This window comes from Morus notabilis, unplaced genomic scaffold (assembly GCF_000414095.1).
Source record: "Morus notabilis unplaced genomic scaffold, ASM41409v2 Scaffold205, whole genome shotgun sequence".
Taxonomy (NCBI): domain Eukaryota; kingdom Viridiplantae; phylum Streptophyta; class Magnoliopsida; order Rosales; family Moraceae; genus Morus; species Morus notabilis.
This window is the reverse complement of record NW_010363285.1, coordinates 458,627-517,212: the sequence shown is the minus strand read 5'-3', so window position 1 is coordinate 517,212 and position 58,586 is coordinate 458,627. Positions and strand designations below refer to the sequence as shown.

Sequence of the window (58,586 nt, the reverse complement as noted above, 5' to 3'; positions counted from 1 at the left end):
AATTAAGTTTTTGTAGTTCTTCACTATCAAAGCAGTGCCTCAAATAACCAGAGTTTGTTTCTTGAGAGTTAAATAAAGAAATTGGAGTTTTGAATCTGGCTACAATACGGATTTTATCCAATCTAATTGAACTTTGGTAAAGTGGCCCAAAAACACCAGTTCCTTGCCAAAATTATCAGGTGCCCGTTGTAAACAAAGTTTCCCATAGGGATCCATAAGAGGAAATCTGAAAACAAAAAATGATGAATAAATAAGTATAAGATTTTATCAAGTATCGCACGTGAGCATAAATGTCAGTACATACTTAAGGGGTATCTGTTGATAAAAAAAAAAAAAGTGTGAGTAAACACAAAAAAAAAAATTAAAATTAAAAAAAATAAATAAAATGAAAATAATAAACAAATATCATCCTTGCACGTGAATATTATTTACAATATATGCTGATAAAGGCAAATAACTGCCTTGTGGGAGTTATTCCTTATTTGCCATCCGTGTGTGAAAGAATCAGCCAATCAAATGCAAGGCCTGTGGGGATAATCGTTGAGAATAAAATACAGCCAATCACGTACTAGTAAAGTGAAAAGAGAACCAATCATGTTCAAGGTGGTGGATAGGCAACATTAGAAGACGGTTTTTTTGAAAACTGTCCTCTAATGTGATACATTAGACGACGGAAAAACCGTCATCTATGTGTTCGAATAATTCTCGGTGCACTTTTTAAACATATTAAACAACAATTTTATATAAAACGTCGTTAAATAGGAGTCGTTTAATCTCTTTTGTAATGGATTATGAACATCTTAAAAATCATGAATGAAAATCAAATTTTGTCTATAATCGAGGGATTGAAATTGAGATTTAATTATAAATAAAAACAATGTAGAAGGTTGAATCATTGGGCGGAAATGGTAAGAGTTTTCTCCGATTATTGAAACTTATAATTAAGTACAGGTACAGCCTTTGTTGATAGTCAATGTTTAACTTATAATTAAGTACAGGTACAGCCTAACAGAAAACATCAATTAATTCTTAATGTGTTTATAATAACTTATTTATGATTCATAGGGAAATAATAGATATAAATAGGAGACTACTAGGAAACAGGAGTGCACCCCGTCTTTCATCTCTACTAAGGGCTAGGGGAAAAACATGTCCAAATCAGTGTTAAAATCTCTTTATGTCTTGGCAATGTTTCTCACTTGGATCGTTGCACAATGTGCAGGTAAAGGAAAATTAGAGTTCCAGCAAAATTACAACAAATATAAGGCTACTATATATAGCATGAGTTATAATTAACTTCTAGTTGCAGAGTTTTTTATTTTTTCCTTGGGGAATTTGTAGTTACATGGTTGATCGAATATTAGGGGTGTCTCAATTTTTTTTTCCCTAAAAATGTTGTTATAAACTGTTTTGTGATATACCTCCACACGCACATTGAAAAAAAAAAAAAAAAAAAAAAAAAAAAAAAAAAAAAAAAAAAAAAAACACACACACACACACACACTGTTTTGGTGATATAGTTTGTGGATTTCCTTATATATGTTAATTGTTGTTTCTCTTTTATTTAATTCGTTTTGCATAATGAGAAAGTAGATTGTTAATATTCAACTCCTATATATAACTTGCGATGAGTATAATTAATTTAGCTAACATGTGCATCCTGTATTAATTGAAACCCATATTATATATTCAATTTGTCATGTTGGTCCTTGAATTGACATTCGACCCCTTTACTCCAAAGGGTGCATGGATTGCTAGTTGATCAGCAGTGACGGAAATTTAACCAAATCGGCCACTGAAAGTACAAAAGCCTCGGTATCAAGGGGGGCTCTAAAGCTAATTAATATTATTTTGAGATAATAGGTCATACGTCACATTTTACATTATAGGATTGATCTTTACAACACATAAAATGTTCTTTGGAATAAATGTAATATTCCGTCATATCCTAAGGTCCTTTGAATCACCTTTTGCTTGCTCTCTCTCTCATCTCCGTTGCTTCTCTCAGACTTCACCCCTGCACCTGCCATATGGGGGTCGCCCACGTACTAATATTTAGATCTCCGCTGCTGAGACCTCCCGCTCTGATACCATGTTAGTTTACCAATCCATCCCAAAAGCTTAAATTATTAGGAGGTGGGCCAACAATAGTTTTTATACTTTAACACTCTCGCATAGTGATCGTTGTGACTGGACCTCCCTCGTCGCTAATGTTGCTCCACCTTTCGCAGCATGCTCCTTGTCTCCTCTTTGTCTCTTTTTCTTTTTCTATGATTTTTAGTATATCGGTAACAAAATGCCAGTAGCACAATAGTCTACCACCGATAGTATGACGGAATACTACAGGTAACACGGTAGCAAGAGGAACTTCCGGTAACATGACAGATAACCTTTACTATTACGGCAAACTAGCTGTATCATGGCAAGGTACTATTAGTAACCTGGTAGCTACCATCGACACAGACGTTAGTGGTGGTTTAGGTCTGTAACGTGAAATGATATTGCCACGGATATCTTTATATTTTGAAATTTGTTAGCGTGAATTTTATGCAAAATTCTATTTTCCAAGATAATTTACAGCCAAAATGATAGATACTTGTCTTAAGTGCCTTATTATTTTTCTCCTTTTATGTTGCTCAAGGTCCAAACGTGGATTGTCCATCATTGAAAAAGTTTCGGAAATAGTAGAAAATATGCCAATATGAAAAGCTTAAGAAAGTATACGGGCCAAATTTTAGTTATAGAAATTAATAGGCCATAATTTGTCAAGTTATGGTTCATAACCAGATAAGTTATGGACAAACTTGTCAAGTTATGGTTCATAGCCAGACAACTTATGGACAAAAACTGTGAATTAATAGGCCATAACTTGTCAAGTTATGGTTCATAACCAAACAAGTTATGGACGAAAACAGTAATTTGGCCTATTTATTAACTTACGTAAACTATTAGCCTATTAATTTTAATTCATCTCAAGTCTTGGTCTATTTCTCTCTTTCTCCCTTGAAGTTTTAAAGAGCTATATTTGATGGTAACAATAACTCAAGGACCAAATGTTATTTATTTGCTGGAATATAGGACCAAATCTAAAATTGAGCATGACGAATTAATTAGGAATATAGAATTATGATCCTATGGGTTTATATATTAACAAACAATAACGCGTATTTTTTGTATGGATTGTATACATGTTGTTGCCATACAGCCATGGGTGAAATAATGAGAATATGCGAGTTCTATAGCGTGACATGGCATGGAAGGTGCAGATTATCTCGTCATTGTAACGAGAGTTGCAGAAGAGAAGAAAATTATCAAGGAGGAGAATGCAAACATGGCAAATGCATCTGCAACAACTGCAACCTTTGATTAATGAAAAACTGTGTTATTTGAACATTTAGTCACTTAATGTTTTATTTTGTAGTTTCAATACATAGTTCCGCTTCTTTACATTAGCAAGTGCTATGCTTGTAAATTTCCCTGGTTCCTTAATTACATGGACAACTAGCTAAAGCTAGGTTTATATATTCTGGCGCTGTTAATCTGTACACATTTAGTATTGTGATATTTTAGTTCTTAATTATTATAATTTTTGGTCCTTAGACCCTAAAGTTAATTAATGGTGAGCTTTTAAAATTTAAAATATGTAATGACACACTCATTATGTTATATCTCCATGTTTTACAATAGTAGTTTCGTACGTAAATCTCCCTTTTTGCCCTTGAAAATCAAAACATTTGTATCTTTTATGATTGCTTCCGTAAAATTTAACTAACACGTGCGATTATCTACGTTAAATTTAGAATTTTGATGCCGAATTCGTGAATTAGAAATAAATTTAAGGATTATATCTAAACTTAAACATAAGTTCAGGAACCAAATCATTATACTAATAATTTAGAGACCAACAACACAAATTAAAAAAAATATATATATATATATATATCATCAAATTAAACAAAGTTAATAAATTAGCTTTCCAGTGATATTAAGGGAAAAAAAAAATCTAAACGTGAAACTAATGATTTACGAAGAGACGTCCCCATGAACTTCTAGCAGCTAGATGTCCCGTCATCTATGCATATGGCAAAAGGGCAAAAGGGCAAAAGGGGAAAAGGCGTAACACGTACCTATTTATATGATTAACTCAATATTATTACTTTTAAGGAAATTGCTGAGAAATGGAACATGTGTTGGTCTTCTTGATCCTTCACTCTCCAATAATAACGAATCTTTAAATTACTCATCTAAAAGCAAAATGTTTGAATGCTTCTGTGATATTGTACTTCAAAACTAACCTGTCTGACCATTGCAGAGCAGATCCTTTTCTTATAATTTACCATATTGTTGCCAAATGGAGTATCCAAAACTTACTTGAAGACCCATTAACAAGATATATACATACATATACATACATATACATATACATATATATATATATATATGTGTGGGTGTGTGTGTCGAAATAGCAAGCATATATCGTTATTCATTTTCACAAAAGAGAGGAAAACCATGTTTAAGATTTCAAAATCAAGCCTTCGCCTCTTTGCGTTGTTCATCATTTTCATCCTTGCAAATCATGCAAGTAAGCTAATTTTATTTTCCCTCTCTCATATATATATGGAGAGATTAGAATTTATTCTAATTTATTTTCCCCCAGCTTCCAAACGCATATTTTTCTACAAGTACCGTTTATGTTTGAAGGCATGCATTAGATTTAGAAACATCTTTCTGACCATCATTAATTCTTCACTATATAGTTGATTATTTAACAATAATGTTGAGATATATAGGTGGTGAACATCTTCTTGAATGCGAGTTTTATAGTACAACATGGCACGGCAGATGTAGAAGGTCATCCAATTGTGACAATAAATGCAAAATATATAATAGAACACGCTCATGAAGGAGAGTGCAGATGTGGTGTTAGTTTACCAATCCATCCTAAAAGCTTAAGTTGTTAAGAGGTGGACCAACAATAGTTTAATACTTTAACACTCATCCTCACGTGTGGGCTGGACAATGGGCAATGGTGTGGGTAAATTAATTGGAAAGCCCAGCACGTGAATATTTAAGCCTGAGATATATTAAATATCCAACACATGATGACAACATTAAATGGAGATAAAGAGTGCAATTACGAGGATTTGAACTCAGGACCTCCCGCTCTGATACCATGTTAGTTTACAATATTAAATGGAGATAAAGAGTGCAATTTCTCGAAACTGCCTTTTGATGTCCATAATATTATTCAGAAACTCTATTTTATTTATTGGAATGTTTTTTATGGGTTTTTCTTTTAATTCTGTTTTGTTCAGGCACATATGTAAACATGATTACTTATAAGTTGCATTATATGTAACTAATTTATATCCTTGCAGTTAGATCCTGGGTACCATGGCAGCTGTTTTAAATCTAACCATGATATTGATGACTTACAATTAGGTGGAAAACTGAAACCCGAGTAGATTTACTCCTTCATTTTAAAAAATTAAAAAAAAAATGAGAGAGTAACTGATAATAGAAAAAGCTTAGTACATCCAATTAAGTTGGCGCATTTCATTCGAGAACCCATTCTAATTTATTAATAGGAAAAAACAATTTCTATTATATATATATATATGAGGCATATATGTAAGTTGGCGCATTTCATTCGAGAACCCATTCTAATTTATTAATAGGAAAAACAATTTCTATTATATATATATATATGAGGCATATATGTATTTGTACTAATTCAAGCAATGCATATCGTTTGGTAATGGTAAGGATAATAATTTGACAAACGTAAAAAGCTGAAGAGAAATTACAATGCAAGTTGAAAGTTCGACTTCTTATTTGAAAAAGGGCAACAGCGGAAAAAAGAAAACCATTTGCAACCTCATGGTCACATCCTTTCTTCATTAATTAGCACAAGAGGATCCCGCTTCCAACAATTAAAAAAAAAAAATAGTAATAATAAAAGAAAAAACACGTAAACAGATCCCCGCTCTAGCTCGTTTAGAACTAGCTAGGCGGCGTTGGTGGCGGTGTGGATGGCGGCGGCGGTGGTGGCTGGCTTGGCGGCGGCGGCATTTGGAAGAAACCGATCTTGGGCGGAGTAGGACCACCAACCATATGAACAGGCCTGTTGGGGATAGGAGAACTAGGCCTTATAATTGGAGTAGCCCCAAATCTCCTGCCTAAGTTTGCCTCTAATATGTGATGAGGAGAGAAATCAGTATGCCCAGTAACTTCAATTGTATCCACTGCATGACTATATAAGTAGCTTCCCATATTGCTGTTTTGTGTCACCAAAACAACAACTAGCAGTACCAGAAGCAAACAATATGATGGAGCAATGTCCATGATTATTAATATTACTTTACACCCGCTCAAATATCACACAGCTATATATATAACTATTTTTATATATGTGTGTAACAATTCTTGTATAAATATACAGGAAGAGAGTCCGATTCGTGAGCTCATTTGTCTCCTAAAATATGCTTTCTATACCGTTGTTTACTAGTTTTCAACTTCATTAGCTGTTATCAACTGACTATATATAATATAATATATATCTTGGACTCTTCGCTTGAGGAGTCAAAGTCAACTCGAAGTTATCACTTACTGTAAGAGAGGAAATAGCGAGGAAAGTACAAATTCGGAAACGATGGCTTTTTTAATATAAATAAAGAAAAAACAGCGTATAAGATGCAAGTTTGTAATACTATATGGCAACTTGAGTAAAGGGGTCAAACAATGAGATAACAATTATACAAGTGGGCACAACACCTGCAAAATCTTTCATTTTATATATTTATATATTTATATATTTTTTGTTTATTTTTTTTATATTTCTTTTCTCTAGTCCTGTAAGGGTTGAAACTTGCAAATTTATCAGTGTTTCGACTTCTTCCTACCCATGTGAAGGATCAAAGAAATATTTGAAGCAATAATGAGAGAGAGAGAGAGATTTTATAAACTAATTAATTGTCACACGTACATCGTGAATTGTAGACTGAATATATACATAACTTTGTCATATGACAAAAACACCCACATATTACATACTTAGAAATACATCACAGCCTGCTTTTATTCAACAAATTTGCGATATACTCTCATATGCAAATTATAAGTACTAAAAAAAAAAACATAGATGATGAAACTAATCGATGAGAAATTTATGCCCAAATTGATGTTACAATTGCCATTCTCATGACGAATAAGGTGACTGTGGAGGTGGAGGCGGAGTTGGCGGCGGTGGTGGGGAGAAGTGAATGGGTCTATTGGGTTGTGGGGGCGGCGGAGGTGGTGCTCTACGGCGGTGCATAATTGCCGCCACCCTTAATGTGTTGGAGAACGTGAACGGTGAATTTTTCTCCACGGGAGGCTGAGAATCAACTTCTGAGCTGGCTTTAACCATGTAATGAGTTGTAGAAGCATGTGGTAGTAGGACTAGGAGTGCATAAATCAAAAGCAAAGTTAATAAGTATGAATTTGCACCCATTGTGCACCTTACTTAACTTGAGTTCAGATATCTTGTTTGTATAAATGATGGTTTGTGAGGTTATATATATACACATATATTATAAATGTATAATTGTCTCTATGGTGTGTAAATAAAACGGCCACTTGGTCATATGATTAAGGTTTTAATAATTGAAGGTTTGTGATGTTTCCAATGGTATGTAAAAACACAACTTGATTAAAATTTATTAATATTATAGTCATTAGGTGCGACAAAGTACAAGAAACAGGAAACGTCGTATAGAGGATAGAATCAGTCATGGATGAGAGAAGACTTTGACTGGTCAATTTAACGTATATATACACAGGCACATACACATATGTGCTGTGTGTGTCTGTGATATACACGTGTAAAGCTGTCATTTATTTCCAGAAACGACATTCCTTTTTATCTTCCTCACTTGTGTTTTCATTGTCTCATTCCTTTTTACTTTCTATCCCTCTGACTATAAACGATAATAAAAGGGGCAAACACAACGACAAAAAATAATAAACGATGACAAAATGAATAACTTTGCAAAATCAGGAATTTAAATGAATTAGTTTGGCGATGTGTATCATAGATCTCCTCAAATTTGTTTTGGTTGAAACATAAACCATTCTCAATGACAATGGATCTTCAAGCATCATCTCCGTGACCAAATAAGCAGCAACTGTCCAAGATGGCCTACTTATGAATCAGGCTGTTAAACTCGTCCAAGACTTCGTCCGGCTACCCATGCTTTACCTTTTTTACTAAAACAAGATAAGGACGCGACGGAGAGTTTGTTGAATAAGTATTGAAACACCATCATGCCTTAAGCTTTAGTCATGAGAAGTTACGTTTTTGCTAGCTAGGTTGATTGTTTTAATCGTCGCAAATTATACGAGTAAGCTAACTTATTGCGTCTGGTCTTCCATAGAGGGGTTTTATTTATTTATTTTTTTCCTCGATCGTATTCCTCCAGTTGCTTGGTTCAATTGCACATCATTTTGACATTTTCTGTATATCTATTATTATAATATTTGAAGAATCATCTTATATCTAAAAGAAAAAAATTACTAAAAAACTTCTCTGTATTTTGTTTGAAAACAAAAAATAATTTTTCTGATAAGACTAATTGGAAAATGCTTGGTTCTTTGTGATTGTGGAATCGTGAGCTTTGGTGGTCTATATATTTTTCATTTCGTTCAATTAGTCTAAAAAGCTGATCACATAATTCTGCCCTGGTTTTTTCTCATAACAGGCACAAAATTACATGAATACGAATGATATGGGGGTAACCTACATAATCATTTTAATTTTTTTCTTTTTAATATCTATGTGAATTTTTGTGATGAAAAGTTTTACATATTTTGTTCGTACGAAAAATTGACATATATAGGTGGAACATTATTGGATTGCGAGTTCTATAGCACAATTTGGCATGGAAGATGTAGATGGTCACCCAATTGTAAGAACAAATGCAGAAAAGAAGGGGCAAGAGAAGGATTATGTGTGCAAGGCAAATGCCTCTGCCGAGACTGCTATTAAACACACAGTTCACTAATTAATTGCTAATTCTTGCAGTCTTTCTTTTAGTTTCTTCATTTTTTTTTTTTTTTTTTGTAATGATAATTTTTGCAGTTTATGTATAAAGTACTAATCAGTGTATAAGTAGTACCGAATGGTGATTTAAACTAGTGCTATTTAATTAAATATCTATTGAAACTAATTAACATGGGAGTTGCTAAGGACCAGTTTGGCATTATTGTACTGTTGAAAATTTTTATTGTTGTTGTTCTGTTGGTCAAAAGTTGGTGTAAGCAGAAGCATGTAGGTGTTGGATAAATTTTTTTTCGAAGTTGCTGTAAATTTTTTTCGAAGTTGCTGTGAATTTCTTTCAAAATTTGGCATTCTTGTGTTGTTGAAAACTATGTACAAAATTATTGTAATAATTTATAATAACTAAAATAAACATATTTTAACACACATACTTATAATTAGTTTTATTTTTATTTTTATAGTCAATATTCATAATAGTTATACACCAAAATACTACAAAAATATATATAATTTTCATTTTGTTATTTATTGAAAGTCCGGCCGGATCCTCTACTCAACTACTATACATTTTGTATTTGGAAACAACAGTGGCATACAAAAATCGCCGAAAAAGAAAAATGGAAACGAAAGAAACAATGACATCAGAACGAAAAACGCCAATAAACTTGGAAAAGGTATGACACATATAAAAGAAATACAAGAAGAGTAAGAAAATGACAATAGAGATTAACCTTTACAATCGTGGATGGAACAGTAATATCCTTTCTTTTTTCTTTTCTTTTGGCTAAGAAAATGAGATCTTTTTTTTTTTTTTTTTCTGAAATTGACACTCACCATGACCAGAATCATTAGAAATCAAAGAGTTGAACTGTAAAGGGTAGATAAGACACAAAAGAGCCATGGAAGTTTTACGTAATATTAAGATGTTGATGGTGGCGAAGACGAAGACGGAGGCAGTTCGGAGATGACGGTGGTGATTACAATGGCGGTGAAGGCGGAGGAGGTGACCGTCGCGGTGGCGGAGGACTGAAATAAACGGTGGGACTACGCCGTGGAGGTGGAGGTGGAGATACACGCCTACCTCTACGTACTACTACTCTTGACATTGAAGAAGGGAAAACATCTTCTTTAGTCTCGTCCCCATAACTAAAAACAGGAGCTGCTAGCATTAGGCTTAAAACTAGTAATGGAAACAGAGAATATGGAACTTTAACACCCATATTTTTTTGGTGTGCGTGTATATATGCCTTAGGGTGCTTAAATTGTAAGCTTTATATATAGATGTAACGTTTTTCAATGGCTGGTTTGTGGCCAATATTGTATTATTTATTAAGCCGAGTATATAGGTCAAATGCTTTGCAGGAAACCGTGTTATGTTAAGCAGCACATAGAAATATCATTGAAAAAAGACAAGTTGCATGCTAAGTGCCAAGCTTAGAAAAAGAGAAGTCAACGAGAGTAGGTGTGGAATGAGAGAGAGAGTCGAATAAAGATGGGTGTTGATTACTATGTATACACATATTATGAGCCCGTTTAGTTTTTAAATTTTTAATTTGAGTTGAAATTTAATTTTATGTGATAATTTTTTACTCTAATAAAAAAATTAGATGTGATTATTTTTAAAATTTATTTACTGTAATAAAACTCGAATCGGTAAAATAAACGGGACTTAAATATACACATACACACATATTCGGAATACCAACAAAGTCGTACTATTTGGATCTTTAAAGGGTAGTTTATAACTCGGGTATTCGGCATATCACTAAAGAAAAGGATGTCAACTGAAATAAGGTACAATAAGGACGTACATATTAGTATTTCTTAATACATTGGTCAATAATTTACACAAAAAAAAAAAGGTAAACTGATAAGAAACTGAAACAAAGAGCAAAATTAAAATAACAAAAAACAAGAAGCAAAATAAAATAAGATGAAAACGACATCAACGCAGATAAAAGAAGCGACGAGAAACACAAAAACACAAAACAAAGTAAAAACAACATCAAGTAAGATACACAACAGTTAAGGGGTTGTTCTTTTATCGTTTTTGAGTTAGGTAACTTGAGTGTAAATTTTGAGTTGAGTTTGAGTTATAATTTGAGTTGAAGTTGTAACTTAAGTTTGTGTTTGATTGTGTACATTTGAGTTATGGTTTGAGATAAAAATCTTTTTACGTTTGTGTTTGAGTGAGTCAAAACTTGAATTTGTATTTATATAGTATTTTAATAAAAACCCAATGCTGATGAAAAATTTTAATAGGGTATATGGGTGGGGTTTTATTCGTCTTTTCGTTATCAACGCATAGAAAAAAATCATCTTAATCAAAATTAAAATGAAAAAGTTATAGCATTTTTAAGAATAGAAAAAATATTGTTCATTAATTTGAGTTCGAGTTTCTGAACTCGAGTTGAAGGGGAAACTTGAACTCGAGTTTTAGTCTCAAACTCGAGTTCAAACTTAAAAGAATATAAACTTGAATAAAGTTGTAACTCAAGTTACGTTTTTTGAGTTTTTAACTCAAAAAGGGGACTGCCGAACGGCACCTAAGTCAATTTTAATTAACGTTCAAAACATGGCAAAGGCTCATTAAAACAATTGTTTCTACTCATGTACATTTTAATTCCCTTTTGTTGTACTTTTTTGAAGTAGTTTTTTTTTTTTTTCTTTTCTTGTTCCTACTAAATAAATTAGTATGAATGTATTGTTGGGAATAGTGTCCTAGAAGCATGAGATGTAATAGGATATTTATTATTCAATTAATAAAAGAGTTTATTCATCATTTTATGTGCATATATTTATGAATATTTTATGAATATCAAATGAAAATTCTGTGATTGTTTATGTAACCTTAAACATAGTATATAAGTGTTATATACGAGAGGATAATGTTTAAGGATAATAATAAAAAACATTGTTCATCAACAAAGCGGAAAACAACAGGCATAAAATGAATACGAAAAGGAGAACAAATTTTTGAATTAAGACAATAAAGAATAAATAAAACGATGCAAAAAAATGAAAACGACAACGATAGGAAAAAATGGCGACATATGAAGGCTGCAAGATAAACGACAACGAACAACAATCACATAAAGAAACGACATCAAAATAAAAACCACGACTCAACACCCAATCATGAAAGGACAATCACCTACATAAACAACAAGATTAACAAAAATAAAATAAAAATAAAAAATTCAAAGCAAAAATGACATCATGACGGATAAGCAACAACGACGTTGAGTCATGACGAGGTAAATGAAAGGACATAAAAGAATAAACGACATCAAATTGGAAAACGGCGCCAAAATAACCAACGATCAGTCCACATTGCAGAGTGATGACATAAATGAAAGGCCAAAAGGACGAAAACCACAATTATAGATGACAAAGCCAAAACTTGAAATGAAACGACAACCGAATTAAAAACGGAGATAGAGTGAGAAACATCATAAATGAGCGTGAAAACGAGTCACAAAAATAAATACATATATGTATAAGATTTCAATAGTTATATTTTTATCGATGGTTACTTATTAAATATAAAAATTAAATAATGTGTATAATTAAAATAATGATACACATTGATGAGTTAATATTAGAATAACTATTAAAACTACACTCATAAAAATAACGACAAAAAAAAACTCAAGGATAAACGGTAAAAATAAAATAGCAAACAAAAAAGCAATAATAAAAAATAAGACAATGAAATAAAAAATAAGAACAAACAAGAAGAAGAATAAATAAAACATAATAATTCATAAAGAAACAGCAATTTCACCCGAAAAATAATAAAACAAATAGAAGCATGAAAATCATAGGAAAAAAAAAAAAGAAACGACAAGAGCAAAAAACGAGATCACAACAAAAAAGCATCAAGAAGTTGGAAGCGTCAAACCACAAAAGGATAAGAACAAGCGCGAAAAAATAACAATATATCGTTACAATTTAATTTATTTGAGGGAGACACAAATGACGTCCTCATTTCTAAAAAATAGCATTTTCCTAATCAGAAAATTCAGCAACAACCAAATATATAATTCATGATGACTTTTTCAATTAATTAGGCCTAAATATTTACCCACATCAATTGTTTACTTAATGAGGATATAATTATAACGCAATAAAAAGAAAGGGAAAAAAAACCCCGCAATCAAGGTCTATATACCAACATACAGACACAATAACAATAGTTATCCGTTCCAGAAATGCGAAAAAAAAAAAAAAAAAAAAAAAAAAAAGAAGAAGAAGAAAAAAAAAAACAATGAAACAGTCGATGCTTGACAAACCAAACCAAAGGAAGATAACAAATTGAAGAAACGACAGTAACATGAATACAGTAGTAAAGTGAAACAACAATTTTAAAAATGAAACGGCAACAGACTGAAGAGAAAAGAATGAGAAAAATGGGGAAGTCTCCAGTCCGAGTCTATTAAAAGTTTTTTAATGAATTTGGTACTGCACGTGTTAAGCAAATGCTGTATCAGAGAGGCATGGCTTTTATGCGTTTCTTACGGCCGGAGTGATGGCAGAAAGGTGGCAAGTGGGATATGTGAATTTTATTAGGTGAAAGGGTAATAAAGTAATAAATCATCTTTAAAAATAAGAAAAATAGGTCAATATGAAAAGCTTAAGAAAGTATATAGGTCAATTTTTAGTTATAGAAATTAATAAGTCATAACTTATCAAGTTATGGTTTATAACCAGATAAGTTATGGACAAACTTGTCAAGTTATGATTAATAGCCACACAAGTTATGGACAAAAATCGTGAATTATGGACAATAACTTGTTAAGTTATGGTTCATAACCGGACAAGTTATGGACGAAAACAGTAATTTGGCCTATTTATTAACTTATGTAAACTATTGACCTATTAATTTTAATTTATCTCAAGTGTTTGCCTATTTCTCTCTTTTTCCCTTAAAATAACATAAATACGTACCACTACTGAAGGAAACGCGCAACTCCAACGACAATGTATCGTATATTTATACTTTTTAAACATGTATCAATTACTTGAATAAAGTGAACAAATTACGTATTTGTATGTGTACATTATTAGAATTGTATGTTTGGTTATTTTCACAAGTCAAATTTTATTGTTATAGTGTTTTCTCTCATAAAATTTTAAATTTCATTTTTTTATTATAGTATTTTTTTCTCATAAACACAACTCAAGTTCTTAACTTGAGTTGTGAAACAAACACTCTCATAATTGTGCTAGCATTGAAATGTATTGTGGTTTGGTATAATGAGAGTAAACTAACAGTTATAACGGAAATTTCAAATGCAAGTAATATATATCATATATTTCAAATGCATGTAATATATATCATATATTTCAAAGGAATGTAATATATATCATATATTTCAAATGCATGTAATATATATCATATATTTCAAAGGAATGTAATATATATCATATATTTCAAATGCATGTAATATATATCATATATTTCAAAGGAATGTAATATATATCATATATTTCAAATGCATGTAATATATATCATATATTTGAAAGGAATGTAATATATATCAGATTTAGGTAGTAGTTGATGTGTTGGAGTTAGAAGGGAGCACAAGAGAATAGGATAGGTGAACAACACTACTGCACTAGAAGAAGTATATCTAGAAGTATATAGTTTATATGATATATAGAAAGCACAACCGCGATTAGCGTTTTCGACCAAAACAACGTCGTTTTAATTGAAATCCCTCGTCTTTTTTTATAAATCTTTCCTTTTATTTTTCTTTTGCTTTTTACCCTAAAACTTATTTATTTACTCATTTTAACCTTTTTTTTATATATTTTTATCTTGAAACCTTCATTTTCTTTTCTTTTTAGTTTATTTTGTCCTAAAACTTATTTATTTTTTAATATTGGTCCTTTTTTAACCCTTTTTCTTTACTTTTGTCTTGAAACTTTACTTTTTCTTTTGTCTTGATATCTTTTGTCTAAAACTTAAGCATTGTTCACTTTGTGGATTTGAGTTTTCAATTCTAGCTAAAATGTGACATTTTCTGAGAACTTTTAACTGTAGCAAAAAATGTTAGATGTGACATTTTTTAGAGCTTTTAACTGTATAAACTTAGAACTAAAAATTCGAATCAGTGAAATGAATGAGACCTTACTTTTATTTTTTCTTGAAACTCTACATATTTTTTGTCTTGGTTCTTTTTGCCTAAAACTTATTTATTTATTCATTTTAATCCTTTTTTTTTTGACCTTTTTTATATTTTTGTCCTAAAACTTTATTTTCTTCCCGTTTTAGTTTTTTTACCTTAAAACTTATTTATTTTTTCATATTAATCCTTTTTTAACCCCTTTTTTTTTATTTTTACCCTAAAATTTTACTTTCTCTTTCGTTTCGATATCTTTTACCTAAGACGTATTTATTTCTTTTTATTCTTTTTTCCTGAAACTTTACTTTTTTCGTCTTGGTTCCTTTTGTCTAAAATTTATTTATTTCTTTATTTAATCCTTTTTTCACCTTCTTTTATTTTTTGTCCTAAAACTTTATTTTTTTCCGTTTTGATTCATTTTTCTCTAAACTTATTTATTTCTTTATTTTTGTCATTTTTTGCCCCTTTTTTTAATTTTTTTTCCCAAAACTTTACTTTTTTCGTCTTTGTTCCTTTTACATAAAACTTATTTATTTCTTAATTTTAATCATTTTTCCTCGTTTCTTTAAATTTTGTCTTGAAATTTTATTTATTTTGTTTTTGTTGCCTTAGCCCTAAAACTTCTTTATTTCTTCATTTTGATATTTTTTGACCCTTTTTTTAATTTCTTCCCGTTTTAATCCATTTTGCCCTAAAATTTATTTGTTTCTTCATTTTAATCTTTTATATGCCTTTTTTTATTTTTGCCTTGAAACTTTATTTTTCCTCCATTTTGGTCACTTTTACTCTAAAACTTATTTATTTTTTCTTTTTAGTCCTTTTTTTTTTTTTACCTTTTTTAACTTCTTGCTAGGTAGGACAGCCTGGACTCCGACAAATAGGAATAAATATGAAAAAAAAAATATATGCTAAAAAAGCTACAAACGACAATACAAAACTACCACAAGAAAGTGAAAAACGACAATCATATTGAAAACCAAAAAAAAAAAGTGTAGACAAGATTGCAAAAACGTAAGCAAATTAAAAACCACATGGAAGAAGAAGAATAAAGAGAATAATATATATATATATATATATATATTTGGAAATAGATAAAGAGAATAATATGGATTATTGACAAACAAATGAAAGGAGCGATAACACAAACGAAACGACAAGAAAAAACTACAAAGTAAAAAGGAAATCAAGGCAGATACTGAAGGATGGAACCAAGTTGGAAACGACATTAGGATAATATCAACAACGAAAAGTGAAAAACTGAAGGATGAAAGTGACAAAATGAAAAACACATATACAACGAAAAGCATCAACAACGGAAACGTCAAACAGTTCAACACAAAATGGATAACAAGAGTGAAAAAAGGACAATGAAAGGAACAAATAACAAATGGGAAAAGACGGTACCAATAGGAATGGTGAAGAACGGGAAATATCCGTTCATTTCGCCGATTCGAGTTTAAAATTTAAGTTTTATTACAGTAAAAAACTCTCAGAAACAGTCACATCTAACTTTTTTACTATAGTTAAAAACTCACACAAAATCACATCTCAACTCGAATCAGCGAAGTGAACGGGATACACTCAAAATTTAGGGCCCATTTTGTTATTAGGTTTGATCAGAAAATTTAAACAGAAATTCAACAAAAAGATTTGAATTGTGGTTCAAACTTGTAAAATGAACGAGTCCTTAATTTATTTGAGAGGTGCACAGATGACGACTACATAATAGCACTTTCCGAATACAAAATTCAGCAGCAACCAAATAATTCAAACCTCTTTGCAATATATTTGACCTACATATATACCAACAGTAATGTTCACTAACTGTTAATGAGGATACAATACAACACGATGAAAAGAAAGAAACTACAATCAAGCTCTAAACCACTCCAACATACAGACACAATAATAATCGTTATCCATCCCAGGAAAGAAAAAAATTAAATAAATAAATAACATACATTAACCAAACATCCATGGGTTAAAGGTCCATCCTTGAATCTTCTGCGTCATCACAACTTGATCACATGCTGGATATGGTTTATTACAAAGGCCGGTCGTATGAAAAGGTAATGGGAACTCACGATCGGGTCAGTCCTTTCAGCGCCGCAGCGAAAATCTGAAAATTTTAACAATAGATATTCCTGTTCAGAGGAATTGGTATCATATATATCTCTCATTTTTCTACTCAAACTGCTATACAGTGAAGATAAGACCCTACATACCTTAGAAGGTGCCCCAGAATCAGGTCTTGAATCTGCACGAGGAGGTTGAGTGTCCCTACTGCTTCCCTCATGCACAGTCTGATTTACATTACCTTCTTTGTCTGACGTTATATCCCTCGTATCAAATCTTTTACCCAAATCAGGGGACGTGGTTTCATCCTCTTCAGTTAATTTCCTTGTCATCTGTCTTGTCCTTGCCGAATTTGGATTGCTGTTCTGAGTGATTTGGGAATTCTGATCCTTCTTCGAGAACTGTGTAGCTGCGGCTCGAGCACCGGCTATTGCAGCATCGAGATTTGAAGATCTCTGCACTTCAGATCCTTTTGATTTAGGAAAACGTGCACCAATAGATCCAGGCTTCAGGGAAAATGGATCTCGTTGATCCGGAATAGGAAATTTCACTGGCAATGGACCTTCAACTGGTCTGATACCCCTAACGGCAGACTCATATATCTGAAACAGGTGAATAAGTTAGCCCAGTTGAAGAACTAGAATAGGAAAAATCACACACATTCGAACATAGAGTCAATGTTTGCACATTGTTTACCTTCTTCTCCAAGTTATAGATACGTTGGTACCCCCGCATTTCGAATGGGATTAACAATTTCTGCATTAATCGAAGACAAAGAAAGCTTAATCGCATAATATGTACTTTAAATAACAAAAGAAGTCACGGTAGTGTGTAAATATACCTGCGGTTGCTCACAGAGCCAACAAAAATCAGTTTGTGCCTCCAGCCTCACCTGCATTGCGGATAAAGGAGCATTTAACAGAGGCTTGGCAAATAAGATCCTCTTTACAATGTTGGAAAAAAAAAATATATATATATATATATATATATTATCTTACCCCTTCAGGTACCATCTCCCACGCTGCTAGTTCTTCACGTTCAAGACATCCAACCATTTCAACACAACCTGTATTCTCAAAGAAATCATACGAAATTGTTAAAATTTCATCTTCAATAATTGGTGGGGGAGAGGAGAGAGAGTCAACAGAAAGACTCCCAAAATCTCATGGTTATTCTCTCAATTCATCATTCAAGTGAACCTTTATCTCAAAAGCATGGTTTCCTTACACTCTAAAAAGAAGGGGGGAAAAAAAGTATATAGTTTCCCATTTTTTCCCTCTTCAACAGTTTAAGGTGCACATTCAAAATCCCAAAACTGGAAATCTGCACTTATTGTTTCAAATACCCATTCTAGATTCAGATAAAAAAAACAAAACAAAAAACAAAATACCCATTCTAGATAATTGGAGGATAGAAATAGCAAAAAAACACATTACTTATCAAAACACCTCCTCAGTATAATGGCCTAAACGTAACAATTCCTGTGTTTCTAGAAAACGAAACAAGCTAAATTTCTAATAGAACACAAGCCTCACAAACTACCGACAGTAAACAAGATTTAGGATTGCATTTTTTTAATATCAGACTATTTTCCTTCTTCACTTTGCAATACTGATTGGTGTCTGGAAATAAAAAGGGAAAATTCAATGAAATAAACCATCGGAGAAGTATGAACACACTTATCAAATTGAGTACCTAAAAGTCTTGAAACAGGATAATGTTCTGGGAATTGAACATCAGTAATTCCATTCACAGCATAAATTTCCCTGTAGAAGTCCTCCATGGCCTTGATCGTAGCCTCATCAGGAACCTTACTTGCAGCATGAATCCATAAACGGCCTTCAAAAGACAATATAATATCCTTTACATGAGATACACTAATTAGAAGAAAATCTTGCAAAATAATTGCGTTTTAAAATCGTCTAAGTTGTGATTAACAACAGCTTATAAAACTGAGACATATGCAATCACTTATTAGATTATTTAAAACATCAACCAAATAAACCCCAATAGAAGAAAAACTAGAAATATCCAGAATTTGATAAACGACAAGCTTCCTAAACCCAAAAAATGCATACCCCATTTAGTTAAAGAAAGTTTTATTAGCTCGAATTTAAAAACAAAAAACAAAAAAAAAAAAAAAAAAAAAAAAAAAAAAAAAGACCTTTCACAGTAAAAACTCAATTAAAAGTGTATTTCTCCTTGTGGGTATGTCTCAGTTGAAATGCAAACAAAGAATCAACAATTTATCCAAAATTTGAATGCTATAAGTTAAAGAATTAGCGAATCCAATTATCAAACAAAGAAGAAAAAGTGGGTAATTAGAATCAAAAATCAAATATTTTTACCTCTGAAGGGAGCAGGCCAAGACCTTCCCTCAACGCGTTTGATCCCATAAACGAGGAGAGAAGCCCAAGGCTGGTGCATAGTCAAACATGGGTTTGTGTAATTCCCGTACGAATTTCTTCCTCTCATCTCTCTTCTCTTCCACCGAGAAAAAGGCAGGAGCTTGGAGGATAGGATACTCAGATGGAAAAATATCGTTTTCTGTCTCTCTCTCTCTCTCTTCTTTTTCCCGGAAATTATAGACGTGCAGAAATTTTCTTTTTTCTCAATCTTGTTGAGAGTGTTCTAATCCTTCTTGATTGATACTGAAAAGGTTGGGAACAATCCCAGATTGATTTCAACCGTTGACGTTTCTCTACTCTCCTTTTCTTTTTATTAGGTTTTTTTTTATGATTTTCCTTTTTTTTTTCTTTTGATAAAAAAATTAGAGAATAATTATAAGATAATCGATAATAGAATTCGGTGAGCCAAAAACAAAATAGAATCTGTCAAGTTCTCAATGGTTGAATATAAAATTTTAATTCTTTTATAAAATAGAATACATAATATAAATATTGGTTTTGTCTCCTGTCCGGGAACCTATGTTGTGGCTTTTAACATTTTGATTTTTGAGTAAGAGTGACAATTTAGTGCCTCTGTATTCGTGTTAATTTATTTATTAATTATGTTAAAAAATATTAATTTAAATATAATTTATTTATTAAATGTATTAAAAATATTAACATAAATATGATCTATTTAATAATTATATTAATTTATATGAATTGTTTAAATTAATATATTTAATAAATAATTAATATAATAATAATTTATTTAACACGATCAATACATGTTTATTTATTAATTTATCTTTTACTTTAAAAAATAAATAAATTTTACGAATAACTATTAAAATTCATATTATTTGTATTTATTACGTTATATAAATATTCATGTTATATCACATATTATTATATTGTAGATGATACATATAGTTAATCGTGTCAATTCGTATCACTTCGTGTTATGAGGTCAACCATAACCCAACTTATTTATTAATCGTGTTAATCATATAAATCTGATTATGATTCAAACTCATTTATAGTAAACTTAAATTCACTAATTTTGTGTGAATTTTGAGTCCTGTTTAATTTGTCAACCTTAATTTTGAGAAGTTAACCATGTAATGCCATTTGTTGATCGGCTATTGAAGGATAACGTTTTTTATTTAAAGGATGACACCTGGGGATGATTGCAGTAGGGTGTCAGGTGGGAAGCTTATAATTTAGCCCTCATTCATTTCGCGGATTCGAGTTTTCAATTCGAGCTGAGATGTGACATTTTATAAGAGTTTTTCACTGTAGCATAAAAAGTTAGATGTGACATTTTCTGAGAGTTTTTTACTGTAAAAACCTAAAACTAAAAATTCGAATCGGTGAAATGAACGACACCTTAATGAGTTAAATAACATATAACGTGCATTTAATAATTCTAAAGAAAAAAATAAATAATTTATTTTGAGAATGCATAAATTTAAATATTTACTCTGTATTTTTTATAAATATTTTTTTGTTAGTGTAATTATTTGATTAAAAAGATTATGAATAAAAAATAAATAATAAAAATTTTGATTTTTACACTTTTAATAGGTGTTTATCAGGATTATTCAATCCCAAAACGTAAATTTAAGTAAAAAAAACTAATAAGTAGCAATTATAGCAATCGGGTTTAAATGTGCAAACTTTTTTTTGAAATAAGTGTACAACCAACATAATAACATGTACATTACTAAATTATGGTTGTCCATACTATTTAAATCTTACGACATCTTATTAAGTAACGAGTAAGAATAATAGTGGCAATGTATTTTTTCCAGTACAAGGCATATATTTAGGAGGGATTGTGAGTATTTATGTAGTTAAAGAACTAGATAATTAACCCTGGGTACAAGAAAATAAGATGAAAATACAACTCTAAATAATGTATACATATACAGAGTTAATAGACAATGGTTGAAGTTGTTGGTTTTTGAAACGATTTTAGATAAATTTTATAGCGAAAATGAATCAGTAAAGCCGGTAGTTTCGGACGCATCACGATGACACAATATGAAAACGACACAAGTAAACAGGTTTAGACCGCACATTTAATATGTGGGTAATTAATGGCTTGCCACGAATGACGCGAAAATAAATGAATTAGATTTGCACCAAGTCAATTAACACGCTTAATACATTTAATTATATGAACTTTAAACGTGTCAACACGACGATACGAATTTATCCTTTTCTGGCTCATATGTATCATAACCTAATAATATTGTGTTTGTGTGTGTATATATATATATATATATATATATATGATTTATAGATAATTTTATGAATATTGATATTATGGAGATTGGAGACTCTATGTTCTAATTCTCACGTGTTTATTTGATATAGTTATAATTAATATTTAGTAGTCAATAAATATTAGTTTCAAATGTAAAAGAAAATATTTTTTCAGCAATCATGTTAGTTGGGTTATAAACATGTTTTTATTCGCGTTAAGCTATCACGACCCGTTTAATAAATGACTAAACATGTTCGTGTGTCATGTCGTGTTACTCATGTAATAAAAGTTTTGTGTTTGTGTTTGGGGTCTTGGCACATTTATTAATTATATCATGTTATTTTTCACTATCGTGTCGTGTCATAATTATGTCAGCACGAACACGACACGCGAACATAAATTGTTTGCCCTACTTATCAGTGGGATTGTGTATAACAAAAATTTCATAAAACTCTTGTTTAAGGTGTAAAATATATTAATTTACACTACAACAATTAATAACATTAATTATTACCTTTGAAGCGATTAAGACTATAACTTGATTCTTTGACAGTCTAACACTTTAAGATCCTATAAACCTTAAATCTTTCTCATCTAATCTTAACTTCGAGAAGACTGTGTGTGGGCACAACCTAAAATAAATTGGGAATGATCACTCTACTAATTTCTCCACCACTAATCTCAAATTAACTCCAATTAAAATTCCTAACAAAAAGAAAAATTAACTCCACTTAAAATAATATTTACTATGTATTTATTAGTAATGTGACAAGGCGTAAAGCTATAAAAGACTGCTTCCAGTAAACATGGCGTTGTGAAGCGGCAAAGAGGGAAACGACAATGTATACTTCTGTCGTTCTTCTTTATGAACTTTTTTTTTTTTTGTTCTTATTTCAAAATTCTTTTTTTTAATGCCTTTTATCTTGCAGCCTATCTACCAGCACCTATCTTAAAAGTAAAGCCTGCTAAAGGAAGAAAGTATCGTAACATACTCATGCAATATCGACCCTTCATTTTTAATCGCACGGTTTACAGAAAGTGCCTGACTGGTCAGCAAAAAGACTTGCCTTATAAGAGACAATTTCTATAAATATTTCTAGCATAAGGAATATAAAATATAAATAATGAAATTATACAATAATTTGTCTCATATCTCTTGATCTAGTGGCATTGAGAGATTTGAGTGGAGTGAGATTTATATGAGGTTGCAAGTTCAATTTTATGTTGTATAAAAAAAAGTTATACTAAAATCTTTTTTTTAGTAAAATGCTTGTTTTGAAAATTATATAAAAAAAAAAATCTTCTAGGCCTCTAGACATCATAAAAAATACATGTTTTGACATTTTTTTAAAGAAAATTATTTTTTACGTAAATAATTATTTTTTATAAAAATAGTTAGGATTTTTGTTTGAGAGGGAAAAAATTTCATTACAAAAAAAAAAAAAAAAAAAAAAAAAAAAAAAACAAACACACAAAATACGAGTAGTCTCAATTATAGAGGATATTCACCCTAAATTAAAGACTAGATGTATCAGTGAAGACACCATAACACATGGACAAAAATAAATACCGAGACTCAATAAAAAAAGAACTACTCAGCACAGACTCATAAAACATAATCTAGGGCCTCGTTCACTTCGCTGATTCGAGTTTAGAATTCGAGTTGAGATGTGATTTTATGTGAGAGCTTTTTACTGTAGTAAAAAAGTTAGATGTGATTGTTTGTGAGAACTTTTTATTGTAGAAAAATTCAAATTTTAAACTCAAATCAGCGAAGTGAACGGGACCTAAACTCATTCAAAATCACAAACAATATTAACCTAATCAACTCAAATCAACCCCTCACGTAAAGAAGATATCAACATCACAGTATAGAAAAAGTTCTAATCAGACCAAACAACCCACACCACCTGTAAACATGAGGATTTTCCTTTTAGAGAATTAAGGCATCGTTCACTTCACCGATTTAAATTTAAAATTTGAGTTTTGCTACAGTAAAAAGCTCTTAAAACAGTTACATCTAACTTTTTTACTACAGTAAAAAGCTCTCACATAAAGTCACATCTCAACTCAAATTAAAAACTCAAATCAGCGAACTAAACGATCTCTCTCTCTTTTTTTTTTTTTTTTTTTTTTAAGAATTAAAGAAGACACCATGAACATTTGACTTTTTCACGGAGACATAACTGCTAGCTACTTTTTTTCAGCCAATAAAAACCCAGAACAATAGATATGTTATTCATTTTCCTTTTTTTTTCTGTGCTAATGTATTAAATTGAATTGGAAAAAAAGAGAAGATTTTATTAGCTGCTCGTCACCAATATTGAGTTAATAACTTGTTATTCATTTGGAAATTTATACACAAAATTTAGCCCTCTTTCCTCTCAAAATAAATTTAAAAAAAAGTTAGCCTCTTTTTTTTCCTTTTGAAACGGTTAGCCCTCTTTTCCTTTTGAAATATATTTAAAATTTAAAATAGACAAAGTAAAGAAATAGATATTTTGCATATATATATATATATCACGCTTTTGGAAATTTTTGAATTAAGGTGTCAAAAAATAAGTGTGAGTAAACACAACACTAAATTATAGATCAAATTATACAATAATTTAATAAAATTTGATAGAAAATACATTGATCTAGAATTTTGTTTTTATTTTGTCCTCTCTCTCTCTCTCTCTCTCTAAACTCAAAACTTTGGGGAAAGCGAGTAGTGTCCACTTCCTCCTCCTTTTTTTTTTTTTTTTTTTTTTTAAATTTAACTCCAAAAAGTCTCGAAGAATGTTTCAGATTCTTGTGTCCAAGCCTCAAACGACACCTTTTTGACCTAAACGACAACGAGGCCTTCCTTCCACTCCACCCCTCTCGCTCCTCCCTCTCTAGAGCCAAAGCCAAAGCAAGGCATGCTTTTCGCTGCCCACTTTCCTTCTTCTTCTTCTTCTTCTTCGTCTTCTTCTGCGTCATTTCTTCTCTCTCTCAGTCACATCCAACAGAGCCGTTGACTTTTATCGAGCCGTGGGTGTCAGTGAGACCGGGAAAAAAGAAAATGGAGCAATCTGTTCTCGACGACATAATCAATCGGCTTCTCGAAGTCCGAGGCCGCCCCGGAAAGCAGGTTCAGCTTTCCGAGTCGGAGATCCGCCAGCTTTGCGTCGTTTCTCGCGAGATTTTCTTGCAACAACCCAATTTGTTGGACCTCGAAGCACCCATCAAGATTTGCGGTATTTTATCCAAAGCTCACTCCTTTTCCGTATTCTCTTTCTTTCTTTTGTTGAACTCGATTGTGGGATTTTTTTTTTGTTCCTTGATTTTTTCCCCAAAATTCGTAGTTTACTTTTGAACCCCATGTATTTGAGCGGATGAACTTTTTCTAATTTTTTTTACCATTTTTTTTTTGCTCAATTAGGTCAATTTATGGTATTTTAGTTTATTTCTGAAGATTCTGAAAAAAGAAATTTTTTTCTTTTTACGGTTTTCTGTTCGAATTTTACCTGGCTGTGCTTTTGTGTTTGGTCTGATTTAGGTTTGAAAATGGTTGAATTCCTTAATTCATCTGACCGAGCTTTTAATCATTCATAGTACTTTTATTAATTGATGCAAAGTGGAACTAATTTTCAGACGAATTATTATCTCTGATAGGTCGATTGTTTGATTGCTATGTTCAAATACAAATCTTAAGGTCTAGTATGCTCATTTCTGGATATGATTGCGTAATCTGTTATCAGTTCAATTGTTGTTATTGATGGTATTTTGGTCTTTTCTTATCTTGTTGGTTGATGTTCAAATTCTATTTAATAATTGAACTTGTTATGCTTGTTTATATATTTTGGTAAAAACCATGCCATGGGCAATGGATGAATTGCATAACTTTTAAAGACTCTGTAGGTTTTGTGCATTATCAGGGTTGCTTAACATTTCAATGTATTGTAAACTGGAGTTTATTATGAATTTATTATTTTTCTCTTTTGCTGCGAGACTGTTATAGTAATTGGCTATGTTCTCTATCGAGTATCTGATATCGTATGGCTGGATCTCATCATCTTGTGTTGTTTACATGAGACATACATGATTTTATTAATTTTGATTGGAACCAAATGTGTATGAAAATCGTTAGTTACTTGCATGTATTGCTGTCACCTAAGTGGTGGTTTCACTCAATTAATTTGGTTGCTTTCTGATAAAATCTTTTGTCCGAAGGAATTCGATGTTAGCAATGCAAAAATCTTTAATCCCTTCTGGTTATGGCATTCCTATGGGAATGTTTAGGAGGTGGATCAATAGTCGGTGCCTTTAAGATTACTGTATGACTTTTTCGTATAATATATATCCACCTTGGATTAAGTGCTCTCCTCATTCAGGGTTGTAAGATTGCAATTTTGCTAGGTGTTAGTACTGATACAGCTCAGAAGATTTGTACCATTCTTTTGATGGGATGCCTATTTTAATGAGGGACATATAGTCAATTTTTCGTGAATCTTAACATAAGAGTGAGATTTCAGTTTGCTTTGATTCAATCCATCTTTTCTAACATAAAAGCGAGTCTCTTTCCTTGTTAATGAGCTTGGTTTTTGGTCTCCAGGTGACATACACGGTCAATATTCTGATCTTTTGAGGCTTTTCGAGTATGGTGGACTACCTCCTAAAGCCAATTACTTATTCTTGGGGGATTATGTGGATCGAGGCAAACAAAGTCTAGAGACAATTTGCCTTCTCCTTGCATATAAAATAAAATATCCTGAGAATTTTTTCCTTTTGAGGGGAAATCACGAATGTGCATCCATAAACCGCATCTATGGATTTTATGATGAGTGTAAGAGAAGATTCAACATAAGGCTCTGGAAAACGTTTACAGATTGTTTCAACTGCCTCCCGGTGGCAGCCCTGATTGATGAAAAGATCCTCTGTATGCATGGGGGGCTTTCTCCTGACCTGCAAAATTTGGATCAGATACGAAATCTACAGCGGCCGACTGATGTGCCAGATACGGGTTTGCTCTGTGATATTCTCTGGTCTGACCCGAGTAAAGATGTTCAAGGTTGGGGGATGAACGACAGGGGAGTTTCATATACGTTTGGTGCTGACAAGGTCACAGAGTTTCTTCAGAAGCATGATTTGGACCTCATTTGTCGTGCTCACCAGGTATAGTGGCTTTAGTAGTTTCGAGTTGCTATTTAAAAGTCTTCAGCCTTTAGTTTGGTTAATAATGTGCCTTTGGTATCCAAACATTTTGCTCTCAGATTGTCAACGTCATATTGGTTTACTTTTTTATATGGAAACTCATGCTATTTCGTGCCCATCCATTATGAGCTTCAATTCGTCAGCATTTCCTTCTTCCAAATTCCATGCCCCTGTTGGTATAGGGGCAGACATCAGCAATTGGCAGACATCAACAATTGTTAGCTCCACTGGCAACAGTATTTTGCACTGACTACAGAGGACATGATCTTGATATATATTTGTCGCCTTAAGATTAATGTTGTTGTACTTGTGTGTTACTATGTTGCAGGTTGTGGAGGATGGATATGAGTTCTTTGCGAACCGCCAACTTGTAACTATTTTTTCTGCACCCAATTACTGTGGGGAGTTCGATAATGCTGGTGCAATGATGAGTGTGGATGAGACACTAATGTGCTCTTTCCAAATACTAAAGCCATCAGATAAAAAGGTAAAGCTGAATTTTGGGAGCACAACCACAACTAAGCCTGGAAACCCTTCGACAGCGGCCAATGTTTTTGGGAGCACAACTACGGCCAAACCAGGAAACACTCCAGCAGGAGTCAAGGTAAATGCAACTTCTACTTCAAAAGTGATCGATTCTCGTTTATGGCATTAGACTCTCAATGCTTAGCTTTGTTGAGAATTTGGAGTACTCACTACAAAGGTTTTAACCTACAAAATAGTTAACATGTGTAATTGGCTCAAGTTCTATGTTTCTTTTCGGCTTGCAGTCCTTCCTTGGTACCAAGGTATGAGAATCAGGTTTATGGCAGCTTAGAGGATGTACTGTCAGCCCATTTAGCTCGCGGACACGTCCGGTTTATAACTAAAGTTTGATTCCCATTAAGCATTAATTTCACTTTTAATATGTTAAATTGTAAAATTCGAGAGGAAACTGTCTTTAGAAGCTAATGCAAAGCATGTTTCCCTGATATAAAATTGGGTTGGAGGTAGAAAAGAAGGGCTCTGTAATCAGTTTCTCTTCCTTCTTTGTACACTACTAGCTGCTATAATTTGTTGCTATGCGCTATTAAATTAAATATCACCTTGCTTTGGAACGATAAAGGAAGTGTCAAAAACACTAGTTGTGTATTATTTTCCTCAGTTAGAAAAAGGTCTCAGCAAAACTTCAATTGGAAAATAACATTTTCCAAGTAGTGCTTTTTGTTGACAGATTCTCATATCATGCCATGTTTTTTTAATTAATTTTTCTTGTGACACAAATTTTAGGTTATGTTCGTTCTGTTAGTTTGAATTACAACTTAAATTTTTACTACAGTGTTTTCTCTCGTAAAAATTTAACTTTTTCTACTACAGTGTTTCTCACACATGAATTTACTTTTTAACTCAAATTCTCATCTCGAACGAGGCATGTTTTCTGAACTTATAATTTTTTGGTCCTCATTTAACTGTAGATTATTTGATTTTAATTTGGTGACCAAAATCAGTTTGGGATCCACAGGGGAGTTTCGAAGGATGTCCTATGTACTATAGTTGTCGAATGATAGGAATAAGATCTCCTGTAAATTGAGAAATTATTCTTATAGGAGACATTATTATTCTCTTTTTCTTTCTCACACGTAAATGGTTAGCGAGCGTTTAATAATGGACCCCATGGCCTTCTAGACCTTTCAAGTCTTTAAATTAGCGAAGAATAATGATTGGTTCACTGGATATGGTGGACTGGCACATTGGATAATGGGTGCATATTCTGCACCCAACTAAAGAAAATTGCTTCCGCAAATTCTTCATCTTCCAAATATTGGTGGTACTTGATCACTATTTTGATAAGGTCCACCACAATAGTTTGTCGAGTTAATCACCCAAGAACCAGTTTATTTATTTATTTGATGGTTATAGCAGTTTAATTTGTTTGTTCCTTGTATGCCATTTGCTGCTTCACATGTCAACTTTTCTAGGAAACTCGTATACTTTCATATTTTTTTGGAAAGGAGACAAATACCCATTTAGAGTGCATGAGTTTAGATTTTTACTCTTTACTCTAAATTTATATCGTTTTAGTCAAATAACTATATGAATAATGCTAGAGACACTAACTCAAATCCCAACTTCGTTTATCAACTGATATGATATGTGAGTTATCGTATTTTTATTGGTAGATGCAATATCTTATTATTAATTAATGTGGCAATGTCTTCGACACTTATCAATATAAAAGTGACAACTCATATGTCATATCAGTTCGTACACAAAATTAGGGATTTTGGTTCGTGTTGATAGCATTATTCTAACTATATTAGTCAAAAAGATATTAATTAAAAGTAAGGGATAAAAAAAATTATTTTCTCTTTTTAAAAAAAAAAAAAAGGCTCTATAATTGGTTTTTAATACACAAAATTTCTAAGAGAAAATTGATGAACTTATTTAGAGTGTAATGGTCTAAATTTTTATCACTTATTTTTAATTAATATAATTATTTGACTAAAAATAATTTTAATTAAGAATAAGAAAAAAAAATTTAGAACCATACATTTTCAGGATATCTGTCTCCATTTCAACATCTACCAAAAGCCTACTCAAAATTATCATGTTGGAACAAAAAACATGCACAAGCGCAGAATCTCAGCCAATACTATTAAGATCAGGTCCTTATCGTACTGCTAGCTTAAAATAAAGGGTCATATATAAATACAATTTGAAAATGTATAGATTATGATTTTTATTTTTTACTCTTAATTTATAATTTTTTTAATTAAATAATTATATTAATAAAAGGATATTTATCAAAAATAAAGAGTAAAAGTAAAGGTCTAAATTTATGTATTCTTAACGGTAAATTCTTCCTTTTTTTCAAATAACAATGAAAGTGCTATCATCAAAGTAGCTTTTAGTTACTAAACTGTAATCATTTATTTATTAAATAGAGATTTTTTAATAGCGTATTAAAAAATACCCACCGATGGGATAATGCTTTTATTCCTTAGATCTTTGTTAAGTTCTATTAAAGTGTGTAGCATTTTATATAATATAATACGGTTTTCACTTAAAAGAGTTTAGAAACTGTATTTCAATTTGATCCCATGGCTGAAAATGGGTCCTATGAGTAGGGTATTTTTTTTCTTACACTACCAAATAACTCTTTTTCCCCTTGTAATCCACCACATAAGAGCTGTTCATATTAAAAAAAACAAAAAAAAAGCTTACGTTATGCTGAAACTTTGGATGGGCCGTCCGCGACTGTCCGAAATAACAGAACTTGTGCCCGTTGTCTAAGCCCGCTCGCTCGAACCCAACCTTCACCTTGAATGGGCTTCGGGCAGGTAAGACATGCCTGAAGCCTGTTCAAGCAGCCCGAGCCCGCCCGGGTTGTCTGAATATTTAATATATTTTTTTATTTTTTATTTTATTTTTTATAATATTGTATATATATTATATATAATATTGTTTATTAATTGTATTTGTATGTAAATAATTATTAAGTTATTTATTGTAAAAATTATATAAAAACTATAATTAAGATTAAAATCAACACACACTATTAACACAATTCAAAAAATTAATTTTGTTTATTAATTTTTAAATTTGTAATTCATGATTGTCGCATTAAAAATCTTACCAAGAAAACTCAATTAGGATGAAAACTTGGTAAGGAAAAAAGAGTGTAATCATTTTGTGACGAATTACAAATTTTAGATAATTACAAAGTCTAAATATACAATATTACAATTACAATGTCCAAAGTAAATAAATATTTACAAATTACAATTTAATTTGAAGCTGATGAATCGTCTTTAAAATTAAGGCCTCACTCATTTCACCGATTCGAGTTTTCAATTTTAGGTTTCTACAGTAAAAAGCTTTCAGAAAATATCACATCTTTTTTTTTTTTTTTTTTTTTGCTACAGTGAAAAGCTCTTAGAAAAATGTCACATCTAAGCTCGAATTGAAAATTCGAATCTGCGAAGTGAACGGAGCCTAAATGTTAATATATTAAATTTATCTATCCATTCTTAGCTTATTGGTGAAATTGTATCTAGTAAACGTTGATCGGCACGATTCCAATCCTTAATGCACACCAAAGCTTCAACAATATCCCTTTGCAATGCATTTTGGTGTTCCTCAAGTATTCGTCTGGTCGTATTGAAGGCTTGTTCGGATGAAACAGTAGAGACTGGGATCGAAAAAATATCAATTGTCAATCGAGTTAGGACTGGCCAAGTTAATGCTCGTGCCCTCCACCATTGAACTAAATCAAACACTTTGTTACTATCGTCGACTACTAAGCTCTCGTTGAGGTACACCATAAGCTCGTTGAAGCCATCGCCACCACCACCTCTTGATAAAGATTCACTCCCAACTTCTGTTTGAGTCTTCTTATTCTTCTTCAACCCAAAAACATTCATGAATGGATGCAAGTTTTCATCTTTTTGTTGCAGTTCTTGTACCACAAGCGGTGTTTCTAAATCTATTCTCATAAACACTATAGAGAGAATATTTTTCCTTTATTTTAGGAAATTGGTCAGACAATCAATTTTTAAAAATTCACCTAAGTTTTCTAAACCTTCTAATTTTAATCTATGATCAAAACTAGTACCAAAATCATACAATATTGGTAATTTAGACCAATATTTTTTAAATTTCTTTTCCATAGAAGAATATGAATTCCTAAAATTAGGTATGTCTGATGAGTGAGTTTTACTCGCTCATTTGGTATCGTTTTATACTTAATATCTAGTTGGTTTCGAGGTTTTTGTTAGTTTTTATGTGTGTTTTCGTTCTTTGTTTGAAGGATGGGTGGAAGTCTATGATTTGGAAGGTTTTGGACAAATTTCAGTGGAAAAAGATAGCAATCATAGCGCTTAGGCGCCAATCTGTAGCGCCTTGGCGCTGAGTTATACGGAATCAGCAATTTGGGCAGAACTATTGGCGCTTTGGCGCCAGTTTGTAGCGCCGCGGCGCTGAAATCCGGCAGAATTTGTGCATTGGGCAGAATGGCCAGCGCTTAGGCGCCCATTACAGCGCCCAGGAGTTTAACACAACAGCGCCGCAGCGTTGAAAACTCAGCGCCGCAGCGCTACGACGCGAGAAATTACGCGTTTTGAAGGCCAATCGCGAGAAAACTTACCCGTTTTGACCCTAATGCTCTGAAACATATAAATAGATGATTCTATGGCAATTGGAAGGGACTTTAGACTGTGGAATAACGGCTGGCTATTCAAGAGAAGACAAGGAGAATTGGGACGGAGAAGAAGAACGGCTCAAATTCAGAGACGGAGACGCGTCAATTCAACTCCAAACTAATTTTTTTCTTTCCAATGATTAAGACTTTGTTTAGGAATTTATTTTGTTTAGAGATGAACTACTTACTTTTTCTAAGGCTACGATGTAGCCGGATTATGAATGTTCGAATTCTCAATCTTCTTTTTAAGTAATTGATGTTTAATCCATATATGCTAAGTATTTCAATTTATTCTTAATGCTTGTGATTGTTTGGCCAACTATTACATGATTTTGTATTTGATTTGAGACTGAGAGGTGATAATTGAATAAGCTCTTAATTGAAATACCTGAGTTGTTCATATGATAGAGATATCTATGATGCTTGTGCAGTTCTTTTGAATTTCTTGCACTTAATGATTTTCAACAGGTTTAGAAGTCTGACAGAGATGTAGATTTTACTTGTTGGATTAATATTATTGCTGCTTGAGAAAGAATAATAATTGCTTTAGAGAAATTGCTGTCAGTATAGGATTGAATGTTAATTTTCTTAAATTATGGGAATTTGAACATGATTAATTTGGTGAAATCGGAAACCCTAGAATCTTAATCTATTGAATTTTCATCCATTGCTTAGCATTGTTTAATTTATTTAATTGTTTTAGTTTTGCTTTACTTAATTTTATAAACTCTCTTTTCAAGTATTCAAATAAATTTGGGGTTAATACAATTTCGGTAATTAGTAAACAACAATCCTCGTGGGACGATATTCTTATTCACTATTATATTACTTGATTGCGATAGCGTATACTTGCGTTACGATTTTTCACAACAATGTCCTAAATTCACAAATAAAATACTGATACTTAAAAGTCTACCTAAAGCTAAAAGTGATGTTGGATAATATGTTACACTAAGTTTCAAAGTAACTTCATGAAATCTGCCTACAAATTTATATAAAGTTTCGACAATTTGCCAATCATATGGGTCTATATGTCATATTCCTAATTTTACACTAATATAGTTTGTTATAGCATCCTTATAGTTTGTTATAGCATCCTTATAGGGGATGCATTGTTGAAGCATTATATAAGTTGAGTTCCATCTTACAGGCATATCTAGCGCTAATGCTCTAGGATTTAGATTTAGTGCTTGTAAGAACCTAAACCAATCTTGTTCTCTTTAGTTACTACATTGAATCCATACAATACTATCTCTAATTGCTTTTATATGAATAGCCATTAGTTTTAAACAGGATTTTACTACTAAATTAATTACATGGCATGCACAATGTTGATAAAATATAGTACCATCACCGAATAAACTTAAATCATTTTCAAAATATTCAATTGCTTTAGTATTTGTACTAGCATTATCTAATGTTATAGCAATCACTTTGTCCCTTAATCTATATTTATCAATGACATTTAAAATTGTATTATATATTAGATCGGCGTTATGTGATCGTAGAACACATTTAAAACCTATTATTCTCTTATCTAAATCGAAACCTTTGAAGTAATGTCCGATTACAGATAAATAATATTTGTTGGCAACGGCATACTAAATATCTATCGTTAACGCAATGCAACCGCTAGTAGAGTGTAAAAGGTTGTTAATGCTTCTTTTTCTTGTTTAAATAATTTTAACAAATCTTTCTTAAGAGTAGTTTTTGAAAAAAAAAAAAAACTGTGCGTTAGGATTGTGTAGAATTTTAATATAACGGTGCCAATTAGGATGCTCGACAAAACTAAGTGATTGATCTAATTATGCTATCATTCGCACAACTTCCATACGATCTACTTACGGATCGTATTTTCAAGTGGTTAGACCACCGGTTGCACGATCAAATGATAATTGTGTTTGACAGAGTTCGGCTCCGCCGGTTTGGCCACGCTTTTGAAGACACTTCTCGGAGTGTCTTCTCAAGTGTGTTGTGTCGTGAATAGTGTCACCTTATAAATTAGAATGACAATATTTACATTGAGCTATGTGTTTAATATTACCGTCATTGTTGGCCTCCTCTAGGGCGTCGAAGTGCTCCCAAACTGAGGAGGTGCGCTTGCATTTCCTCTTAGAGGTTGCAACACTTGCAGTAGCACTTGCCTCTCCACGCCCACCATTACGACCACGACATCCACTAGATCCACCACGGCCGGGGCTTTAGAATTGGAAATTGTTCCTCGGGTGCTTGTGTTTGCGATTCCTGCATAGTATAAACATTAGTAAGATTTGGACTTTGGGGATCAACGAGATTATCACTGTAACCAAAGGATTCCATTATAAAAATGAAATTAAGATTAATTTGCTGGTTTCCGAATCGAATTCGGGTGCGGAAGCGTGGTAGGAAAACAGCGGATTGTGTATAACAAAAATTTTCATAAAACTTTTGAGATACTCTATAGATTATATTAATTTATGCACGAATAAATTAATCACATTAATTTACATGATTCAAGGATCAACCAAAAAAAATACCTGGAAGCCGACTCGGATGATAACTTGAATTTCTTTGACCACGAACAGTCCTTACTCCAAGCTTTGTGTTTAGAATACCAAAGTCTTCCACGTCAATTCCTTGATTCCACGTAGACGTGTGTGTGGGCACACGTGAGACAAAACATGTTTCTTAAACACTCGAATTTCCACAAACACCAACGCATGCACGATGTGGAATTTTTAGAGAAAAATATTTTGCTCTCTTTTTCCTCTATGAGAAATTCGGCCACACTCAAAAACTAGGGCTGAAAAATTATTAAAAAATTGTGTCTACAATTTTCTATCTTTCTCATATTTAAAGAGTAGAAGTCAAACTTCAAAAATAGAATCAAATCCTTATCTCCAATTTTGAATTTGGAACAAAAATTCATTTCCCCTTATCCACTTAATGGCCGGCCACCCTCCTAGGGTTTATCCCTATGTGTGGCGCCTATCTCAGATAGGGAATGAAGAGATTTTATCCTTTATCCAGTAGTCCAATTTTAATTCAGATTCAAATTCGAATTTAAGTCAAACTTAAATTAATTTGAATTCTAAATTGAACAACTTATCAAATAAGTTTAAATGGAAATAAAATTAATAATTAATTAAACACTTTAATTAATTTATTAATTCTATTAATTCCAATAGTTACTCCACTATAAACTTGGAATTGAACTCTCGAAATTATAGACATTTATTACTTCTAAACTGCGAAGTGTCCATTTGATATAGTCATTACATATAGATCAATCCTCCATAAATAATTCATAATTAGAGTCAGGTAGAATCCGTTAACCTCTCTATTTACATCTTTATCCTTGAGTACCATTGATTCTCTAATGGATAGTGATTCATAAAACACATTCATGAACCAGAGCGCTCTTACTAATCCAAGTACCAAATCAACACTCAAGAGAATTATTTATCTGCTTCTTTCTCAAGAAGGAATGGATTCCATCTCGTATAATAACATTCTCAGCTACCTATTTCATTATGTCTTCAAAATACAAGGAATAGGATTCAGGGTCTCGAAATCCGTACCGAGTAAATCAAAAGACATAAATCCATAAATAGGAGTTTGTCAAGAACTCAGGATTAAGATCATCCTATATATGACCATCGGTAGACTCAATTAGAATTTCTATGCTTAACGGAAATTATTAGAAATTCATATTATGTCTGCGTCCATGTTCCACATAATCTCATTATGCGAAATACACTCATTCAATATCTCACCATATTAACAGTGCGGATAACACCGTTCCATTCTAAATAGGAATGACATGTATTAATAATGTTTTAATTAAAGATTCTGAACTTTAATTAAATTCATTATGAACAATTACTTTTGATTATTATCCTTAAACATTATCCTCTCGTATACAACACTTATATACCATGTTTAAGGTTACATAAATAATCAAGAAATTTCATTTGATATTCATAAAATATTCATAAATATATGCACATAAAATGATGAATAAACTATTTTATTAAATAAATAATAAATATCCTTTTACATCTCATGCTTCTAGGACACTATTCCCAACATAATTAACAAAAAATAAACAATGAGGTTGAGAGAGGTTGAAGTTGAAAATAGCTTTGAGACTTCAAATGAGAGCACTTTGAGAGATAGAGCTTTAAGATTTTGTGTGAGCCTGTGGAAAAATTGTGAGAGAGATTTGAGAGAAAAGTGAGATAGATTAAGAGAGATTGAGAGAGAATGTGAGAAATGTTGTGAAGAAAATTTTAGGGGATGATGGTATTTATAGGGAAATTTTTTGATTAAAAAAATTAACTTTTTTGTGTGAAATTTCAAGTGTAACGGCTAGTTTTTTGTTCAGGGGGTCAGACATTTCGGGCAACGACACAAAATATAGCCGTTAGATTCGGGCGGCGGGTTGGGTCGGACAGCAACTGTAAAAAAAATATATCCATTGGGCGAGCTCTCGGTCGTGCTTCGGTGGGTTTCGGGCATGAGGGTTAGAACGGACGACGGGCTTTGTCCAAATCAGTTTTTTTAGTCTACCTGAGCCTAAACCCAAGGAAGCTCGTTGGACGGACGGACATTGGGACGTGCCCGCCAAGCCCGAAAAAATTCAAGCTTGAGGCAGGCCCGCCGCCTAAAATTCCAACACACATACTTTGCGTTTATTTTATGTGGATCAGTGGAAGGACAGATTCTTTTCAAAGCAAGTTGTTGAGGATTTAACTGTAGTGCACATGGGTAGGACCCATTCAAATCTTTGGCCGTTGGAACACATGATGGGGTTGTAGGATTGCTAATATGAATACATGATCGGATGCTCCGTGTTGAATATTAGTTCGATTTGTACGTAAACGAAAGATGAAGTACAATTATTCGGTGGGAATTACATGCCTCCTTCACTTCGTGAATTCGAGTTTTCGAGTTGAGATGTGACATTTTTTAAGAGCTTTTCACTGTAGCATAAAAAGTTAGATGTGACATTTTCTGAAAGCTTTTTACTGTAAAAACTTATAATTAAAAACTCGAATCGGTGAAATGAACGAGTCCGAGTACTTCAATAATGCATAGCTACCTGCTAGAGTTAAATATCTGCGGCCCACGTCGTCAGCTAATTTCATTTGCAATGATATTATTGTTGCGGTTTCTCATCTCTCCAATCTTTCGTAAAAAACTGGGTTATATTCATACGACCTTTGGGCCTTTTTTTATTATAAGAAAAAAGGAATTATTGGTGTTCTCACAGCGCGTTGTGCGCCTATATTAGGAATCAACTGATTTTATTGGTGTAAAAGTTAAGGACTTAAATTTATTCTGCACCCGTTTACAATTTAAATTTTACTTGTCCACCACTCGTCTTTTATGGCCTCGTTCACTTCGTAAATTTAAGTTTTTAATTCGAGTTGAGATGTGATATTTTTTTAATAGCTTTTCACTGTAGCAGAAAAAGTTAGATGTGATATTTTCTGAGAGCTTTTTACTGTAGAAATCTAGAACTGAAAACTCGAATCGGTGAAATGTCACTTATAAGGTTGGAATTCTTTTTGTGAGTACGCGAGGATTCGAATCTTAAGTCTCGTTCAGTTTGTCAATTTGTGTTTTTAATTCGAGTTGAGATATAATTTTATGTGAGAGTTTTTAGCTGTAGTAAAAAAAATTAGATGTGATTTTTGTGAGAATTTTTAATTATAACAAAAATTTAAATTAAAAATTTAAATCGGTAAAATAAATGATACTTGCAAAGAAGTAATTCTACTTACACTCAGACTAATTTCCAATACAAAAAACTGTTTCTCTCTCCAAGTACTACTCCTCAGGGCAAAAGTGATTGTATTTTGGTTTATATGTAATTCCATTTCTCTAAAACATATCTCCTTTTTAACTGGAAATAAGTGCTCTTGCCTTGAGCTTCTTTCAAAAATTTTTTTTTCTTTTTTAAAAAAGCTATAAAAACATTTAAAACGCATCTCCTTTTTTCACTGGAAATAAGTCCTCTCTCCATGACCTTCTTTCAAATTTTTTTAACAAATTAAAAAAATGTTTTTTTTTTTTTCCTTGGGCAGTCGGCTTATTTATTTTAGAATGAGCTTATGCGTGTAGTATATTATGGCCTTTTTGAAGTCAATTTACGCTGCCGCGATAAGCGGCACAATGTGACCAAAAAGCACTCAGTGGTCCACCGCCCGCAAAGAGAAAGAAATAAAGTAAATTAAAATAAAATAAAGTGGTCCTCAATCAGCCCACCATGTGATAAGGAAACGATGATAGCTTATCAAGTTAATCACGACCTCAATCTCTTCTTTTTACGAGAATCTAACGCTCTGTATCAGCTCGTTCTCGAACAAAACAGAAGGAAAAAAAAAAAAAAAAAAAACCGCTGTATCTATATACTGATCAGCCCTCGCACAGATCAATATAAACTCACAATTCTTTTTGACTAAAAATGGGACCCCTTGGAAATAGAAAGGGTAAAATTATTTCTCCTATTATCTCAAAGTTTGAGAGAGAAAAATAAAACTGTGCCCCGTTCATTTCGTCGATTCGAATTTAGAATTTGAGTTTTGTTACAGTAAAAAGCTTTAAAAAATAATCACATCTAATTTTATTACTACAGTAAAAAACTCTCACATAAAATCACATCTCAACTGAAATCAGCGAAGTGAACGGGTAAAAAAAAAAATGTAAGAAGAACATCAAGTGAATCATGTGCCTATTTAACTAGATTTCCTCGCAAATAATCCCATTATAAAGATTTTTCTTCTTTGTCTATCAATGAAAACGTAGAAACATTTTTTTTTCGCCTCAAAAACGACGGAGTAAAATTGATGCTAATATGCGCCTTCTATTTTTCTTTAAATTTTACTAGATATATGAATAACCATAAGTCCAGAATACATGATATGTTCATTTTACCTTTTCATCTGGCTGGATTAAGACATTACATGAGTTATCACATGCAGCTGCTTGTAAATTTGATGGGTATTTCCCTTGTTATATGGATATTCCAAAACCCTTTTTTTTTTTTTAGAGAGATTTCAGAAAAACTGAGTTCAGAGTTCACATGAGTTTGTACAATATTTAAATCATATAAGCAGTAGTGCTTCTCTCTAAAGTGCTTCCAATTATGCTTTTATTAAAAAAAAAAAAACTGTAATGCTGTATAAAGAAAGCAGAATTTAGTTATTAGGCATGTACTTTGGGCTTGTTCTTTTGAGTGAAAAACTTAAAAAAAATGCAACTCGAGTTACAATTTTATTCGAGTTCATATTCTTTTAAGTTTAAAGTCGAGTTTAGAACTAAAACTCGAGTTCAAGTTTTCCCTTCAATTCGAGTTCAGAAACTCGAACTCAAATTAATGAAGAGTATTTTTTCTATTCTTAAAAATGCTATAACTTTTTCGTTTTAATTATGACTAAGATGATTTTTTTTCTATGCGTTGACAACGAAAAGACGAATAAAACCCGACCCATATACCCTATTAAAATTTTTCATCGGCATTGAGTTTTTATTAAAATACTATCTAAATACAAATTCAAGTTTTGACTCACTCAAACACAAACTCAAAAAGATTCTTATCTCAAACCATAACTTAAATGTACACAACCAAACACAAACTCAAGTTACAAGTACTCAAATTCAACTCAAGAATTATACTCAAGTTAAACTCTAAAAGAACAAGTCCGTAGTTTCTCTTAGGGTTTTTTAGCACAATTACCTCTCAAACTTGTTGTGGTTTAGTAACTTGCCCTTAAATTTGTAATTTTGGCAAGTTGCCCCCCAAACTTATAAATTTGTTGCAATATACCTCATTAACTAAATTTGTTCAATTTTTTTTTATTAGATTTAAGGGATTAAAAGTTGATATATTGAAATATTTGTGTTACATTTAAATTAGAATATTAAAATTTTTGACTGAACGCGCTTTTTTGACACTAATTTAACACAATCATCGTCAAAATGAGGCACATTATAATAAATTTACAAGTTCGGAGAGTAACTTACTAAAATTAAAAATTTAGTGACAATTTACTAAACCACGACAAATTTAAAGCACACATGTGCTAAAAACCCTTTCTCTTATATATTGATTGATTGGCGTGCTTCATGTGGGTTAAGGTTTATTGTCCCCTTAATTTTTTTCTTTTGGCCCCCTTAAACTTGATTTTACATTAAAAGTGCCATGCTCTAGAACCATCATTCTCACGGTCTTTCCTCGTAAATCTCAACAATTTTGACAAAGATTTTATTCGGTACGCTAACATATCTGTAAGTCAGATTTTTTATTCTTTGAATCTGTATAAAATTACATAAAAATTAAAAAGTACACAAATTTAACAGTTAAAAAAATATAACTTACTAGTATGTGAGATGTACCAGAGAATTTTCTTTTTGACAACTAAATTTTGTTTTCGGTACAACCAATGGAATATGCCAGTCTGATATATATATATATATATATATATATATTCAAATCTATGTGGGGAAAGTCTACATATACATGTATAATATTTGTGTGTGTATACAACCTGAATGCTGAAAGTCCACGGCTCAAATGTTGAGCAATTATACTGGGCAACACTTTTCTAAATTCATCTTTAAGTCAAACGTGAGTAGTTTGAATTATTGGTATGACACTTTCAAAATTATTGGTGTGGCAATTCAATTGGAAATAAAATTGTATTTTTTAAGCTCAGCAAAAAAAAAAAAAAAAGTATGGACATCTTCCAATTATTAGTTTGACTCTGTTAATTTTCCTCGGAGGAGGGCCGGTGTTATATAATTTAAATAATAACCACGAGAAGTAGGATAATATTTATGATAGTGAGAAGCTGATTAAATTAAAAGGTTATTTCATGTCTGCCTAAGACGCGATTTCTAATACGTAAGGGGGTGACCAATTAATGTGCCGACTGCTGAAGATGAATGGCCAAAGCTTGTTATTTTGCATGCAAAAAGGCCGAATGACTGAAAGATATAGACTGCGTTTGGAGTTATTTTCATTTTTATTTTTTACGTTTTAAAAAAAAATGAAAATGGAAGAGAAACAGCGTTTGACACAATTAAAGGTAAAAAAAACAGAAATGAAAATAATTTTTTAATTTAGTATAAAACATGAGATAAATAAAAAATAATTTTTAGTCGTTTTTTATTTTTTGTTTTCGTTTTATCCTCTATTGAGTAGAGAGAGAGAGATTAATTGATTTTTTATGTTAAAATAATCTTTTAAAAAAACTACAAAACGTATTTTCAAAAATAATTTATGCTCGAGATTGAAAACGTTTTTATTTCTATTTTCATACAAAAAATAAAACAATTTTAAAACGAATTCTAAACGCATCAATAATTTTTAATACAAAACCTTAAACTATAGTCCGATAAATATAACCGTTTTTGTATTTTCTTGTAACATCATTTATACATATGTGTAATATTGAGTTTATTTAAATGTTATACTTAAACAAATTAAGTGTAACACAAATAGACGATGTTACACATTTAAAAAAATTATCATGCTGATCCAAGTGCCGGACTCAATACGTTTCGTATAATTTGAAGTAGTACTTGTACTATTATAGTGAAAGAGACTGCTCTTGGGCTCCTACCTAGCGTGGAAACTGTCGGAACATACAAACAAATTACGCCTGCCCCACTGTCTGGAGGAAACCTTTGTCAGCTTCTAAATAGCTGCCAAGTATTTTAGAAAGCGACTTGATGATATATAATATAAGAATGGGCATTCAATGATGCGTGTATCCTGGACAAAAGTAGTGAAAACCATATGAGTTATCAAAAGAATCTCGGCCATTGAAAATTAATTTTTCTCTTTATCAATTGTCGCGTGATAAAAATTTCAAAGTGTTCACTAAATGACATACTTTTCAAGCTGAAAAGTGTATTGTTGCTCTACTCAAATTATTTTGGACTTTGCGCTAATACGGAGCTGTTTATCGTTGAAGATTATAAGTTATAAAAATGCCTCTTTTTCTGTTGCTTAGAAAATAAATAAGAACTCAAGAAGTGATATTTTTTTGTAACTACCGGACCAATTTAGTGATGTATCGCAGATGAGATAGATGAAAGTGCTTTCAAAAGATCACTTGTAATAAAGTAACAATATTACTTGTCACCAATTGTGACAAAACCATATTGATAACATTAAATATATAAAAACCTTTGAGACTCTAGTATTTTCTTCTTTTTTTTATATAAAAAAAAAAACATGGAATGAATGATAGACGTGAAATGAAGTTAGTATAGATAACTAATAATTGATTGGTTGTGAGTATTTTTTTTTTCCTAGCTTTATAGGCTTTTATTCTTTGGCCAATAAACAATTTTTTATAAAGTGGTTAAAAAAAAGCTCATAAAATGTAACTTTTTATTTGAATAGACTTGAAACCTATATCGGAATTTAAATAAAACATTATAAATTTTGTTTTAATATTTTTATGGTTTATTAGAAAATTTTAAAATCATCATTTTGAATCATTTATTCTTTTAAAAATATAGTTTCAAATATTTATTAGGGAATTTCTCCGTTTAAATTGGATAACTTATCAAAATTGTTTCTCTCACCTCGCCACCAGGTCCAGGCCCCTCTAAACGCTCACGCCATGTTTGATAGAGTTCTCAAGAAGCTGTTTAAACACTGCTTTCTAAACACTAACTACCTGTTTAATTCTCGAGTTTAAAATTAATAATTTTTATTTTAAATTTTAGATTTTTTATAAAAAAAAAATATTGTGATAAAATTAAAATAATGAATTTAAACTCATAAAATAAACAATTTTTTATAAAGTGGTTAAAAAAAAGCTCATAAAATGTAACTTTTTATTTGAATAGACTTGAAACCTATATCGGAATTTAAATAAAACATTATAAATTTTGTTTTAATATTTTTATGGTTTATTAGAAAATTTTAAAATCATCATTTTGAATCATTTATTCTTTTAAAAATATAGTTTCAAATATTTATTAGGGAATTTCTCCGTTTTGTTGAAAAAAAAAAAAAAAAACGGAGAAGAAAGTTTGGTCCCTAAGTCTCAACTATACATTCTAGAAGCATGTACTAGAGACAAACTAACCTAACTTATTGGACAAGTAGAGAAATCTACCTTAACTTATCAAATGAGTTAGCTAGACTAAAGCACATGGGGCCATTGCCTAGGAAACTGCCGTTTAAATTGGATAACTTATCAAAATTGTTTCTCTCACCTCGCCACCAGGTCCAGGCCCCTCTAAACGCTCACGCCATGTTTGATAGAGTTCTCAAGAAGCTGTTTAAACACTGCTTTCTAAACACTAACTACCTGTTTAATTCTCGAGTTTAAAATTAATAATTTTTATTTTAAATTTTAGATTTTTTATAAAAAAAAAATATTGTGATAAAATTAAAATAATGAATTTAAACTCATAAAATAAACAATTTTTTATAAAGTGGTTAAAAAAAAGCTCATAAAATGTAACTTTTTATTTGAATAGACTTGAAACCTATATCGAAATTTAAATAAAACATTATAAATTTTGTTTTAATATTTTTATGGTTTATTAGAAAATTTTAAAATCATCATTTTGAATCATTTATTCTTTTAAAAATATAGTTTCAAATATTTATTAGGGAATTTCTCCGTTTAAATTGGATAACTTATCAAAATTGTTTCTCTCACCTCGCCACCAGGTCCAGGCCCCTCTAAACGCTCACGCCATGTTTGATAGAGTTCTCAAGAAGCTGTTTAAACACTGCTTTCTAAACACTAACTACCTGTTTAATTCTCGAGTTTAAAATTAATAATTTTTATTTTAAATTTTAGATTTTTTATAAAAAAAAAATATTGTGATAAAATTAAAATAATGAATTTAAACTCATAAAATAAACAATTTTTTATAAAGTGGTTAAAAAAAGCTCATAAAATGTAACTTTTTATTTGAATAGACTTGAAACCTATATCGGAATTTAAATAAAACATTATAAATTTTGTTTTAATATTTTTATGGTTTATTAAAAAATTTTAAAATCATCATTTTGAATCATTTATTCTTTTAAAAATATAGTTTCAAATATTTATTAGGGAATTTCTCTCGTAGGATTAGAAAAATTAGAGCTACTGACAATTCTATTTGTTAATCTATTTTCAATCGTCAGATATGTACTAGAAACTATTTATTTTGCATACTTCTTTAATATCATTTAATTTTAACCATATACAACGATTAAAAAATTAGTCCTACCAATCCTACTGATAGAACAGTCTACTAGATACACTCTCCACTTGTTAATAAGTTGCAATTTAGTAAACGTTTGGTTCATAAATTTATAATCATTCTCATTTTATGTTCATTTTTTATAAGAGAAAAATATTATAGAGAATTAATGATGAATACAAAAAATAAACATCCACTTATATTTCTCGTCTTTTATTAATAAAAAATAAAAGTAAAAACTCTGCCTCATGAGTCCCCATTACGCTCACACTACATACTTCGAATGCTTCGTTCATTTTACCGATTTGAATTTTCAGTTTTAGGTTTTTACAGTAAAAAGTTCTCAAAAAATGGCACATCTAACTTTTTCTGTTACAGTGAAAAGCTCTCAAAAAATATTATATCTTAACTCAAATTAAAAACTCAAATTCACGAAGTGAACAAGACTTAACTCATCTGATAGACTCCCTCTCTTTTCCTTTGGTTCCGAAATCTAACCATAGTCTTAACTCTACCAACTGTAATATGGAATCTTTTGTGTCCCACTATCTGTGTCTGGTCCCAGCAAGTAATAAATTAAGGAAACAGATGGAGAGAGAGAGGGGGGAGAAGGTGCCCCACCCACAACAATAATGTGTGTTAGTTCCACAGGGTTTTGATTGCTGATTTTGTCCTGAAAGCCAAGGATAATACTTTTTTTTTTCCTTCAAAACTTTTGCCTCAAGAAGTGGATAATGAGTCTGAAATCAATCTATTATCAGATCCAATATACCAGACAAACTCACATGGTGGTGGTTTCCTCCAGTTTGGACATCTGGAGCCTAGTTTTAAGTGAGTAACAATAAACAATTATAACAAGGTTTTTAATTTAAATTAAAATATAAATTTATGTAAAAAAATTTTATTATAATAAAAAAAAATTAAATGTGATTATTTTTAAAAAAAATTTATTGTAATAAAATACAAATTTTAAATAAACGGGATCTTGATAGAGCTTTACTTTTTTTCCTGTGGATGATGTTGAACCCACAATGCCATCCCAACCTAGTGTTCCGTTTCATCAGTTTCTTTTGTCAATATGTATAGTAAAAGGCATTTTAAACTTTAGACCCTCCAAAAAAAGGCAAATCTAGCTGTTCTATGATTCCCTTACAGGAATAACCCGACTTGATAAATAATCTATCAATTTGTTTGAAGAGAGAAGGTAATGAGTGTGCGACATGTATCAAACTCTATTCAACTTCCGTGTGAATCTATTACGGGTAGAAAACTTGTCAAGTTCACAGAAAAAGGGCATTCTTGTGGTGCAAATAAACGGAGAATTCACTATCCAGTAACAGAAGCACTTCGAATGGACTAAACATTGTTCTTGATTACATGAAACGAAAGAATAATTGCTCTAATGGTGTGCCTTACCTTTACGCTGGGCAAAGAATATTTGGCTTTCTCTGCTGTAGTGAATAGTCTACAAGGGAGTGGAATCTTTTTGACCCAGCGCGTATAACAAATTTTTCTAGTGCGCTGGTTCAAAAATTCGTGTCATAATTTGAATACTCGTGACTCAATATAATATTTTCTCTCATAAAAAATACGCGTAAATCAAAAATAATTTTGAATTATAATTCTGAATCTATCCATCAAACATCATCGTTTCCCATTTCAATTCTTACAATATATCAGATACTATGCCGTTTTTGTTACATTAGTAGAACGGAATCTATATGTATAAGAGAAGGTATATATATATCAAAGCATATGCTTATTAGGTGGACCTCCCTTGAAAGATTCAAACGCGCAAAATCCTTTTTCCAACGTGAACAATAAGATGTTCTCACAAATGTGCATATCCATGAAAACAGGCAGGAAAAGAAGGAAATTAATGCCAAAAAAACAACTTGAGATTCTTAAACTCAGCATATCCATATATTTAGCATCTTTTCATTTACAAAAACATGACTGATATACTCATAAAAGTACTTCGGCTTTCTCACTGCCAGATCTTTTCTATCAACCCAAAAAACATAAAAAAGAAGAGGGGGGAAAGCCAGGATTCTCACTCTACCCGTATCTACAGAATGCAGTCGCAGATTTTTCTCTAAAGTTACCACCAAAAAAAAAAAACCCCCTTGAAAGAGCCTCACGTGAAACTTCTCTTCAAACTCTGGTTCAGCTCCTCTTCAGCGGAAAACTGGGTTTTTTTTTTGGAACATCTATGATGACCTTCTCTATATACAATGGTAAAACTGGATTTTTGTTCTTGGGTTAGAAACTTTTTAGTTCTTTATGCAGATCAGTCCATTGAACCTGTCTCTCCTCCACTTAGGATCCATGGGTGCCCTGAATTTTACACAGAACAACACAAAGGTTAATAAAGATGCCATTTTTATTTTGCATGGAAAGATTTAGGACCAAAAAAAAAAAAAAAAACAAAGGAACGAACAAGCAAAACTATCTTTGAAGCAAGAACATAAAAATTCACGGATTTTTTTAGATCCAAGAAATGATTTTGAAGAAAAAGAAAGACTTACTGAGTGCCTGATCTGCAGTTAATCTCCTGGAAACATCCCTACAGATCATCTTCCTCAACAGATCCTTCGCCGCCGGAGAAACCGACCGGAAAACCCTAGTCGGGAACCTCAAATTCCCTCTCAAAACGGCCTCGAAGATCTCCGTTGCCGATTCGCCGTAGAACGGCGGAATCCCGGCCAGCATTACGTAGAGAATCACGCCGGCGCTCCAGACATCGACCTTCTCGTTGTACTCCTTCCCCAACAGAACCTCCGGCGCGACGTAGTACGGCGTCCCGACGACTCCCTCCACACATCCGTCGTCGCCGAGCCACTCGGCAGAGCCGAAATCGGCGAGCTTGAGATTGTCCCTAGAATCGAACAAAACATTCTCGGGCTTCAAATCGCGGTGGACAATCCCCAGGGCGTGACAATGCGAGAGGGCCTGGAGAAGCTGTTTCATGAGGGAGGCCGATTGGGGCTCGGAGAGGGTTCGATTGAGGATTCTGTCGTAGAGAGTGAGGGGTCCGCAGAGCTCGAGGACGATGGTGAGGCAATCGTCGGTGTCGAAGACGTCGAAGATGCGGAGGACGTTGGGGTGTGGGGCTAGGAGGGTCATGATCTTGGGCTCCTTGTCGAGGCAAGCGCGGTCGGTGGCGTCGGTGAGGAGGCGCTTGTCGATGACCTTGCAGGCGACGAATTCCGCCATGGATGGACTGAAAGCTCGGAAGATGGTGCCGAATCGGCCGCGGCCGATTTCCTCGAACAGTTGGTAGGCGTTCTTGAGAGCTTCGCACATTGTAAAACGCTCTATTTGTTTGTTTATTTATTTATTTATTTTTTGGTTGTGCTTAGGTTTAGCTTGGGATTTTGGGGGGTTTTATAGAAGGATGAAGAGGAATGGTAATATGTAGAAAGAAAGTGGAATTCTAATATCGAATTCGGAATATTCTTTTCAGTGGGAGTTTCTTTTTTTTTTTTTTTTTTTTTTTTTTTTTGGGGGGGTTTTTTTTTTTTTTTTTTTTTTTTTTTTTTTTTGGGTGTGAAAGCCAGTAAAGATTCTACACGTTTATAAGGAGTAAGGGCTGGTTTTTGATACGGTATACAACTGACCAACTGTTTACTCGTCTTCTCTTCAGTTTGGTTTTCTTTTTTTGTTTTTTTTTCCCCTGGGATTAATCGAAATTCCAAAATGGTCCACTACTTTATAACAGGTCGCTTATTTTTTAAAATATTCAAGTTAATTGCACCAATGGTCCCTAAAATTTACTCTTATGTTTGGTAGAGGGATTCGTTCCTTAATTCGAATCATGATTCATGATTCGCTACAGTATTTTTTCTCACAAAAAATTCACGTAAATCGAAAATAGTTCAAATCACATGGTTTGAATCCTCCAACCAAACGTCCTCAATTGATCTCTAACTTTTAGAACGTCTCACGCTTAGTCCATGAGGTTTTACTCTTTTTAAGTTTCGGTCCTTTTGTTAATTAGGTGTTAAATATTTGACATAATCTGTGTAATTAATGACTAAAATTAGAAACATCTATAATTTATGGACAATCTGCGAAAATTAACTTTTGATTTTTATATTGTCTTAATCCTTGCACTTTAGATATTTTTAATTTTGATACTTAATTTTCACAGTTTGGTCAAGTATTTAACACTAGTTAATGAAATGATCAAAACTGAAATAGATTAAAATTTTAGAGACCAACTGTAGGATATTTTAAAAGTCAAGAACCAAAGTAAGATTAAAAGTACATTTTAAGAACTATATGTGTGATTAACCTAAATATTTCAAAACTTACCTCCCAGTCTATTTAAGTGCGACAAAATTAATCATTCACTGACAGCTGCATGTATATTAAAATATGGATGTAATAGATCACGTGTCGCACACATTTAAGTAGAGGTGTTAAGTCACTGCGGACCTGTTAATTATTGTCTTTGGAGGATGTTTTTAGGCCTCATTCGCTTCGCGAATTCGAGTTGACATGTGATATTTTCTGATAGCTTTTAACTGTAGTAAAAAAAGTTAGATGTGACATTTTCTGAGAGCTTTTAACTGTAGAAACCTAAAATTAAAAACTCAAATTGGTGAAACGAACGATGCCTTAGATTGTTAAAAAATTATATAAGAAGTAAAAATATTTGATAAACCTTGTTTTTACCTAACAAATTCTAAAGACTGTAACTTAACAACTAACTTAAAAGTTAAAACGCATGATAATAGTTACCTTTTGCAGCTGCATATTTCGTCATTTTTCATATTTATTAATATGGATGAGTTTTTAATTGTTTCATTTTTATCGATAGATACTATTAAATATAGAAACTTGATGATGTTAAGTGATACAAATCTAATATCATTAATTGTCATAAATTTTTTTAATCAACTATCTAATTTATTATAATTGTCGGATCAATATCATACGGTTAAAACAATGAAATCCATTGATTAATAAATATTAGAGTGACCATTAAAACCACACCCTTACTAATATATACTTACAAATAAACTATAAATTACATTGCATCAACTCTAACTCAAATAATTTTAATGATTATTTAATATTTAAAAATAACAACATTAAACCATAAATTTATATTTATTTAACTATTGTAATCTTAAAGTTAGTTAAATGTCTCTTCTTCTAAAGAATAATTGTTAAACATCTCAAATATCCTGAGATAGTTAAATTTATATTTATTTAGATAAAAATTAGAGTTGTTTTAATTTTTTTCCCTGAATAAAAGTAATTTATTTTTTAAACATATATATTTGAGGTGCTAAACTTGAATTATTGCTTTTTTAAATTAAGAAAGTTGACCTTGATATTGGATTTAAAACTATATTATGTCGACTTTAGTAATCTTTATGACAAATTTTTTCCTTGTTTACTAAATTTCTAAATTATTATTTTTCGGTATATATCCACAATATTTTTTAGAGAAAAAAAAAAGGAAGAAGACTTTATCAAAAGCCTACGTATTTCTGGTCACAGTAACTTTTTATTAACAATATAGTTGATAACAAATATTAAAGAGCACAACAATATCAAACTAGCTCTACGTATTTTATTTTCTTTGACTTTCCTTTTCTTTTATTTTTGCTTGAACCTTACCTATATATGAATTCACTATCCACGATAGCTTTGTACGTATTACATTACACACTTCGACCTTCTGCCAATTGGCAAATTAATTTATAATAATTGTGTGATAAGTTATTAAATAGCTAGGACTGTCGTTTTTCTATCCAAACAAAATTGTGGGTATTATCGCCATTTCAGTGCGTGCAAAACAAAATAGATGCGTGGGTATACCGCTTTAACATGCAAGAGAATCTGGTTCAATAATAAATCAATATTTGGCTGATATTTTTTGTCATATATATTTTAAAAAGGTATTTTTCTACATACTGAAAAGGGGTCAAATAATAAAAAAAAGGACGATTTTTTCGTATACCTTTCAACAGTTATGCCGTATAGTCCGTATACCATCATGACATTTTGACAATAAAAAATAATTAATCAATATACGTGTCCAAGATGTTTATTTATGAAGTGTTAATATTGCGTGGATATCTCCTCACAGGTCACTGTCTGCCATTACCTAATGGCGAAGGCTGCCGTGGTGGCGTGATTTTTAAAGTTTAAAATTAATTTTTTGATAATTTATAGTTAAAATTCGTATTTGATAAAAATTATAAAAAGATATTTTTAAAATTTTTTTTTAAAATTTACAGTTAAAATTAGAAGCAGCTTAAATATATTTTTAATTTTTAAATTATGTAATAATCATTTTAAAATATAATTAATATAACTTTTATAATACCTATAATACTTTTATAATTAATACTTATATAATTATAATTTACTAAATATTTAATTATTTTTTGTAACCGTTTTTTTTTTTCAACATTGTAAACAGTAATTTTTTTAAAATCTAAACCACTGTCAAGTTGGCGCATAGTTTTGTGGGAATTACTGTCCTAAACGATGATTACAATGTCCCTGTCCCTCGTGACGCAGTCTTATAACTGTATCTCTCGTTTATCTTCTAAAACCGGTGTTCAATTATCCTTAATAACATGGAAAATAACAGTATCATGTTATGATAATGTCGTTTTCATGAATCATAACCTTTAATTATTGTTTCGTGTTCAAGAAAAACAAAATATTGTTTCACGTTGTTATCTTAAAGAAGAGCTCTCAGGTGTGTTCTATAATATGTAAGAAATTGTGTACTATGCAACTCGATTTTTTTCTTGTTTGAATTACATCTTGTGGTGAATTCAAGTGACAAATTATCCTTAGGCCAATTGAATAGTAAAAATAATGCTCTGTTTGTTTCGAGTGTTCTGACTTGATTTTAGATCGTAATTTTTTATTTGTTAAAATATTTTTCTCTCATAAAAAATTTAAATTTTAAAAATTAAAATCATAAATCATAATTCTGAATTTACGAACTAAACGTCACCTAATATTATTTAGGGGGTTAAAGTTTTTTTTTTTCAACTAAAAGTTGACAATTTTCTTTGTAACATATATTTTTTAAAAATTATTTTAGTGGCTGAAAATTTCGGTTGCTTAATGTACGGTAATTTACACGTGTTTATACCATAAATTTAAAAGCTCAATGCCAATTGGCAAGTACGTAGTAGCCAGGGGGAGAAAAAGGATAATGAGAAAGTCCATTCATCGCCTTTAATTAGCGCTAATGTGGATGGCCACATAAACTGAAATTATGAATCACTTTTGAAAAAGAAATGTACGACTCAATTGAGAAAAAAAGCTAGCTAGGGCAAAGTTTTCCATGGTGGGGAACTAATATTCGTTGTCGTACATGTATCGCCATAATGCAATAAGTACTTTTTGACAAAACCTATAGTACCTTTTCTGTACCTTTCATTTGTTTTCTTGTTTCGGATTATCATTTCGTGAACTCCGTAATAAAAAGGAGAGCTTCTTTGGTTGGATAAAAAAATAAATTATTAATTATTAATTATTTTTTATTTTTTAATTATTAAATTTATTTATTTTATATTTTTTAATTTAATATAATTTTAATTAAATTTAACATTAAAAATTGACACTATTAATAAAAAGTTTATCGAATAAAATTATTAGAGTGTTATATATTTAATTTGAAGAAGTGACCGCAGAACAAACGGCTTTTGTTGAAATAAACAAAGAGGAAAATTTGAGATTTGGTTTTTTGGAGCCTAACTTTCAAGATATGAGTCTCAATTTTTAAATTAATTGTGTTAGTGGATTTGCTTTTTTGGGATTCATGACTTGCCGGACGGTGCAAGGTACAACGCTAGGACAATATTTTAGAGACACGAAGTGATATTTAATTTAATTATATGTCTAACTTTACTGTTTTTCCTAATTTGATGAAAAGAAATTCGTAATTCAATATTTGCGAGTATGTTTGGAAACTATGGACACGTTTAAAATTCGTTTCAGAATGATTTTATTTTTTATATAATAATAAAAATGTTTTTAATTTCAGACAGAAATTAATTTTAAAAATGTGTTTAGTAATTTTATCAATATATTATTTTTAGTATAAAAAAACTTATTAATGTCTCTCTTTCTCTCTCTTTGCTCGAGAGATGAGAAAACGAAAATAAAAAATAAAAAACGACTAAAATTTATTTTTCATTTATCTCTCATTTTATACTAAATTAAAAAATTATTTTTTTTATTGCGTCAAACGCCGTTTTTAAAATGTTTTTATTTTTTTTTCAAAAAACGTAAAAACTAAAAATGAGATCAATTCTAAACACGACCTATATAGTGTCCATTATTAAATTTGTGCTAATTAATGCCAATAAATAGTAAGTATAGTGCCTGACAAAAAAATAAAATAAAATAAGAGAGAGAAGGAATCTGTGCTAACAATTAGGCTATAAAATTATCATTACTTTGACATCAAAGTACCATCTTTTGAAATATAAAAATTAAGAGTTATCCGAAGTACTAATCTACAAGAAACTGGAGTTTTACCCACACATTTTTTAGCCACACATATAAATGTGTGGGTAAAGCTTATTTTTACCCACACATAATTTTTAACTGAGTGGGTAATAAAAATGTGGGGAAAGAAAATTTTACCTACACATATATGTGTAGGTGATTATAATTATCTACACATTTTTTGGCGCGAATGTTCAACGCCAAAGAATTACAAAGGCCGTAAAAATACTCGAAATAAGTACTGCTGACAGGGCAAAAATGTATGGGTGAGGCTTATGTTTACCCGCACATAATTTTTAAATGTGTGATTGGTGTTTGGTTGGTGGATTTGTGTTATGATTCGGATCATAGTTCGTGACTTGTTATAATGTTTTCTCTCACATAAAATACACGTAAATCGAAAATAATTCTGAATCCATCAATTAAACGTCCATTAAGTGTGGAGAGATACTCTATTACCTACAAATATATATGTGTAGGTGAGTAGAATTATCGGCAAAAATCCTGCCACATAGGATTGTTGACGTGGCAAAAAAGTGTAAGTGAAACTTATTTTTACCTATACATAAATTTTTAAATATGTGGATAATAAGAGTGTGGGGAAATGAATTATTACCTACAGATACAAAGGTGTAGGTGACTATAAATATCTACACATTTTGTGGCGCCAAATAAAACTCCAATAGCAGCAAAAATCCTGCCACATAGGATTTCTGAAATGAAAAAAGTGCGGGTAAAGCTTATTTTTACACACACATATAGTTTTTTTTTTTTTTAAATGTGTGGATAACTGAAGTGTGGGAAAATATATTATTGATAACTCTAAAAATTAGGTTATTTTATCACTAAATTTTGTATTAAAATCGGCTTTATTTCTTGAGATTCTAATTTAATTTTTTTTGTGATTTTAATTAGTTTTGTTTTATTTATTTTTTAGTGTGATTTTATTTTATTTTAGTGTGTATTTTATTTTATTTAAGTAGTGTTTGAAATGTGGAGCATAACAGTATAAAATGAATAGAATTAGGCCACAAATCTATCTATATAAATAATTATGAGAAAAAGGAGACAAACACTTTTTAAAAGTGTATAAATCAGAATTTTTAGTTAAATAACTTATATTAGTAAAAGAGTATAAATTAAGAATGAGTGCTAAAAATCTCGACTTATGTATTCTTAATTTGAGGTTGAGGAGGTAAACAAACTCTATGAATTTGTTGCACCAAGCAGTAGACTTCATTTTAGGTAGTCAAAGGGTCCGTTCACTTCGCTGATTCGAGTTTGTAATTCGAGTTGAGATGTGATTTTGTGTGAGAGCTTTTTACTGTAGCAAAAAAGTTAGATGTGACTGTTTCTGAGAGCTTTTTACTGTAGCAAAACTCGAATTCTAAACTCGAATCGGCGAAATGAACGGGGCCAAAGTGTTTCTATTTATTTATTTTCACCTTCCTGTTTATTTGTTGAGGAGAGCAGGGCAGGTGTTTTGTTTTACTGTTCTGGGTTACTTGAAGACAACAAAAAAAATGTTTGATTGGAGGATTCAACTTATGATTTGAATCACGATTCATGGTTCACTACAGTGTATTCTCTCACAAAAAATACACAAAAATAAAAAATGGTTATAATCACATGATTTTAATCTACGAATCATACGTCTCCTAAGGTTCGTAACTCGCTTCTCCACTTTTTATGATTTATCCATGAGATAAATTATTTTTTCTTTTCAAACGTCTATGCTATAAGATGTGGAAGCTCACGCTGTGTTGCTGTTCAATGCTATGACAACTTTCTTGCATTGACTTGATATCTATACTTACATAATTTCTCAAGTAGATATCAACCTCTACTCTGTTTTGTTTTATTCAAAGAGAAGAAAAGGTATTCTTAATATATAAATCCCGTTTTTTTACCGATTTAAATTTAAAATTTAAATTTTATTACATTAAAAAGTTTAAATCAGTAAACTAAACAGACTCATATTACCTTCTTTTTGCTTTTCCTCTATCTCTCTAATTAGGTGGATTTATGCCAATTTTCAGCTTCTGCTTCATCAAGTAATTTGTTGTCAATGTCGAAGAACATAGAAGTTATAGAAGGAATTATCAGCAGCTTAGTCTCTCGATTGGTTAGAAGGATGTGTTTGTCCTTTTAAGAAAATGGTAAATCATTTTAAAATGTCTGCTCCATCTTGTTCTTTGAAATGTGTACTGTTAATATGTGAATATTTGTACTTGTAAATTTTTTTTTCTGAAGTTGTTTTTGTCTACGTTCTCACATGCGGCTCATCCTTTTCGATGTTTTCCCCTTCCAGGTTTTAGCTGGAGTTATAATTCGCAGCTATTCTTGTTTGTCATGGATTACGGAGATTTGAAGGCTTCGTTTATTTTATCGATTCGAGTTTTCAGTTCTAAGTTTTTACAGTAAAAAGCTATCAGAAAATGTTATATCTAATTTTTTCTGCTACAGTGAAAAACTTTAAAAAAATATCACATCTCAACTCGAATTAAAAACTCAAATCCCTAAAGTTGTTTTTTCGGATTAGTTTTAGTTATCTTTATTGTATCGTACGTGGTTTGTAGAACTGTAATAGTATGATAAGGTCCTAAGTTTGTATGTTTTCGAGAAAATAATTATATATTACCTACACATGTTATTATCATCTACAATAAAAGGTATCTTTATTTGTAAGTTTAGATTCTTAAATTTTGTTTATTCAGGGCTCGTTTAGTTCACTAAGTTGAGTTTTTAATTTAAATTGAGATATGACTCTATATGATAATTTTTTACTATAATAAAAAAATTAAATATAATTATTTTTAAAATTTTTTTATTATAATAAAAATTGAATCGATGAAATGAACTATACCTCAATTTATATTTACAATTTCTATCTTTATTTGCAATTATATATTTTTTAAAAAATTTAAAATGACAAACTTTTTACCTACACATACTGGTCTTTACCTGCACATTTTTCAAGCTGCAATGTAAGCAACACGTCATTGTGATGTCAACAATGTAACCAATGAGCAATAGCAGCATGGATTGACACATGAGCATCCTAGTCAGCATATGATTGCCACATAAGCAATTTTAAATTTCTCTGTTAATATCCACGTCAGCAGACACATCATCTGCCATGTTAAATTTCACAACTAATTTCCTACATATTTTTGAGAATATTACTTACACATTTTTGTGTGGGTAAAAGGTAATTTTTACCTACCCATAAAAAAATGCATAGATAAATACTTTTTTCTATACAATTTTATCTATACATTTTTAGGTATAGTTCACTTTACGGATTGGATTCGGGTTTTCAATTCGAGCTGAGATGTGATATTTTTTAAAAGTTTTTTATTGCAGTAAAAAAAGTTAAATATAATATTTTCTGAGAATTTTTAACTGTAGAAACTCAAAATTAAAAACTCGAATCAGTAAAATAAACGGGGCCTTAAAGTGTCACAATGAAAAGCAAATCATTCATAAACAATGTTATATGTGTGTAACAAAAGCTTATATACATTACACCCTATTTCCAACTAAAGTAAATGCGTATCACGTATTTGATCAGTTTGGACATATGATGCTATCAAAATATGCAAACCAGAACTATGACAGCTCACCAGTCGCTTTTTAGTTTTATTTTGTTTCATATATTTTATTTTTAGGATCTTTTTTGGCAGCTTACCCATAGAATTTAATTTCTAGATCTGACTAAATTACATCATATTAAAAATTATACAAAATAAACAGTGTTTTATACAAATTTAACAAAAAAAAAAATTATGAGTAATTTATTTTTTCAATCATACTAGAGAAACTCTCTTTAATTTTTATAATCAAAAGAAAACCAAATAATTTATCCATGATGTTCTATGATGAATCCCACTAAACAATTCTGCAAGTGCAACGTCTTTTAGATATTCTTTTAGCTTTTTCTTCATTACTTGTGTTATTTATTTCAGGTGGGTTCAGATCGATCATTTGCTTGATGGGAAAAATATTTTATTTATTTTATTATACTGATACACCATGTTACATCTCAAGATTCTTTGAGTTAAAGAAATCTTACGACTCGTCACTTGCTGAAAAAAAAAAAAAAAAAAAAATTCATGGCTATCATCTAAAATGAACAAAAAAAAAAAAAAATCAAATAATTATAGGAAATTAGGAATGAAGATATTATTTTCTGCTTCTTAATTATTTCTTAAACCAGTTATGTCATTCCTTACATGTAATGGAGAGCGTATCTTGTGCAAGCTACATTCATCCCGGTCATGCCTTTAACAAAAGCATGCTTCTTATTGCTTTTTGATGGGAAAAATATTTTATTTATTTTATAATACTGATACACCATGTAACATCTCAAGATTCTTTGAGTTAAATAAATCTTAAGACTCATCACTTGCTGAAAAAAAAAAAAAAGAATTCATGGCTGTCATCTAAAATGAACAAAAAAAAAAAAAAAAGTAATTATAGGAAATTAGGAATTAAGATATTATTTTGTGCTTCTTAATTATTTCTTAAACCAGTTAATCAGTTATGTCATTCCTGGTGTATCTTGTGCAAGCTACATTCATCCCAGTCATGCCTTTAACAAAAGCATGCTTCTTATTGCTTTTTTAGTAGTTTTTTTTCCACTTGAAATTAGGTGCTTTCTTAGTAGAATTGCATGCCATATAATACAATATCATAACGACAAACTCTGTACACACACACACGTATATAAATATATAAAATACCAAATGCGTGATATAGACCTGACGGGGTCTGGTCACGGGTGAAGATCTCATCAATTTTAATAGTCACAGCACGGTGTGTATCTATATCTATATATATAATAGAAAGAGTTTGCGTTTTACTGTTGGCAAGCATTTTCGACCAAAAACGCGACGTTTTGATCGAAATGCGTGAACAATTTTTCTTTTACTTTTTTCCCTTAATTTTATATTTTTCTTACTTAGATATTCCTTTTTGGTGGGACCTTAAAACTTATTTATTTCAGTGGTTTTTTTTACCTTTTTTTATTTTGTGTCTAAATTTTATTCTTTTCATTGTTCTCTAAGAAATTTTATTTCTTTTCCGTTTTGGTTCTTTTTGTTATATATATATATATTTTTTTTTTTATTTTTTATTTTGGTCATGTTTGACTCTTTTTAAAAATTTTACCTTAAAACTTTATTTTATTTTAATCTCTTTTACCTTAAAACTTATTAATTTTTTCATTTTAGTTCTTTTGACTCCTTTTTTTTCTTCCAAAGCTTTATTTTTTCCAATTTTTCCTTTTTGAGATTTTATATCTAAATTTTATATGCTTAATAACACATTAAATAAAATTTAACATTCGGATTACTCTACACGGTGCATCACACGTAAAATTACACTACTATGTGTGTGTGTATATATATATATATATTTGTCTTTCTTAATAAACATAAAACATTATTCTGTAATATCACTATCATGCAATAATCAATAGCCGTATTTAATTTGTTTCTAAATATATTAGAATAACTTACCCAATCAATTAAGGGGGTGACTTAGGTGTTTAGTTTTTGTATTCCTTCTATTGTGATTTTTTAGGGTACCTTTCATTGGGAATTAAATATGCTACATT

At 31.2% G+C, this 58,586-nt stretch overlaps 4 protein-coding genes across 4 annotated transcripts; 1 reads left to right on the top strand and 3 right to left on the bottom strand.

Moving 5' to 3' along the window:
* Positions 1–7,198: 7,198 nt before the first annotated feature.
* On the bottom strand, positions 7,199–7,492 carry LOC21407262 (arp2/3 complex-activating protein rickA). The gene has a single exon (XM_010103940.2). The coding sequence runs from the start codon at positions 7,490–7,492 to the stop codon at positions 7,199–7,201; it is 294 nt and encodes a 97-aa protein (XP_010102242.2).
* Positions 7,493–16,863: 9,371 nt separating this feature from the next.
* On the bottom strand, positions 16,864–19,970 carry LOC21407260. Its single transcript, XM_010103938.2, has 7 exons — positions 19,593–19,970; positions 18,940–19,083; positions 18,243–18,310; positions 18,086–18,136; positions 17,941–18,000; positions 17,394–17,846; positions 16,864–17,287 (listed from the first exon to the last, which is right to left on the bottom strand). The coding sequence occupies exons 1-7, from the start codon at positions 19,717–19,719 to the stop codon at positions 17,249–17,251; spliced, it is 942 nt and encodes a 313-aa protein (XP_010102240.1). The 5' UTR covers positions 19,720–19,970; the 3' UTR covers positions 16,864–17,248.
* A 4,695-nt stretch (positions 19,971–24,665) lies between these two features.
* On the top strand, positions 24,666–28,265 carry LOC21407259 (serine/threonine-protein phosphatase PP1). The gene is made up of 4 exons (XM_024169364.1): positions 24,666–25,124; positions 26,483–27,042; positions 27,410–27,685; positions 27,852–28,265. The coding sequence occupies exons 1-4, from the start codon at positions 24,950–24,952 to the stop codon at positions 27,873–27,875; spliced, it is 1,035 nt and encodes a 344-aa protein (XP_024025132.1). The 5' UTR covers positions 24,666–24,949; the 3' UTR covers positions 27,876–28,265.
* An 18,006-nt stretch (positions 28,266–46,271) lies between these two features.
* On the bottom strand, positions 46,272–47,939 carry LOC21407258 (phosphoenolpyruvate carboxylase kinase 1). The gene is made up of 2 exons (XM_010103936.2): positions 46,999–47,939; positions 46,272–46,807 (listed from the first exon to the last, which is right to left on the bottom strand). The coding sequence occupies exons 1-2, from the start codon at positions 47,774–47,776 to the stop codon at positions 46,761–46,763; spliced, it is 825 nt and encodes a 274-aa protein (XP_010102238.1). The 5' UTR covers positions 47,777–47,939; the 3' UTR covers positions 46,272–46,760.
* Positions 47,940–58,586: the final 10,647 nt, after the last annotated feature.

Excerpts from the sequence above, each read along its gene's own strand:
- LOC21407262 (XM_010103940.2), bottom strand. The coding sequence starts at position 7,492 with ATGGGTGCAAATTCATACTTATTAACTTTGCTTTTGATTTATGCACTC.
- LOC21407260 (XM_010103938.2), bottom strand. The coding sequence starts at position 19,719 with ATGAGAGGAAGAAATTCGTACGGGAATTACACAAACCCATGTTTGACT. Across the intron at positions 18,311-18,939 it reads TCCTGTTTCAAGACTTTTAG|GTTGTGTTGAAATGGTTGGA; the intron begins GTACTCAATTTG and ends TTGAGAATACAG. Across the intron at positions 18,001-18,085 it reads GGCTCTGTGAGCAACCGCAG|AAATTGTTAATCCCATTCGA; the intron begins GTATATTTACAC and ends CGATTAATGCAG.
- LOC21407259 (XM_024169364.1), top strand. The coding sequence starts at position 24,950 with ATGGAGCAATCTGTTCTCGACGACATAATCAATCGGCTTCTCGAAGTC. Across the intron at positions 25,125-26,482 it reads AGCACCCATCAAGATTTGCG|GTGACATACACGGTCAATAT; the intron begins GTATTTTATCCA and ends TTTGGTCTCCAG. Across the intron at positions 27,686-27,851 it reads ACACTCCAGCAGGAGTCAAG|TCCTTCCTTGGTACCAAGGT; the intron begins GTAAATGCAACT and ends TTCGGCTTGCAG.
- LOC21407258 (XM_010103936.2), bottom strand. The coding sequence starts at position 47,776 with ATGTGCGAAGCTCTCAAGAACGCCTACCAACTGTTCGAGGAAATCGGC. Across the intron at positions 46,808-46,998 it reads AACTGCAGATCAGGCACTCA|GGCACCCATGGATCCTAAGT; the intron begins GTAAGTCTTTCT and ends TGTAAAATTCAG.